Source organism: Zootoca vivipara, chromosome 3, assembly GCF_965207765.1.
Source record: "Zootoca vivipara chromosome 3, rZooViv2.hap1.1, whole genome shotgun sequence".
In the NCBI taxonomy this organism is placed as follows: Eukaryota; Metazoa; Chordata; class Lepidosauria; order Squamata; family Lacertidae; genus Zootoca; species Zootoca vivipara.
In genome coordinates, this window is record NC_142586.1 from 4,166,369 (window position 1) to 4,237,835 (window position 71,467).

Consider the following 71,467-nt stretch of genomic DNA (forward strand, 5'->3'; position numbering starts at 1 on the left):
AGAGGCTTCTACTTTTGAGTCTTGTATATCTCCTGTGCCTATTTACATCTCAGGAGTGTCACCCAATGGACAGGGATGCCGAAAGATTCATTATTTAGGTGTCAAGAGTGTTGTTGGAGGGCTGAAGATTAAAGGCCCCAAAACTGTTAGCTATCACTCCTCAAACATTTCCAAGAACTTGCTCCACTAAAGCTCTAGATATTATCTTGAACCTGAGTACAGTTGAGGAGGTGGCAGCAAACACTTAATAACCGACATCTCATCGCATTTCCTTGTGGAGAAAAATAATTTGCTTTGAACAATGCAAGGAAAGCCCCACCTTCCTGTGTATAATTTACTGCAAGACCAGTTCTACATCTTTCGATTAACATGTTCCTATTAATTCTCTTAAAAAATGGAGGCTGCTAAAGTTCTGTGATCCCAAAATGGAGATTAAAGGAACAGCTTTGTATTCTATATATAAAAAAAGTCTGGTGTTGCCTTCATATAAGGACTGAGGTCGTTTTGCCCCCCCCCAAAAAAAAATTTGAGGGGGCTGCCGCCCAAGTTGATGAGCATTGCCATTCAAATGGTGTCCTTGCACTGCATCCTGTGATCAATTATGCAGGATGGGGCTTGCCTGGGCCCCCCAATATTAAAATTGCCCCCCCTGCTTTGACCAATAAATATGGGTGGAGAAAAGGCTACACGAAATAAAAATTGTGCATCTGCTCCTTTCCCCTGCCCTTTGGGGATTTCCAGTGTGATTTCTGTATTACCCTTTAAGTGCCATAAGAGGCCAGCCTGCTTGTCTTCTGTTTGAAAGGTATACCTAGCAAGAGTTGAAAGTTTCCTTCAGAAAGGTAGGATGTATTCACAGAAATGCTCTAAAAATGGTGGCAATCCCCCCCCCTTGAACCTGGTTATTAAGTCAGCAGATCTGGAAAGAGCATAAAGGGCCAGAGTTGCTATCATTTCTTTTGAGATGTTCAGTGTCAAATACAAACTGGCATGGGCAGCCTATGACTGTCAAAACTGGTTACAGGTAGGTAGCCGTGTTGGTCTGACGTAGTTGAAACAAAATAAAAAAATTCCTTCCAGCAGCACCTTAAAGACCAACTAAGTTTTTTATTTTGGTATGAGCTTTCGTGTGCGTGCACACTTCTTCAGATACACAAAACTGAACTGCCTATGGCTCACCTCTACTGGCATTGCAGGATGTGAGCTCTGAAACATTAACACTGAATATTGCTGGTCTCAGCAGATGATGTCTCTAACTTCATGAAGCCAAACTGCCTCAGAAATGGGGCTTCTGCTTCCAAGTTGAAGACGATGGCGCACAGCACACAGCTGTCCCCTGCTCCTTCCTGGGAAGAAAACCAGGACAATGGTATTGAGGAAAGGCTACAGCGTAACTGCCCAGAATGGTCTATGGGAGATGGCAGGATGGCTCCAGGAGAAAGATGGCAGAGTTTTCCTTCAAGGCACAAGTCTCTGCTAGAACCATGCAGAGCTTCTAGACACGGTTCAAAATGAGAGCGAACAGACTTTGGAGCAATCAAATGAAGTGGGAACAAGATACAGGGAAATAAATGTGAACAAGCTGTGGTGGTGCACAACACACCCGTGTGTCTTTGCAGAATAATGGGACGGAGCTCTCAGCTGTGCTGGAGGGAATGTGGGTTTGGAGGAACCCTGGTGGGAATGGCCAGCAGTGGGAACCACCTGAGCCTCTGCTGAGTGAGGTCTACCTGTAAATGGAGCTCCTGAACTATGCTCCTCTTTCATTTTCATGGACAAAAACAGTAACTTGATAAGTCCATTAGAAGGAGGCAGACAGATTAATGGTACAAAAGCTTGGGACCTTTGTCCCTCTGGAGGAGTTAACCAATAAATTCTGGACTATTAAGAGGTAAATCAACACATAAGGCATTATGTGGTTTGGAATCCATTTATTTTGTACACCACAAGGCCTGGAAACATGAGGCCTTCCTACTGGAAAATAACCTGGATTGCTTGATTTCTTATCTTTGCCCCCCCCCCCCGGTAGGTCATGTTTTCTGCCCAGATATTTTGGGAGGGGAACTCAGCACATCCACTTCTGCTTTTGAATGGATTATGTAACACCTCAGCTTGCGTATTTTTAATATTAAAGAGGTTTTGAGCAATCCTCGAAGCAATTTTTTTTTTATTCCAGTAGCACCTTAAGAGACCAACTAAGTTTGTCATTGGAATGAGCTTTCGTGTGCATGCACACTTCTTCAGATACACTGAAACAGAAGTCACCAGATCCCTACATTTAGTGAGAGGGTGGGGCCCCACTCAAAAGGGTGGCTCATCCCAATGACAAAGTTGGTCTCTAAGGTGCTACTTGAAGGGAAAAGATTTTTTTTTTGTTTCGACTACACCAGACCAACATGGCTACCTACCTGTAATTATAATTATGGAGTGAGACTTTCCTTCCAGTTGTCTTCCTGTTGAGACAGCTGCATTCTTTACCCTCTAATGAGAAAGTTCAGTAATCAATAGCTTGGAACCATTTATCCCTCGCAAACTATTAGTTTAGTCCTATTTATTGTCTCCGAGTTCAAACACTTCATATGAAGTAAGACTTCCAGCCTCTCTGCTGGGGGAGGGAAGGGGGGTCCGCGCCGCGCCTTGTTCTCCGTTTAGTGGTGCGCTTCCCTCTGCTCTCGGCGCGGCCTGGCCTGGCCTGGCGGTCCTGGGGGTCCGTGGCGGCTCAGGCCGGGCGAGGCGGCGGCGGGGGGCGGCGCCCCAGGAGGGCGGAGGCGGAGGAGGCGGCGGGGCCTGCCGGGCTTCCTTCCCTCGCTCGCTCGCTCGCTTCCTGGCGGCGGCCAATCTCGGCTCCCTCGCGACCCGCCGCGTCCGGCCTGAGCGGGGCGGCGGCGTTGGCGTTGGCGTTGTCGGGCACCGGGCGAGGGGTTTCGCTGCCTCCTCGGCCCAGCCGGGTCCGCGCAGCATGGGTAAGGGGGCGTCCCTGGGGGCTGCTGGGGGGCGGGCGGGTGCTCGGCTGCCCCACAGGCGGAAGGAGGGAGGGGGCGCCTCATGGAAATGGCGTGTCCTCCCCTCCGCTCCGCCTTCCCTTCCTCACTAGGGACTGGGGGCTTGCCTCGCCTTCCGGGTATAATGGGGGGGGGGGACAGGGCTCCCCTCCCGGGGTTGCTGCTGCTGCTGCCGCCGCTCCGCCAAAGGGGCTTAACTACCAGCCCAACACCCCCCCCCAAATGCATTCAGAGCTGGCGGTCCCGCCGGCCTCGGGCGACCCAAGTTTCGGCACCGGAGTGATCGCCCCACCTGGGAAGCGACCCGAGGCGGGCTTCCTCCGAAGCGAGCGCGGGAAACCAATGGACGGACTTCCCGGTCCCTTTGCAGCCTTTCCTTGCCCTCCTCCTCCTCCTCCTCCTCCATTTTGGAAGTAGGCAGAAGGCTTCATCCTAGAGATGGACGCCCATTGCTCGGGGCCGGGAAAGCCGCCTTGTGCCCTCCTTGCTTCCTCCTAGCCCTTCTGCCAGGTACTTATTCCGAGTCTGATTCTGGCGCCTGTGCAGACGAGTGGAAATCGCTGCGTTGCTTTGCAAAAGCCCTGTTCCTGTTAAGCAATCCCCCAGACTTGCACTTCCATGGATTACACTTTAAGAATATTCTGTGTGCTCCTGTGGACACCACGCTTTGTTTTCAGATTAAAATTTCAGGCAAAGTTGCTGTAGACTGTGGTGGAGTGTTAAAGGATGGTTGGTTTCTCTGTTGAGTAGAAGGGCCACTGTCTCTCATCAGTTCCCTTTAAGATTAAATTGGAATTACAAGGGACAGTTGGGAAATTTCATGTAACCTGATCCTGTGTATGATTTAGAAGTCAATAATTGCTTATCCAGAGGAACCGAATTCCAAACAAATGTTTGTGTTTGTTGAATGTCTTGATGGTTTTGGAAATCCACAAAAAGATAGCAGTAAAGCCTGAATCCCCCTGAACATAGGTAAAGGTACCCCTGACCGTTAGGTCCAGTCGTGACTGACTCTGGGGTTGCGGTGCTCATCTCGCTTTATTGGCCGAGGGATAAATAGGTACCACTCCGGCGGGAAGGTAAACAGCATTTCCGTGTGCTGCTCTGGTTTGCCAGAAGCGGCTTTGTCATGCTGGCCACATGATCTGGAAGCTGTACGCCGGCTCCCTCGGCCAGTAAAGCGAGATGAGCGCCACAACTCCAGAGGCGGTCACGACTGGACCTAATGGTCAGGGGTCCCTTTACCTTACCTTTAAATTGGTAACTACTGAAGCAAAGCCCAAGACTCCAGCATATGCTGTCAATGATGACATAGTGTAGTAAAAGAAGCACTTACTAACTTCTTAGTAAGAAGTTTTTATTTGAAGTTTGTCTGCCTACAAGTTACATCTTTCTCTTTCTTCAGAGGTAAATTTGTTGTCCGTTACCTCTTGCATAATTTTAATTACCTTTGTTGCCTGCTAACTGGGCAGTTTTTGATGATGAAAAGACCTGGTTTGCATGTCATGCTAAACCATGGTTTAACAAGATGAAGAGGAGGAAGCTGACAAGAGCCGCAGGCTTCCATGTTCTGCTTGCTTCGAAGTGCACAGCTTGGTAGAAGGACTTGGGAAGCTTTTTTCCTATGTTCCTGAATCACATGTGGCTGTTCAGCCATCACTTCCTTCTGCCTGCGAGGCCAAAAAGGTTGACCACCCTTGATTTAGTGTGGCAGGTGAACTAGGCTAGAAGTTCTGATTCAGAAATTCTTGCATATTATAAATGCTTGTATCTTCTCTACCAAACAGATGTTTAGGACAGCCTGCCTACCCAAATGTGCACTGATTTCTGCTGTGATACTAGGATGAGGTGGGGAAGGAATTTCCTGTGTGTTACAAAGTATGTTTTGCTAGTACCTCGGTTTAAGTACACAACTGGTTCCAGAAGTCTGTACTTAAACTGAAGCATACTTAACCTGAAGCGAACTTTCCCATTGAAAGTAATGGAAAGTGGATTAATCCGTTCCAGACGGGTCCGCGGAGTACTCAACCTGAAGTGAACTTTCCCATTGAAAGTAATGGAAAGTGGAGTAATCCGTTCCAGACAGGTCCGCGGAGTACTTAAACTGAAAGTACTCAAACCGAAGCGTACTTAAACCAAGGTATGACTGTAGTCACATGCCTAGACATATCAGAATGGTTCTAACATTCTATAAATATGTAATGAGTAGGAAGCATTTTCAAAACATACTTATCTACTCCACAATAGTCTTGTGCAAAATTGAGTAAAGGTTTCCTTTGATTATCCTAATTTAAAGTCATCCTTTTATAATCATTTGGGCACAAAGTAAAGTTTAAAACGCAGTATGTGTGTATGTATATGTGTTATACGTATACATATTGTGTAGCAGCCGGGGGTGGGGGAAGAGTGTAGTGGTGGCAAAGCAGTTTCCCAAGTTCAAAACATAAGTTTATTGTTCTAGCCAAAAGCCATAACAAACTTGTATTAGGCAATAATATTAATAAAATAATGTAGAACGTAATCCTTATTTCCCTTGTGCATAGAACGAAATAAAAACCTTTGACTGCTATTAATAATTCATATTTTTATCTCCATAAGTGACTGAAATATAAATTGTTGTGCTTGAACTGTTTAGCCAGAAGCCTTTCTTTCCGTTTTATTCTTTAAAAAATTTTTTTGCCTGTTGCTGAAATGGGAAATGCTGGCATATGTAGAAAATTCTTGTGGTAGTGTGGGTGACGCTATATCAGTCTATTTATAGCCAGAGAGGAGGAAAAACAGCAGACACACAAAAATGGCTAAAATTAACTCTTGATTATTGACTTGCTGTTAACCTTCAGGTCTAAATCAATGACTTTAAAAAAAGAAAAGAGACTAAAATAACAACAAAACATGTCTTCTGGACTTGCACCCTAATCCTATGTAAATAAAGATTACTTCCATGTGATTATGCACAGGATTGTAGCCTAAATTCTTCATTGTGGCCTTTGTGTGGGCACACATAGAGGTCTGCCACACCAGAACAAAGCAATATTTGGAAGGGAGCTACAAACCTCTGGCTACAAGAGGCCCCCTGCCCCCTGAGAGTGTATAAAACTCAAGGAGCAGTACAGTGGTCCCTCAACTTACGAAGTACTCGACTTACGAAATTTCAAGTTACGAATGGGAAAAAAATGGCCGCACGCTTACTTTTTTTTGACATCCGAAAGGAAAACGGTTGCGGTTTAGAAGGGTTTTTTTTTTACTTACGGATTTTAGATGCAGTTTCCTCGACTTAACGATTTTTCCTGTTTTCAATGCATTCCTATGGGAAACCGCTTTTTTCGACTTACAAACTTTTCAACCTACAAATGTGTATTTGGAACAGATTAAGTTCGTAAGTCGAGGGACCACTGTAATTACTATCTTCCCATTACCGTAAGTTCCCTTCTGGCCGCCAAAAGAGCACTATTGTCAAGTTATTTCCTTATCCAAAGAGCTCGTCCTCCTTTTACTGCCCTCTTTGCTTTCTCTTTTCTTTTGTTTAGTTCTTTTCTTTCTTGACTGCATTTTATTCTATCTCTTCCCCCCCCCCGCCATTTCTTTCTTTTTGCTGCTTTATTGCATAGCTGCCAAGTTATCCCTTTTTTAAAGGGATTTTCCCTTATGCTGAATAGGCTTCCTCGCGAGAAAAGGGAAAACGTGGCAGCTATGTTATTGGCCTCAGGGCCTACTGGAGGGCTAGCACCTTGCTATGGGTGAACAGGAATGTTCCTTATTCTGTCTCTCTCCGGAGTATGTTGGATTCCTATTCCCATTGTCCAGTGTTTACTAAGCAGTCCTGCGTCAGTGATGTGTGCATTTTGGGGGGGAAATTGTTAGCCGTTAAATAGTTGATATGTTATTTATTTTGTATTGTATTTACTTGCCTGCCGGTGGTAAAAAAAACCTCTGGTCTGGTTATTTGGCTGTCTGTTTTCCCAGGTTAGGAAGACTGGAGTTTGATAGGAGCAATTGCTTCAGTCTGGGAGCTTCTATAGGAACAGGGGGCTCCACCCCCTTCCTGGCTCTCAGTTGGGTTCTGATCCAAGCAAGGGTTACTGTGTGCTTTCCTGTACTCCTGAGGAGCCCCATGCACAGCTGGTGGACACTTTGCCAGCGGCTCTGAAGTTCTTGCCTGGCTGTTAGTCTCCTCTTCTCCTCATCAGATAAGACGTATCTGATGGCTCCTTGGAGTGAAGACTGTGGCCATGGTGGATATCTGCTGGAGGGCCCAGCTCCTCATCTGAGGAAACCTCGGGTCTGCACAGGGTTCAGTGCTAACACTGGGTGCCATGGTAGCTTCCTCAGGTGAAAGGGATAAAGATTGGAAGGGCAAAGGCAGGTTCAGGCATGGTGTGGGTTGGTAACAGACTTGGAAATCAAACCCTTGCCATTGCATGGACAGATGTAGGCAAAGCCACACACTTCACAATCTTGAATAGGAACTTAGTTACCCTCTCATTTGAGCCTCTCTCTTGTAACTTACAGCCTTGGTATGTTACTCTTCTTTGGTTTTATGAGTATTAAAGCAGTTTTTGAAAAACACACAAGTAGGGCTTGTACTTCCATGTGCCTGAATGACATACAGCACGTTTCCGAGCACAATTCAAAGTGTTGGTGCTGACCTTTAAAGCCCTAAACGGCCTCGGCCCAGTATACCTGAAGGAGCGTCTCCACCCCCATCATCCGTCCCGGACACTGAGGTCCAGCTCCGAGGGCCTTCTGATGGGTCCCTCATTGCAAGAAGCAAGGTTACAGGGAACCAGGTAGAGGGCCTTCTTGGTAGTGGCATCCGCCCTGTGGAACACCCTCCCACCAGATGTCAAGGAAATAAACAACTATCTGACTTTTAGAAGATATCTGAAGGCAGCCGTGTTTAGGGAAATTTTTAATGTTTGAAGTTTTATTCTGTTTAATAATCTGTTGGGAACTGCCCAGAGTGGCTGGGGAATCCCAGCCTGATAGGTGGGCTATAAATAAATTATTATTATTATTATTAACTCTTCTCTTCTCCCTCCTAGTTGAGTATGTTGTGGAGTATGACTATGATGCAGTGCACGATGACGAGCTAACTATTCGAGTTGGTGAAATCATAAGGAATGTGACAAAACTAGAAGAAGAAGGATGGCTGCAAGGAGAGCTCAGTGGGCGAAGAGGCATGTTTCCTGACAACTTTGTTAAGGCAAGTTCATAGCAATTCTTCACTATAACAGTTGTGCAGCTTCAAACATTAAATCATACCTCTACTACTTGACATTAAGCTTGGAGATCAGAACTATTTCAATAATGATACAGCTGAAATTCTAGAATGGTGTGCGAAAGACCTTGATTAGTTTTAGAAATTGGCTGGGAAGATTCTGAAGAGTTGTAAATTTAAGGCTGTGGTTTGTTTTCTTTCATATTGCAGCTTACTATTCGACTTTCCCTATTTATATTTTATGGCATTTTCTTCTTAAGGTTGCAACTTGCAAAAGCTCTGAATTGGAACCCATTCTATTCTTTAATGCCAGTTGTATTCCTCGCTGCAACTGACATAACAAATGTGCAAGGAAAAAGTTATTAGGTTCATGCATATTGCATCACAGTGGGCCAAACTTGACATTACGGGTGGCCGATGAAAATTGTATTCCTGCATCTAGTTACCCCCTTTTCAGCCTTTATGTCTGATTGAGCTTGCACCAATATAATGACATCTAGATGGTGTACTAGATGCAGTTGGATGGAAAAGGGATAGTGTACAGAGTCATTTATGTTTGGTACCTCACTAGTGGCTTTTGGTCCAGAAATGGGTTTGGGTCTTGTCTCCCTCACTGTTCCATTTGAATGGGTCTTCTCTCTGCACGGAAGCTTGTACAGAGTGGTTTTGGAGCTAAAGTTCAAAGGCTTTTTTAAAAAATGCATATCTGTGGCTTAGCACTGGATCCCTGCTTGGGCAGTGCTTCAACTCAGCAGGGTCACTCTCCCTTAGCATCAGCAGATGGGCAGTGTTCCTAATTCCCAGGAAGCCTTTTGATGTGCTGAGGAGGGACCCTTTCCATTGTGGTATGATTTGCATAAGTAAACAAGCTGTGAATGTGGTTAAATGGATTGCTTCTCTCTTGGTGGGGGAGCAGGAAGGGAGGTTGCCTGATTTCCATCCCTCCCCTTAAATCAAGAACTTTGCAGGTAGCAACTTCCTGACAGTAAGAGCTGTTCGGCAGTGGAATTTGCTACCAAGGAGTGTGGTGGAGTCTCCTTCTTTGGAGGTCTTTAAGCAGAGGCTTGACAGGCATATGTCAAGAATGCTTTGATGGTGTTTCCTGCTTGGCAGGGGGTTGGACTGGATGGCCCTTGTGGTCTCTTCCAACTCTATGATTCTATGATTCTATGAACTGAAGTCTTTCAGGGTGAGACATCTTGTGGTTTGCAAGTTTTACTTGTAAGGCTTCCATGTGCTGGTTCTCATGGTGATCTTGCTTCTCAAGAGTGCAAGGGCTCTGATAATAAAGCAGTGCCTCTTTTCTTGCATTTTCCTTCATTTCTTCTCATAATTATATTTTTGTTGGCTTGCCAGGAAGAATAATGGTTTGCCCCCTTTATTTGGATTCTGCTGCATCATTTTGCTTTTTAGGAATGCAGGCTGAGCATGGGAGTGGGGAGAGCAGACTGGAAATTATGACAAAAAGAGGGGTTTTGCGGGGGTGGGGGGTGCCCTACCTGCGCATTCTGAAGTTTGACTTTGTGTATCTGATGGTGTATTTGGTATTGAGAGAGGAGTGTAAGTGGAATATATATTATCTCTTGAAATAGATAAGAAAACCATTCTGGGTTTTGGTCCTGCCCAGTTGTGATCGTGAGTGGGATTTACTGATTGCGTGTTGTCTGCTTTTTGAACTCAAGTCTGCAGCACAAGACAGAGCATCTTAAGATTATTCTAGCCCTTCCTGGAGATGCTGGGGATTTAACCTCCTGCACTGAAAGCAGCTGCTCTGCCACAGAGCTACAGTTTGCAAATGAAGAGGATTTCAGAGAGGCTAAGCATACCATGGGAGGGGACGCGAGTGGCGCTGTGCGTTAAACCACAGAGCCTAGGGCTTGCCGATCAGAAGGTTGGTGGTTCGAATCCCCGTGTCGGGGTGAGCTCCTGTTGCTTGGTCCCTGCTCTTGCCAACCTAGCAGTGTGAAAGCACGTCAAAGTGCAAGTAGATAAATAGGTACCACTCCAGCGGGAAGGTAAACGGCATTTCTGTGTGCTGCTCTGGTTCGCCAGAAGTGGCTTAGTCATGCTGGCCACATGACCCGGAAGCTGTACACAGGCTCCCTCGGCCAGTAAAGCGCCGCAACCCCAAAGTCGGTCACAACTGGACCTAACGGTCAGGTGTCCCTTTACCTTTACCTTTAAGCATATGTTAGGTTAGAGCCGATAAGTGATGAGCCTTTCACTGACTCTGACCATTAGCATGTCAATCCAATTCTAACTGGGTGTTAGAAACAAGCCAACTTTTTTAAAAAAATATATATTTATTAATTTTATAAAAGGAACAAAAACAATTCACATTAATAATCCACCCATACAAAAAAGACACATAAAAAAGCACAACACATAAAAAAGCACAAAAACAAACAACAACAGCAAAAAAGACAAAAGAAGGAAGAAAGAAAGAAAGAAAGAAAGAAAGAAAGAAAAGTATATTACTCTTAACTTTTTCATCACGTTGTGGACTTCCTCAGATCTCCCCTCACTGGGTCCCTATTAAAATTAACCTTTAAGCAGTTTTCACATTATTTTAAACCTCTTATTACAATTCTCTCTATGCCTTTCAATTCAATATCAATCTATAAACCCACAATTTATATTATTAACATTCAAACAGTTAATTCATATCTCCAATATCTAATCTTCCAAAATCTAATCTTGCTATTATTTCTCCCCTTAGCTTATATTTTTACCAACAATGATTCACAATTTATAATATTACAACTTCAATTTCACCCCCCCTCCTGGATCTAGATTTCCCAGGTGGCTCAGCGAATTTTGTAATTCATTCCAGTATCGGACCTTTCCAATCAATCCATCCTGATATCAAGCATTTAAAATTTTTAACCCACTCCCACCCTTTCCCAAAATCTGACTTTTTGAAGACAGCTTTGCTGTTTCTTCCCTTTTCCACCTGTTTCCCAACATCCTCCATCTACCTTCCCACTTGTGGAGCATTCCAATCTTCTTCCTCCTCTTCTTTGCAACACTTAGGTTCTTTATTATTTGTGGCATTGTCTGAAGTTGGTAGTTGCTCTTCTTGTTCCTCTGCATAATCCAATACTGTCTCTTCTCCAAATTCAATATCCAAGCAGTTCCTTTCACTTTCTTCACTTAGTTGTTTATTAGCTTCACGCAGCTGCTTGTTATTCCAGGCCAGTTCCTGTTTAATGTCCAAAAGTTCCAAAAGAATCTTTTGCCACAGATCTTGTGATGATGTTGGGTCTAGAGTCATTTTTGCTTTTTCAAATTCCATGGGAGAACAGCAGATAACAAAGCCGGAAATGACAGAAGTCATATTACCAAACCTCAAGCTCAATTTTAATGTCCACTCTGGATATCTTTCCCCCTTTTAAATCTTGTGTTTATAACTCAAAATCTTAGTCCATAATCATATACACACCTTCAAATTCACTTTAAATTTAACAGATCCAAGTTCAATAAAATAATCCACTCTTTATTAAATCTGTATTTACAGGCACTTTAAAGCAATTCACACCTCTCCCCCTGACCTGCTCCAGGAGAGAATTTAAAGAGTCAAATTCTTGGTAAATTGATTGTTTCCTTTCACCCTGTCAGCCAGGGGTCAAATTACTGCATCTCGTTTCACACAATGGAGGAGCCTGGCTTCCTTTTAAAGCCTTCTGCCGTGACCGAATCTTTTACTTGAAAAATGAAGCTTTTTGAATCTCTTTACTCACGGTGCCCAATGTAGCCCGATCTTCTAATTGGAAAAATCCACCGCTCTCTGCCGCCGGCACAAAGCTTCACCTTGCGAGGGTGACAGTGACACTCGAAAATGGCTCCCGCGACTACCACCCCACTCTCTCCAGGGCTCCTAATGGAGCTTGCCAGGGAGTAGGGGAGTCGCTTTTTGGAGCTTCGCCGAGCACTTCGTCCCCAGAACACTCAATCTGGGGCTCTTTCAGGGGCTGTGTCGCTCTCATGGCTCCCCCCCTCGCAAAGCCAGGCTCCCTCGGAGCTCGAGGGAAATCTCGCCGGACGGCTCTGGCGATGAACCGGAAGCCTCAGAAACAAGCCAACTTGAAGCCGCCAGCATGTTCCCCTCCCCCACCCCAGTATTTCATTTCCAGATTGAAACTGACTAGTCCCCCTGTCGTCGTCGTCCCCCGCATTTTCAGATCACCATTATTGCCCTGCTTCCTCCTACAGCAAGAAGGTGGGTGCCTTTTCACATAAGCAGGAGTTGTGGGGGTTTCACCTTGGAAGTTCCTGAGTGGAAGTTCCTAAGTGACACATCGTTTTATCGTGAGAACCTCTGGAGAAAGCAGCTTTTGGACTGCTGGGAGTTCAGCCCTGCAAAACTGCCACATTTCACTCACAAGCTGAACATTTGAAGAGCAGTACCTAATCTGATTTCTCAATCACTGTCAAGATTACATACAGCAATACATAAATCATTTGAGGTATTTATAAGCTGCCTTTCCATAGTCTAAACCAGGCATCCCCAAACTTTGGCCCTCCAGATGTTTTGGACTATAATTCCCATCTTCCCCAACCACTGGTCCTGTTAGCTAGAGATCATGGGATTTGTAGGCCAAAACATCTGGAGGGCCGCAGTTTGGGGATGCCTGGTCTAAACCATGCTCAAGGAGGCTTACAACATAAAAAATTACAAACACAACAAAAGCCGCCATTAAAATAAAGCATCAAAAAGTACGCAGCCAAATTGAACCATTTCCACACAAATCATAATAAGATCTAAAATACAGATACAAAGAAATAACAGCAAAAACAGCAACCATCTCCCCCCCCCAAAAAACCCCACTTCTAACCCAAGATCCAGTGCAAGATTACTGGCCTGTACTCCTTCCACTATCAGGCAGCAACACAGAGTATGTTTCTATCTGCAGAACGTCATTCTTTGTAAGCTATGGATTATATTCCTCTTTCTGCCCCTCCACACCCCATTCCAACAACATCCCTGTGGTCCCTCAGGTAATCCAGAAGCTACCTTAGGCCTGGAAGACCCAGTCCAGCCTCCAGAACAGATTTTGGGGGCTGTGAGAAGAAGCCCTGTTGAGCAAATGGACACCTTTTCTGCTCACACGGGAACAGCATTGGATTCAACTTGCAACCTTTAGCTTTCCAGTAAATACCGTATTCGTCGCTCCAAAGGACGGACCTGACCATAGGACGCACCTAGTTTTTAGAGGAGGAAAACAAGAAAAAAAATATTTTGCTTTCTTTAATTGTCCTAGCATGGGTTCTGGCTTTTGCGCAGGCTCTGCCTCTTGGCAGGGCTCCAGCTTTTGGCCGGGCTCTGGCTCCACACAAGCTCTGGCTTTTGGAAGGGCTCTGGCTCTCGCATTCGCTCCATAGGACGCACGGACTTTTCCATCTTCCTTTTTGGGAGGGAAAAAGTGTGTCTTATGGAGCGAAAAATACGGTAGGTCACGAACACCCCACCATTTGTTCTTTCTGCTATTACTCTTAAAAATATTTATTTGGACTTTGTGAAGCAGTTTTTCAAGTAAATGAATCTTTTGAATAACTATTTCTGATATTAATATTGCAGCCTGAACTGTTACTTTGATTATCTGTTCAAAGCACTTGGGCAAATGAAAGAGCTATTTATTTATTTCAAAACTTCTTACTTTGTAATTGTTTGTGGCTCATGAGCTCAGTCCGAGTGGAGCTCCAGTTCACTGCTGGAGAAAAGGTTGGTGATCTCCTTGTGCAGGTGTGTGTGCTGCTGCTGCTCCTGCTGCTGCTACAAACATCGTATGAACCAGGAAGCTTGCTAGTTGATACTTGAACTTTGGCCAGAGCAAGAACTTGGCTTGAAACTTGGTTCAAAATACACAATACGCACAGACATACCTGGGTGTGTTCAAGCAAATATGTCTTTAGAACCAGTAAGTTCATTTTTCCCTTGTTAAAGGCAGTGATATAGTATGGGAATCACAATCTTTTGTGAGTAGTGGGTGGAACCTAGTTAACCTGTTGTTGTACTCTGATTTTTTAAAAAAATGATTAAGCTGAATGTTTAATTTCATGACCTAGTCTGATGTAATGTCTCTAAATTATGTGAAGTTTTCTAGGTTTGCATAACTGTCTATTTCAGTTCAATTTTATTGTTCTTGGATTCAGATGCTGCTTTTAATTTTTTGGCAAGTTGTTAATAATTTTTTTAGTGAACTCATGAAGATCCAGCTCATCTGAATTTACATACCAGGGAGTGGAGCTCCTCGCAGCATTCCTGCTTTGTTCAGGAAGCTTGCACTGGGCTTTTTGGTACAATTTCGCTTTTGTGCGGTCTTCTAAAATGAAAATACAAATAGACTCTGGTTATCTGTCATTTCCTTAACTCTTGCGCCAAATGTGACAGTTGCTGTAAGGAAAAACTTTACTTCTCTAGTTTTATCATCAGTGCAGACGTTCTTAAATGTGCCTAAAAAGTCAGTCAGTCCTTTAAAGTGTTTGCAAATCAAATCTCTCCTACCATATATTTGTTATGGCAAAGCAAATCTTAGATAACTCTGAGTTTATATAGAGGTTTAAATAAACTGTTTGGGCCAGGAACGACCCTTTTCTGATTCCTTATGAGGAATGGTTGAAGGAGCTGGGTATGTTTGGCCTGGAAAAGAGGAGGCTGAGAGGAGATATGAGAGACACCTTCAAATATCTACAGTGCTGCTCCATGGAGAATGGAGCAAGCTTTCTGAGGCTTCCCTTCCTTCAGTGCAGGGCCAGAGCTTGTTATGAATATTTTAGGCTCCTGTAGTCAGTCTCTCTTCTCACCTCACTTCCCCCCTGTTCTTATCTTTACTAGGAAGTTAAGAAAGAGACGGACTCTCGCGATGATGATTTGCCGGTCAAGAAGGAAAGGCATGGAAATGTTGCCAACCTTGTTCAGCGCATGAGCACTTACGGGCTTCCAGCAGGAGGATTCCTGCCCCCTTCCCAGCCTAAAAGCTTCAAGAGGAGTATGTCATCATTTCCTTGATAGCGAGATAAATCTCTTGTTAGGTGGTGGTATTATTGGGGTACTCTCAGATCATGTGCAAATAGGCCTTGCAGGTTGTTTTCCTAAATTATTTCAGAAAAAAATAATAATGCAAGGATTTCTGTTTAATATATGACAACATATATCCACTGACAGGTATTATACTGCCCCTCCCAAACCATTATTATTCAAATGCTATCATACTTTTCTTATTCACATGTTGACATGATTTTTACATTTATTTTTTAAATTCAGCTGGTAGAAGGAGTTGAGATCTGATCACAAATTCTAACAGCCATGCCCCACTGCTGTTAGATTCTGTACAGCTACTACAGGAAAATCCTTTTGTACCTGCTGGTAGTTTAGATAATCATTAACAGGATCCTGGCAAATGGGCTCCTAGGCATTCTAGACTCCAATCATTTTCCATCTGCTTGGAAGCACCCAGCAAGGGTATCTGCTTTTTCCATCATGCTTTCTATTGAACCGTTGGCAGAACTCTTCCATGCCACTCCTTCTACCCTTAAGGATAGTCCTTAAGAGGTCTTCAGCAAGTTTCCCAAATGTCTCTACAAATATCCCTTCAAATATCTGCATTTGGCCTGTATTAGTGCTGATATCAGGAGGTATTTCTCGACATTGTTCTGAAATGTCTTCCTCCAGAGCCTAAATAGGTAGGCCTCATGACTAGAGGATAATGATGATGCACAAATATGGCTCACTGAATGAATGCATCTTCTGATGACATACAACTTTGCAATAAGAGGGTAGAAAATTTCCCCTTTGGAAGTATGTTTGTGCAAATTCTTAGCAGGATCCCAGACAAACGTGTTTGTAGGCACACTTTTATAAGATCATGAACTTGTTTCAATCCATTTTCAACAGATACATGGATTATGCTCTACATCAGGCATCCCCAAACTGCAGCCCTCCAGATGTTTTGGCTTACAACTCCCATGATCCCTAGCTAACAGGACCAGTGGTCAGGGGTGATGGGAATTGTAGTCCAAAACATCTGGAGGGCCGAAGTTTGGGGATGCCTGCTCTACATCATGGAGCCTTGTAACCAGATACTATGTGCAGCAAGTATCTGCCTGTTCATGTGGATTTGCTCACTTTCTGTTGAAACTGCTGTCAGCTAATTAATCTTTAATGATTTTATCATCGCATGCAATGGTTTATCATTGCATGCGAAAAGAACAATCATCCTTGGGGGACATAATGACAAATCACAGTTTAGGACAGGAACCCTAAGGCTTGCTGTTGCTTGTTCACTTAACATTCAGCCATGATGGACATCTAGACCACAAAGCAATATGTTGGGCTTTAAGCTGCCATGCAAGTCCTTGATCATTCTATAAGAATGCATATCTTAATGGCTTAATTCCGAAATGTAACATATAAAATTGTTTTTAAAGGTAAACTTCACTTTGAGTTAATTTGTTTCTCACTTTCAACAGAATCAAAAAAGCGGCAATGTAAAGTTCTTTTTGAGTATATTCCTCAGAATGAAGATGAGTTGGAGCTCAAGATTGGAGATATTATAGATGTTAATGAAGAGGTAAGCCATTTTACAGAATTATGGGGGATAAAATGAAAGTTGTTTCTCACAGAAATAAATTGACTGAACTATCCACATAGACATTGGGAAATAAACTAAATGTCAGAATGAAGATGTCAACGGTTGACGATAATCTAGAGAAATAGATACTTAGAAATTAGAGGATTAGAGTATTTTGGAAGTATGTAGTATACATAGTGAAATAATGAGGAAGCTAGATTTGATAAGAGAAGGATGTGAAACCTTAAGCTGCCTATTTTATAAAACAAATAGACTTGACTGAGAAGGTGGTAAGGGGTTTCTGTCTGAAGTGCATTTTGGGATATAAAACATTATGGGAAAATAATGAAAATAACTTGCTTAGTGTTCAATTGTGACAGATTCCAAGTACTTGGCAAAATGCAGGAAGGAAGCAGTTGTAATCTGTTTAAAATCACCAGATTGAATAATTCTACTTCTACATCCTCCAGAGGATAAATTGGAGCCCTGCAAAAAAATCTCAGGCTTATCTATTTTATTTATTTAAGACATTTATATACTGCTTCATATTTCTAAGCAGTTTGCATAAAAACAATCCACAGAAAATCACACACACACACACACACACACACACACACACACACACACACACAAACTTACCATGATACTGAACACTAACTTAAACTGCCTGCTGGAACAATACAACCTTAGTTGTGTGCCTGAAGTTCAGCAAGGAGAGTCCTTGTTTAATCTTAGTAGAGAGGGAGAGGCACAGGATTGGGGCCTCTACATGGAATATACAACTTCTAGTACAGGGGTCAGCAACCTTTTTCAGCCGTGGGCCGGTCCACTGTCCCTTACACCATGTGGTGGGCCAGACTATATTTTGGGGTGGGGTGGGGGTGGGAAATGAACTAATTCCTATGCCCCACAAATAACCTAGAGATGCATTTTAAATAAAAGCACCCATTCTACTCATGTAAAAACACCAGGCAGGCCCCACAAATAACCTTGAGATGCATTTTAAATAAAAGAATGCATTCTACTCATGTAAAAACACACTGATTCCCGGGCCGTCCATGGACCGGATTGAGAAGGCGCGTGGGCCGCATCCGGTCCACGGGCCTTAGGTTGCCTACCCCTGTTCTAGTAGCTCCAGGGGCATCCTCCCCCCATGCAAACGAGCCCCATTTGAGGTAGACAAAAGCACCCTGCGAGGGCCAAAGCCTGGAGGCAGGGCCTAGGGAGAGCCTCCAGGCCCAGAGAGAGCAGCCTGGGGGACCACGTATGGTTGTGGGCCTGGAATTCCCCAGCACCTGGCTCTTTGCTTCACCCATACAAGTTGTGGCAAGGTATTGCTGGAAAGATGATGGTGTAACATGTGAATGGAGGGACAGGGGGCGGGTTTGGTGTGTGTTAGTTACAGTATGAAACTGAAAGGGTGAAAGTGGAAACCTTTCCCCCAGGACAAAGCAAGTTCCTGCTCCCCTTGCTAGCCATTCCTTCGCCTCAGGCCGTATCTCACTTCTAAGTACTTTGAGGTAGGAGTTGCCAGTGCGGTGCCCTCCAGCTGTTGTTGAACTCCAGTTCCCATCATTCTGGCTACCTGGGCCATACTGGCTGGGCTGGTGCAAGCTGGATGGCACCATGTGGGTGGGCAAGAGACACTCTAGTCTGTCACTTTAAAAAGCTTACAAAACTTCAGCCTTCGCTTTTGGAAGTGCCTTTACAGGTGAGTTGATCATGACCCATCTGAGCAGTTTTATACATCTCTGTCTCCCTGTTCTGATTTTAACTTGGACACCACAAAATTATCTTCTTTGCCTCAGAGGAAGTTCATTTTCTGTCCCCCACTTCCTTAGACCAACCACTGCCCCCTAAATAGAATGCAACTGGGATGGACCTGGTTATTTGATATCTGACATAAAATGTAGAACTTCCCCTCCCCCTGCTTTCCTACTTCCTCTGCCGCTCTGTCTGCGGTTTGGAGCCGGTGGCAGCGCCTCTCCTTTCCGGGCCAGCTTTCCCGGGCACCTGGTGTGGGGCCAGAAGGCGCACCAAGCTCTAGCCGAAGCCCCACGATGCCCGTCACGATGCCCACAGCACTGCCATGGACTGAGAGGCCGGCAGGTGGGTGGCGATACTGAGCGGGCGGCAAGGCTTCGGATTGGCTGGCAGCAATCAAAGCCCAGCCCCCTTCCTCCGCAGGGTGGGGAGAAGGGGAGGAGGAGGGAGGAGGTGCCGCCGCCGCAGTGGGTGTGAGAGAGGGGCGTGGCAAAAAAATGGCACCCCCCCAAAAAAAATTGCCAAAAAAAATGGTGCAGCCTGAACGATCCAAGCAGCGATTCCAGGACCATCCATGGGCCAGATCCAGAGGGCTATTGGGCCTGATCCGGTCCACAGGCCTTAGTTTGCCGACCCCTGCTTTAGCACATTCACAAGGGCTGCATGTGGTTTGGCCTGCTAAGGCTCTTTCTCTTTTTCTCTCCTCTCTGCATTCTGTCTCAAGCTTGGTCGTGGGGCAGAGCTAATGGCACAATCCGCAGTAGAGAAAGCTAGACTTCTTGATTTGCTGCCTCCCTAAGCTAGTGCAGAATATTAAGCCATTGTTGAATACCAAGGCAGGAGAAACCCTCGCTGTGAGCAATCTGTGTTCTGTTTCATCCCCCAGTGTTAATATTGGATACATATTATCCAATATTGAATTCCTGACCATCTTCTATACAGTAGTTGGCATATTACAAAAGCTGTGAGTTAATTTTCCCTTTGTGTAATAAGTAATATAAGATCATCCTTTCTGCAGGTGGAAGAAGGCTGGTGGAGCGGAACACTAAATGGCAAATTAGGACTATTTCCTTCAAATTTTGTAAAAGAGCTGGAGGACATAGATGACGGAGACACCTGCGAAGACCCGGATGATGCAGGTAGTGTGTCTTGTGTCTGCAGACAGTTATATGGTAGGAGAAGAGGCAGCAGCTCCAATCTTCACTCGTGCAAAATGGGTCAGTGATAAAAACAGTATTTTGATAGACTAAAGGGAAAGGGTCTGCTATTAATTTTCTGAGGAAATGGTTTTTGTAATTGTAATTGTGACTTTTGTAATTGTGCTATTGCTGTATTGATTTAGTATTCGATTGGGAGCCGCCTAGAGTGGCTGGGGAGACTCTACCAGATGGGCGGGGTACAAATAAAAAATTATTATTATTATTATTATTGCAAGATTTTTTGCTGTTGTAATGTATGAAGGTGTCAACTGTCAACTGTAATTCTATTTTAGTTCAAAAATTTAAACCATGTTAAAACAAAAAGTAAAACTTGAAACAAGTCCTACCCTGTTTCCCCTTTTTTAATATGTAGTCATAAAGTAAGCCATGGCAGGGTTTTTAAGCATTTGAGAAATATAAGACATACCCCGAAAATAAGCCATATTTCCGCACCGCAGAAACCAACCCCCACAGGCACCTCCACTCACAGAATCACTCCATGCGGCTGGCACTCCAGGAGCGCGATCAGCTGTGAAGCAGCGCTCCAAGAGCTCCACTTAACAGCTGATCATGCTCCCGCCTTGCTGGCTGCATCCCCGCGCTCCGCCTTCTCGTCCACTGCCGTCCCTGCCGCTTCCGTGCTTGCCGCCACCGCTGGGCTCACTGCTTCTTCCTTGCCTGGCCCGGCCAAGGAGCTTGGAGCGCCCTGCAGCGGCGGGTGGAGCGCCTGAGCCAGCGGCCTCCTCCTGGCCCGGCCAAGGACGCCTGCCGCCCCACCACCCAGAACCGGTGGCTGCTGCAGCACCGAACACTCAAGAGAGCCCAGCAACGCCCTGAGCCGTAAAAACCGTACCGGTAATTAAAAAATAAGACATCCCACTGAAAGTAAGCCACCCTGTGTTCAAGACGGTGTCTTTAAAAAGGGGAAACACTGTAGAAGCAGGCTTTCACATATGTATTAATACATTTTCCTCCTTAACATTGCTTGTTAACTATTTTCACACATTTCCACTCAGAGCCTGTTTTTCCCGACCCGCTCTCACCTGTAACCCCACCAGGGAATATTACTGAGTCTGGGCCTGCACTGATAGCACAGCCAAAGAAAATCCGAGGAGTTGGGTTTGGAGATATTTTTAAAGAAGGTTCTGTGAAGCTTAAGACAAGATCACCCAGTAATGATTCAGAAGAGAAGAAGCAAGATAAGGTATTTTATTTTCCATGTGTAATTTGTGATGTCATCTTTTCCAAAACAGCAACATTAGTTACTACTCAGCATTTCAAGTGTCCATTAGCATTGTGACTTATTTGCTGAAAATTTTTATTCTATTGCTCATTGAAGAGTTGCTGCTTCACAGATGACATTCTGCAACAGTGACTGTTAGCGGCTTTTATGTAGAGCAGCGGCAGGCACAGAATTGTTAAATTGCACAGTATCCCACTTTTTGCATTGGGAGAGGAACATCCTTAGTTTCTAGTTTTTGATCGTTACAGGGAGAAGTTTGAAAATGTGACAGTTAAAAAAAATCTGAAGTTGGGATGCCAATCAACTAGTCACGGCCAAAATGTTCTCAGATATTACATGAAATGAAAAATGCCCTGTAGGTGGCAGAGCAGCCTTCCGTTTGAATGGCGCTGTTGTGTCCACTGGTAGTCAAGGTAAGAGTCAGGGTAGGGAGTCGCATCTGTGGTCCTCTAAGTGTGCCTGTTGAAACACGTTGGGATAAAATCAGCCTGCTGTAGCTGCAGCTACTTTTCTCAAGGCAGTTTTGGGTGGGCACTTGACACATTAGAAGCTGTCGTTTCTCTTCTATACGTTAAGCATCATGTATCACTATAGGCAGATTTGCCTCGGGAAATATATTGGTCAGTAACCTGCCAGGCTTACTTTTGAAAGAGAAAGTGCAGTCTTTCCATATGCCCAGAATTCCTTGGTAGTAAAGCAGTTTTTGTATGTGTGCATTTGCACATGAGCAGCTGTGATTTCTCACATAGTTGAGGTTTGCTCTCTCTCCCCTGTGGGTGTTTCGTCATCCCATTCTGATAGTATAGAGATTTCTCCTGCTCTGCTATTTGACAGGGGATGGAGAGCTGTCTGTTCTGCATGATTCCTTATATGCGGCGCTTACCTGGGTTCTGGTGCTGCTGCCTGTCCTTCGCCAATGCTGCTGTTCCCTTTGGGAATGTGGAAGCCGCATCACAGACCTTGGCAGCTCTTAAGGATAGAGAGTGCACCATTAGAACACAGACCAAGCTGGAGGAAGCACATTCATGTGCTCCATTTGGAGAGGATTAATTCTTAAACTAGCAGCTGTAGAAATATAAATGCAAATCCAGGTAGCCTGACACAGAAAGCAGGTACAAATTGTGTCAGTGTTTGCATATTACCTTTAAGGAACACCGATTTGATCCCTGTACAGTGGTACCTCGAGTTACAAACGCCTCAGGTTACAAATGCCACTAACCTGGATGAGTTACCTCAAGTTGAGAACTTTGCCCCAGGATGAGAACGGAAATCATGTGCTGGCGGCGCAGCGGCAGCAAGAGGCCCCATTAGCGAAAGCACACCTCTAGTTAAGAACAATTTCAGGTTAAGAACAGACCTCCGGAACGAATTAAGTTCATAACTAGAGGTAGCACTGTAGTAGCATTTTAGTTGGCAGGTGACTGTTTCCAACCCAGAAACATTGCTACTGTTCCTAAACTTAAGTAATAATTTTTCGAACAAGAATAAAATTCTTGCCATAGGTATTACATTAAAATGCTTGTTCTACACTTTGTTGATCATATGAACAGGAGCTTTAATTGCAAATTCAAGTATATTTGGCTCTTGCCTAAGGACTGTTTTTAACCTTCACATTTCTTGTGTAGCCATTATTTACTCATCCATCTGGACCAAAAGTAACCCAATTTCCTGGTGCAGCAAAAACAGAAATTGCAACTGAGGTAGCAAAAACAGAAACAGAAAGTAAACAGAAAGGTATTGTTTTATATCTTTATATTGTTTTGTGATCTTCATGTTAAATCTTTAAAATAGAAGCCGTTATTAAAAGGTTTGGTGTTAAGGCCGTGCAAAACTTCAGCAAGCCAGTGTTTTTCTCAAACGAATTCCTCATTTGACGGATGAATAAGAATAGCTCCCTGTCCTGCTGTTAGTATAACTCTCTGTCCCTTTACTACCAACATGATAATGTAGCCCCTCCGAAAATGGGGGAATTATAAAGATATGTTAGAAGAAAAGAGTGGGACATTTAAACTAAAGGAATATGAATAAAACACCACTTAACTGGATGGATCCAATACCACCAAATCCACAGTAAATTTAATGAACATAAACTAAGGCAAGGATTTTTGGAAGAACCTTCTTTATTGGAAAAAATTTTTACTACAGACTGAACATAAAACAATTTCTAAAATGTACAATGTGTTGCTCGAATGGGAGACCAAGGATGAGATGGTGAAGGAGACGATGACGAAATGGGCCATAGATATGGGGAAAATCATACAAATGGATCAGTGGGAACGATTATGGAAACAAACTTGGACATTTACAGCCTCGGAGGGAATTAGGGAGAACATGATTAAAATGTTGTATAGATGGTACTTAACCCCTGTAAAAATTCACAAAATGTATAAAACCAAGGATAATTTATGTTGGAAATGTCGGAAGGAGACGGGGACATTTATGCATGCATGGTGGCACTGCGGGGAAATAAGGAATTTCTGGAACCAAATATTCGAGGAAATCAAAAAAATACTCAAATATAACATAAAGAAAAGCTGTGAATCTTTTCCATTGGGGATAATGGATGACACAATAAAAAAAACAGGATGTGACATTGTTTTTTTACGCCATGACGGTTGCATCCTATTGGAAAAAGCAAGAAATACCCAACATTCTGGAATGGCAGGAGAAGCTATTTAGATTTGGATAATCTGACCAATTCAACCAGAGGGCATATTAACAAGAAATCCCAACAGAACTGGGAAAAATTGGGAGAGTACATGAAGGGACAGTGCCCCGCAGTGAAGTCTTGGGTCTACTTCTAATGCCTCATATTGAGCTGATTTGATTTGATTTAAATTGACAAAGCCAAGTGAAGGTGATTTATTTTGAGTTAAGATACTATTTGAGAATTATAGGATATATGTACAGTGGTGCCTCGCTAGACTAAATTAATTCGTTCCAGGACTCAATTCATCCTACGAAAATTTCGTCTAGCGAGGCACCGTTTCCCATAGGAATGCATTAAAAGTCAATTAATGCGTTCCTATGGGCTCGGGGGGAACTGGTGGCAGCGGCGGCGCTTGTTCTCTTGGCTCGGGGAAGACAGGCAGGCGCTTCCCCGAGCCAAGAGAGCAAGCGCTGCTGCTGCCAACGACAGAGCCGGATCGGACGAAGCTTTAGAAGCTTCGTCCGATCCGGCTCTGTCGGGCGGGGTGGGGGAAAGGTGAAGGAACGATCCTGCGCCTTTCCCCCACCTCTGCCAAGCCCCATGTCGGCGAGAAGCGGCGGCGGGGGAAGGCGTTCCCTCGCCGCCGCGTCTTGCCTGCCTCCCCCGACATGGAGCGCGGCTTCGGACACCTCCGAAACCGCGCTCCATGCCGGCTGTGCGCGGCAAGACGCGGTGGCGGATGAAGATGTTTCCCCGCCGCCGCGTCTTGCCTGCCTCCCCTGACACGGAAGGCAACTTGGTACGTCTCTGAAGTTGCCTTCCGTATCGGGGGAGGCAGGTGGGAGGCGGCGGAGGGAGACAGAGGCGAAGCGCACCGATGGGGGTATGTTTTCGCTGGCTGCCTCCCCCAAGCCAAGGGGAAGGCAGGCGGCAAAACGTCCCCCCATCGGCGCGCTTCGCCTCCGTCACCCAAAAATCTAGTCGGTATTTCTTTAAAGATGATAATTGTCTTTCCTTCAAACTTCAGGCTGTTGTTGTAGCTTGACCTCACAATAAGATTTTTAAATTCCATAGAGGTAAATGTAACCAGGCAGTCTCCTGGTAATTTTTTGGATCTCGCCTTGACTGATCTCACCCTTATTCTGAGCATATTACTTATCTTGTTATCCACCTCTTCTTCCTTTAATTCCAGCCAAGTCGCCAAGTTGTTAACTAGTTTGATTCTGATATTTTCATTAGGTTCTTCTGGGATCCCCCTAAATTTCAGGTTCAGCTGCTTCTGTCTCATTTCCAGCATCGCGATGCTATCCAACAGATCCGGAGGCGAAGCGCACCGATGGGGGGACGTTTTGCCGCCTGCCTTCCCCTTGGCTTGGGGGAGGTGGCTGTGCGCTTTCTCGGCGAAGACAAGCGGGCGGGCTAGGTTTCCCCCACTTGCCTTCGCCGAGAAAGCCGGGTGCCTTCTCAGGGAACGCAAGCGGGGGACACCTAGCCCGCCCGCTTGCGTTCCCTGAGAAAGCCATTAAGCGGAATTTTCGTCTAGCAGGGCATTCGTCTAGCGAGGCACCACTGTACATAGGATTGAGGGGAAGCAGTACCAGAGTATATTAACTAAAGAACCTGAGATGGAGATAAGTGGAAGTCTACCATGGGGGGAGGAGATATAGGGGAAGAAATAAAGGTATATGATTAAAAGGGAAATTAGGAACATAGCTGATAGGTATAGGTTCACTTATAGGTTAAATTTATATGTTTAAATGTATTTTTTTTACCAGTATTTTGATTTTGGGTATGAATGTATGTCTGAACGTATTATCTTTGTTTTTTGTTTTTTTGTGTTTTCTTTTTTATTATTGTAATTTATAAATGAATTTGTACGTTATTATTTTGTATGTTATATTATTATTTATATATGATATTTTATGTTATTATTTTTATATTATTGTCTGTTTGGTGTGTTTGCGAATGTATTTTAATTTGAATTCTAATAAAGTTTAAGTAAAAATAATAATGTATCCCCTCCAGCCCCAGGCTGTGCAGGAGGCTTCTCTCAGCTTCTAGTTTAGCATTCTGCATCTTCCATCACCTCTTCCCTCAACAAGACTCAACTAGTCTTGTGGGCACATGCCTGATGTTCTGAGGAACTGCCAAGACATTGTTGCTAGCTAAATGTTAAACAGTGGTCTTGTTCTGGGCAATTACATGTTGGATTTTAAAAGTACATTTGTGTACAATTACTGTAAATTCAGCATATTTTACTAGCTACTTTGTTATCATCCATCTCCCCAATGCCCTACTGGTGAGCTTTAAACAATGGCATTCATGCAACAGGAGTGCACTGGGCATGTATAATATTTATACTTCTTTTTTTCAGCTAAGGAATATTGCAAGACCTCGTTTGCCTATGAAGGTACTAATGAGGATGAACTTAGTTTTAAAGAAGGTGATATTATTCAAATAATAAGCAAGGTAAGACATTAATCCACGTTCCTTTTCTGTTAGATCTAGGCATACCAAAGTGAAATTTCAAATGTTTTTGGATGTTGTCCAGTAAATTAAAGTTTTGAATGCTTAAACAAACAAGCTAACGAATAAGTATACAGTGGTACCTCGGGTTACAGACGCTTCAGGTTACAGACGCTTCAGGTTACAGTCTCTGCTAACCCAGAAATAGTCAGGTTAAGAACTTCGCTCCAGGATGAGAACAGAAATTGTGCTCCGGCGGCAGCAGGAGGCCCCATTAGCTACAGTGGTACCTCAGGTTAAGAACAGTTTCAGGTTAAGAACGGACCTCTGGAACGAATTAAGTTCTTAACCTGAGGTACCACTGTATTCAGTATTGGACTGTTCTTGGTTCATATGTTTTATAAGAGACTATGATTGAGACTTCTGTACATCTGAATTGGAGCTTCCCTATATAATTAACCTTTATAATATATATTAAATTGCTTGGACATACACCTTGATGATGATGATGATAATTCATTCATTAATTGATCTGTTAGACTTGTTTGCCGTGATACTACCTTGTAAGCATATGCATAAATACGCACTCATATGACAACTCCTGCATCAGTTACTGAAGCCCCAGTTTCTTTAAAGGAAGTGATAATTGCTCCTGGAGAAATGTAGTCTGGACCCAGAAGATGTCAACAATCCTATGCCAATCACTAACATTCCCTTCCTGAGTAAGTGACTGGCCACCTCCAGTCACTCCCGGATGAGACTGTTTTTCTAGAACCATTTCAGTTGAGTTTTAGCATGGTTTTGGGACAGAAACTGCCTTGGCCACCCTGTGGGATGGCCTCTGCCAAGAGAGGGATGGGGAGTAAGACCCTGTGGATTCTCTTGGACATCTCAGTGACTTTCAGTACCATTAGCCATGGTATCCTTATGGATAGATGTTCAGGTTTGGCGTAGGAGGCACTGTTTAGCTGTGGTTCCGCTTCTGCTTATATGGCTAATTGCAGAAGGTGGTGCTGTTGGAACGTTGCTCGACCCCCTTGGCCTTTGGGCTATGGGGCCCTGTGGGATCCCTCTAGGAGAGGTCATCTGGGGATTTGGTCTGAGGTGTCACCGCTTTGTGGATGACACCCAGCTTTATCTCTCTCATCAGGTGCAGGTGAGGTGGTAGATGACCTGAATCGGTGCTTGGGTGCCGTAATAGACTGAATGAGGGTGAACAAACTGAGATTCAATCCTAACAAGATGGGGGTACTACTGGTGGGTGGGTTGTCCACCCAGGTGAATGGTGTTCAGCCCATTCTGGATGGGCTTGCACTCCCCCTGAAGAATTAGGTCCACTATCTAGAGGTGCTTATTGATCCAGCATTGTTGTTAGAGGCTCAAGTAGCCCCTCATAGAGATCTTTTTATCAGCTTTTCTCGCTAATATATCAGTTGCAACCACAGCCAGATGGAAATAGCTTGGGCGTTATGCTAACATTTCCTTTAGAGTGTGGGACTGCCTTCAAGAATGGTCTGGAAGCTGTCGTTGGTCCAGAATAGGACCACAAGGTTTTTAATAGACAGGGTGGGTGAGCCTGTTTTGCCGGCCTATTTCTGAGCCCAGTTTAAAGTACTATTGTTTAAGCTTTAATGGTTTGGGAACAGGTTACCTGGGAGATTGCCTTCTCCTCCGTATATGCTTGCCTGAACCTCTAGATCCGAGTCCCTGCTTTGTATGTTTCAGCCAAATGAGGTTGAGGCAGGTACACAGCAGGTACACAGCACACTTGGCAGTGAAAGGCCGGCTGTGGGTGCCAGGCCTTCTTAGTCACTCAGGCTTTTTAAACAGCTGTTGCTTTAAAGAAACAAAATCTGGGCTGCCATTGTGTAAATTGCATTTATTTTGAAAACTGAGCAGTAAATTAGATTTTCCTCCAAACTGTATGTGTTTTCTGGGAAATAATAATACATATTCTACAACTTTTTAAATTGTTTTTACAAAGAACTGTTTGTTGTTCTAGGATACTGGAGAGGCTGGGTGGTGGAAAGGCGAGCTTGGTGGTAAAGAAGGAGTTTTTCCAGACAACTTTGCAGTTCAGATTTATGAATCGGATAAAGATTTTCCTGTAAGTTCTCACGATCATTTTATAGAAATCATGTAGCCCTGCTTCAAGGCATAGATAGAACAAATACTGAACATATTTAGCTCATTAGTCATTTTTACTCTGTAGGCCTCATTATTAATCTCTTTTAAAATTACTTTTTAGTCATAGCACTTAAGTTACAGAAATACATGCAGCTCTTGAAAATTTTACAATACCTGTGGCATTTTAAAGACTAGTAATGGCACAGTTTGCCCCTGGGTACATCCAGAAAACAGAGCTATCCTTAATCAAAGTGCAGCAAACCTACAGGCAAGAAAATGGACTTGCTGGATCCACCTGGGGACCAATGTCCAGTATCTAAGTCAGCATATAGCATTCAGCATTATAATTGACCCTCAGTGGTGATTGATATCATGTCCCCTTTGCAGAAGCCAAAGAAGCCACCACCTCCTGCAAAAGGTCCAGGTATGCAAACCAAGATTTTATCTCTTTAACTTTTGACTAAAAGAAGAATTGATTTGGGGCTGGCTCAAATATTGTGAACGGCACTCCCAAGGTACACACTGTTCTATTGGAGATACACAAGTTTGTTTTTAAAGCCCTGCCTTTTAGTTTAAAATAGTGCTCAAGGTGGTCCAACATTAAAATATACTTAAACACAGTTGACCAGCATTAAAGATCATAGGGGAAATCTTGCTATGGCTGAGACTGTATGAGCTCTTACCTCGCAATGTGTATGTAAGCATAAACGCCAGTGGGTTGCATGAGTTGCTTTTGTGTGATAACTTGAATGTTAGGTATCCAACATGGTCCCTTTGTAGCAATGCATATAATGCTATAAAGGGTTTTCCACGACCATGTGATGGAATTATTTCAATTTTTTTTACGAGGACTGTGGACTTAACACACATTTTGAAATACTTCTACTTCCTTGTGTTGCCTGCCATTTTTGTATAAACTTAATAACTATAAGGATTCTGATTCTCCCTTCCCCGCCCCCAAAAGAAAAAAAAACATAGTTCCTAAGTTGATTATTGGCTTTACATTCAGGTTTAAAGCCAGAGTTTCTGATGGCAGAGAAGAAGTTTCCTCTTCCTAAGAATGAAGAAAAAGGTAAAGGCCAGTTTGATCCCTGATCACATCAAGACAATAAATGACTGACACTGTAGTTTATAAATTTAATTTTTTTAAATGTACATGGGCAATGTCTCTGAACCTGCCACACCTGACATTTTTTACTTTTCTCTGTGGTTGGCTGCTACTCTACACTCCCCAAGAAACCTTCCCTCTTCATCCACAGGGTTCTCTGGCTGGGAAACCTTAGCTGCATCTTTACCAATTCTTAACATTTGGTGCTTCTGCTGCCTGCCTGGGCTTCCCCCTCACTGGTGCCTCATAAAACATGGCATTCTGTCTCTATGCTTTGTCACTCCTCTGTCAACCATCTCAAGGGCCTGGCAACTGCAAAAACAACACTGGGACAAGTTTGCTCTGCTGGTTTATTCAGTTCAGAGCTAGGTAGACCAGTAATCCAGTGTAGTTTATTTTCCTCTTCTGGTACATTCTCACTGTTTCTCTCACCCACCCAACCCCTTTTAATGCTTCTCTTGAATAAAGTTCTTAATTGAATTCTGGGCTATCAGTCGAAGGAGATGCAATCAAGTAGGATTTTAATTTACAGCATGCCGAGTTTATTTTATATAGATGTTTATTTTATATAGACCTTCTCATGAGGTGGCCAAAGTATTGGAGCCTCAGCTTCAGGATCTGTCCTTCCAGTGAGCACTCAGGGCTGATTTCCTTCAGAATGGATAGGTTTGATCTTCTTGCAGTCCATGGGACTCTCAAGAGTCTCCACCAGCACCATAATTCAAAAGCATCAATTCTTCGGCGATCAGCCTTCTTTATGGTCCAGCTCTCACTTCCATACATCACTACTGGGAAAACCATAGCTTTAACTATACGGACCTTTGTCGGCAAGGTGATGTCTCTGCTTTTTAAGATGCTGTCTAGGTTTGTCATTGCTTTTCTCCCAAGAAGCAGGCGTCTTTTAATTTCGTGACTGCTGTCACCATCTGCAGTGATCATGGAACCCAAGAAAGTAAAATCTCTCACTGCCTCCATTTCTTCCCCTTCTATTTGCCAGGAGGTGATGGGACCAGTGGCCATGATCTTGGTTTTTTTGATGTTAAGCTTCAGACCATATTTTGCGCTCTCCTCTTTCACCCTTATTAAAAGGTTCTTTAATTCCTCCTCACTTTCTGCCATCAAGGTTGTGTCATCTGCATATCTGAGGTTGTTGATATTTCTTCCGGCAATCTTAATTCTGGTTTGGGATTAATCCAGCCCAGCCTTTCTGCATATAAGTTAAATAAGCAGGGAGACAATATACAGCCTTGTTGTACTCCTTTCCCAATTTTGAACCAATCAGTTGTTCCATATCCATTTCTAACTGTAGCTTCTTGTTCCACATAGAGATTTCCCAGGAGAAAGATGAGGTGATCAGGCACTCCCATTCCTTTAAGTACTTGCCATAGTTTGCTGTGGTCGACACAGTCAAATGCTTTTGCATAGTCAATGAAGCAGAAGTAGAGGTTTTTCTGGAACTCTCTAGCTTTCTCCATAATCCAGCACATGCTTACAATTTGGTCTCTGGTTCCTCCGGCCCTTCGAAATCCAGCTTGCACTGGGAGTTCTCGTTCCACATACTGCTTAAGCCTGCCTTGTAGAATTTTAAGCATAACCTTGCTCGCATGTGAAATGAGCACAATTGTGCGGTAGTTGGAGCATTCTTTGGCGCTGCCCTTCTTTGGGATTGGGATGTAGACTGATTTTCTCCAATCCTCTGGCCACTGCTGAGTTTTCCAAACTTGTTGGCATATTGGGTGTAGCACCTTAACAGCATCATCTTTTAAAATTTTAAGTAGTTCAGCTGGAATATCATCACTTCCACTGGCCTTGTTATTAGCAGTGCTTTCTAAGGCCCATTTGACTTCACTCTCCAGCATGTCTGGCTCAAGGTCAGCAACCATACCACCTGGGGTATACGAGACCTCCATATCTATTCAAATATTTTCAAACATTACAAATTGCAAAAATTCACAAAAACAAAAACATGAGAATAAAAACTTAAGAAAGAAAAGAAAAACATATCAATTCTAACATTTTAATTAACATTGTAGACTTCCTCGATTCCCCTCACACTGGGTCCATTTTTAACTCCAAAATAAGCAATTTTCATTTATTATCTTAAATCATTCTAACACATTTTTTCATTATCTCACAACTATTTCTATTCTTAAAAGCATCGAATATCTTCCACCCATAATTCATCTTAATCCAAATCTAAATTTATTTTCCCATCCATCTATCCTCTATTTCTCCCCTTAGCCTCAAATTTATACCCCAAAATTTTCCATACATTCAAATATTATTTCTTTTATCATAATAACATTTAAACACAAATCTAATTCAGCCCCCCCCTCCCCTGGACTTATCCGAACTGAATTTGCCCATTCCCATCCATTTTAGTTCACTGGTGCCCAGGATGCCAATATTTATTATTGCCACCTAATTTTTGACCACATCCAGCTTACCAAGGTTCATGGTTCTTACATTCCAGCTTCCTATGTGTCAGGGAGGTTACTGGTTACCCTCGAGCAACGACACTCCAAGCCAGGCATCCCCAAACTGCGGCCCTCCAGATGTTTTGGCCTACAACTCCCATGATCTCTAGCTAACAGGACCAGTGGTCAGGGATGATGGGAATTGTAGTCCAAAACATCTGGAGGGCCGAAGTTTGGGGATGCCTGCTCCAAACCATCTTGTCTTTAAGACTTTTATTGTGAATATTATTCACAGTGCAAGAGCTTCATGAAAACATGTCTACTCAGTATCATCAGATTCTCGCAGTGGCGCTTTTTGGCTCCTCCTCCAGCAGAGTAGTTTGGGGACCCCAAATCTCCGCCCCCTGATCGCCTCAGTTCCGGTGTGAATTTGAAAGGACGCCCCTCTGGTGTTTCCCCGCTAGAAACCTCTGCTGGCCCCTCCTCCCTTGCTGGTATCACGGGCTGTAGGCGGGGCTCCTGGATGCTGCCTGAGCCCTGGACCCCTCTGCTCACTTCCTCCTTCCTGTCTCCTGCCCCTCCGTTGTTGTCAGAGCCCTTCGAAGAACTGGATTTGATGAGGGGTGGCTGTTCCCTGTAAGCCCACCCCCTTACACTATGCAATATTTTTCTTTACAGCATTGGACTTTCCTTTCGCTTCCAGGCATATCCGCAACTGTGCGACCTTTCGGCTTTGGCCCAGCCACTTCATCAGCTCTGAATCTACCGTATTTTTCGCTCCATAAGATGCACCTGACCAAAAGACGCATCTAATTTTTAGAGGAGGAAAGGGGGAAAGCCCTGTTTTTTGGGGGGGATCAGCTCAGTTGTGCAGCTTTTTTTTTTTTTTGCAAAGGGGCAAAGCTCCATTTTTGAGGATCCGCTGAAAGTTGCAAAGCTTACCTTGCAAAGGGAAAAAATCCTGTTTTTATGGGGTTCAACTCACAGTTCTGCATTTTCTTTAGGAAAGGAAAGGGCGCCATTTCTACAGTTTCCAGACAGATAATCTAATCAGCCAGTCACATGTCACTGCAGCCTCCGTCTGCAGAACATTCAACAATGGAGGCCTGGGCAAGGGGGCGAGGCCTGGAAGGGAGCTAGCGTCCCTTATCTCCCTCCCCAATCTCTTGCAATCAGCTGCTGAGCGGGTTCCTTTCAACTCCCTCTTTCCCTCCTAAAAAAAGAAAAAAGCACGATCTGCTTTTCACCCCTGGGTAATCCGGCTCCAGGGACCATGAATTCGCTCCATAAGACACACAGACCTTTCCTCTTACTTTTTAGGAGGAAAAAAGTGCATCTTATGGAGCGAAAAATACGGTACTTGTACTTGTCCTCTTCCTCAGTAGCATGTTGGACGCCTTCCAACCTGAGGGGCTTATCTTCCAACGTCATAACTTTTATATGCCTGTTGTCTTTGTCCATGGAGTTTTCTTGGCAGGGATACTGGAGTGGCTTGCCAGTTCCTTCTCCAGGTGGATCACGTTTAGTCAAAACTCTCCACTATGACCTGTCCATCTTGGGTGGCCCTGCATGGCATAGCTCATAGCTTCTCTGAGTTATTCAAGCCCCTTCGCCACGACAAAGGCAGTGATCCATGAAGGAGTATCTATCCATGAAGTATTCATGAAGTATCTCTTTATATAGATACTTCGTGCTAAAGAGGTCTGAAAATTTTATGGAATTACTATACACTACTCTATTTAAACATTTATAGTCTGCCACTCCACTGTAAAATGCTCACAGTGGTGTACAATTAAAGGTTAATTACTAAAACTGGAATAAACCAATTCTAAAACCAGTCATAAGAGAAGAAGTGAGCCCTTAGGGCAACAGAGGGGAGTCTGCAGGTCTAGTAAGCCCTGCCATGTGTTTTGGGCAAACCACACCCACGTGCCAGTCATCTAACATTAGAATAGGGCAGAGAGTGAGAGAGCAGGGAGGGGGGGGGTCAAGATAGATGCCTCTTTTTGTGGTGATACAGTTGCTATTGACCATACCAACTTTAGCTCCATTGGACTATAGCTCCCAGAAGGTGGGGCAAGTTCTGTTTCAGACTTCAGACTTAGCCTGGCAACCGTGGGATTAGCTGCACCTACAGTATTAGCTGCGAGGGCATGCAGTAGTCTTTATTGTTTGATGCTCATGCTATTTTTAAATGTTTCTGCTTATTTTATTTTTCATCATGGTGTACTGCTTTGTTTGTTGCCCTGGGCTCCTTTGGGAGGAAGGGCAGGATAGCAGCTCAGGGCTCCGCATATGTTAAGACTGACAAATGGGGTGGACTTATGAAAACTCAGCATCAAAGCATTATGTGAATGGACATTTGAGAACCTTGAGCTGGCATGTTCTCCCCATCATGCAGGCTCTGTACTTTAAATGTATTTTTGGTGGCAATATATTGTCTGATATTCATGTAAACAAAGAAGCTATGGGTTGTACTTGCTCTGCAAGCCAGCTTGTAAACTGAACCTTGGAGAGATTTCAACAGCGTGTAGAAGTTACAGGATTCCACCCTCTTATTTGGGGCATTTAGCAAATTGATTTGTGCTTTCCTAGCAGGTGAGTATCTAAAGCAGCTAGAAAGGCCCAAGAGCTTTTAGAACTACAAAACTCAGGTTTTTGAAATTTAAATTTAGAGAAATTGCCTATACAGTAAAGCATTATAAGAGAGAGATTATGGGTTCTTCTTCTTTAGCTCATTTCTTGCTGCCTGTTGCACATTGCCTGTCATGAACCATGTATACCTGTTTCTGCACAAACCTAGAAGGGAAGAAGCCCATTGGCAAGGATTCTGCTGCTGCCTGGCTCTCTTCTGATCACTATTCAGGGACAACCGACTCAGGAGTTGGGGGACTGGCAAAGGACATAAATAAATACATAGCCATGTCTGTTATCGATACTATGCCATTTTAAGGATGTTACAGTTAATGTAAAATGAGATACATTTGGGGTGAGTTTTCTTTCTTGGGGTTGTGGAATTAAGACTGATTTTCTGACAGTTTGCATTTTATATGGAGGTCCAGTTGGTAACAAGTATGTTGGATGTGAAACTTGTTTTAGTATTTCTAATTCTAATATTATATAACATATTATTATGGAGAGAATTCCATTTTTAGGAAACAGTTTATTATAAAGAGTGATGCAACAAGTTTGAAGAATTGTACATATTACATAACCATTTTAGAAGGACTACGGCTTATTGTTAATTCCAGCTGAAAATTCCCCACCCCCCACTTAGGCGAGCCCCCACCTCCACTTGGCCCAGTCTGGAAAGCCAAGCCAAGATGCTGTGGAGAGGGAAGTTTTCCTAGGTGCAGTACCAGTGTAGCCGTCACTAAAGGGCGCTATTTTGCAACCTCTCCTGTGCTCCCAGCATGCACTTTCGTCTAATTTGTGAGTTCTGGAACACGTGGTTTGGGGGTTTTACCTGGCCCAGGTACGACATCTGTCTACGCAAACGGTATGGGCTTGCTCTCATATTCGCTTGGGACATTGTGTCAAAATTTGAACACAATCGGTCAAGCGGTTTCGTTGAACATTGGAGACAAACACACATCCCCAGTTTACATTTATATATATATAGATTATATAGATACTATTTATATATATTTGAGTTTCCCCATTGTTCTGATCGTTCTGAAACTCTTATAGTACACATCTTTAAGGTAAAGGTAAAGGGACTCCTGACCATTAGGTCCAGTCGTGACCGACTCTGGGGTTGGGCGCTCATCTCGCATTATTGGCCAAGGGAGCCGGCATACAGCTTCCAGGTCATGTGGCCAGCATGACAAAGCCACTTCTGGCAAACCAGAGCAGCACACGGAAACGCTGTTTACCTTCCTGCCACAGCCGTACCTATTTATCTTCCGTATATTCCAGTGTATAAGACGACTGAGCATATAAGACGACCCCCAACTTTTCCAAGTTAAAATATAGAATTTGTGATAGACTCGCTGTGTAAGAATTACAACCTGACGTATAAGACGACCCCCGACTTTTGAGAAGATTTTCCTGGGTTAAAAAGTAGTCTTATACGCAGGGATATACAGTACTTGCACTTTGACGTGCTTTCGAACTGCTAGGTTGGCAGGAGCCTGGGACCGAGCAACGGGAGCTCACCCCGTCGCAGGGATTTGAACCGCTGACCTTCTGATCAGCAAGCCCAAGGCTCTGTGGTTTAACCCACAGTGCCACCCGCGTCCTTATAGTACACATCTTTATCTTTGATTAAAAGTCAAGGAGTCCATTAGAAATGATGGTTCTTCCTTTCCAAGGGCTCTTGTTGACCCACCTACGGATTTAGGGAACTTAATAATGTTAATGAATATTGGTGTTTGAGAAGTGTAACTTTTTTCAGTTCTTGACTTTCTGGACACCAGCTTCAGTCCCCGTGGGACTTTCTGGATCTGAGAATATCAACTAGGAGGGAGTAGTTTGTTGCTTTAGGGCTTAATCCAGTTTTGGCTTTCTCTACTTCTCTCACAGCCAGCCTTTGGGGCCCTCTGCTCAGAACACCACTCTGGAACGTGTCCAGAGGAGTGTGGTGGAGTCTCCTTCTTTGGAGGTCTTTAAGCGGAGGCTTGATGACCATATGTCAGGAATGTTTTGATGGTGTTTCCTGCTTGGCAGGGGGTTGGACTGGATGGTCCTTCTGGTCTCTTCCAACTCTGATTCTATATATCTGTGGGAGTAGCTCCTAATAAATTGTAACTGCATTATTTGTATGATGTCAGCTAATGGTAGTTGTAGTACGTCATTTTCTTCCAGTCACCCAAATACTACTGACATATATTTCTGTTTTATTTGCCAGATGAAAAATCATGTTTAGACCAGAAAATATCTAAACCAGCAGCTCCTCAAGTACCACCCAAAAAGCCTATCCCGCCAAACAAGGCAAATAATGTGTTGAGATCTGGAATTTCGCATTTAAAATGGCCAGATAAACCAGTTGTGCAACCTCCAATATCTAAGTAAGTATGCCCTTTCCTTACATGTGAAAGCCACAGAATTGTAGGGTTGGAAGGGACCCCAAGGATCATCTAGTCCAACCCCAGCCAGATGCCTACAGGAAGCCCACAGGTAGAACAGGAGGGCAACCACTCTCTTCCACTGTTCTCCAGTGGCCAGTATTTTGAGACGGGGAGCCTCTGATCCTGGAGGTGGCTCTCATAGCTAGCAGTTGCTTGAGAGACTGCCTTATTCCTTATCTACCCAGTAGGTCACTGCAGCTTGTGAATCCTGCAGTAACTCAGCAGGGTTTACAGTGTGTTTGCCCCTATTCTGTGGAACAGCATTTCTGTCAAGATATGACAAGCAACTGCTAGCTGCTCTTTCCAGAAGCACTTGAAGATGTTTTTGTCCCAAAGGCTTTTCCCAGCTGGATAAATGGGTCTTTACCACAAGTATCCATTTGTTAGTATCCATTTGTTGTGATTCCTGATGTCAGATTTATGTCCATTTATCCTTTGGCGTAGGGTTTGGCCTGTTTGATCAATATAGAGAACTGAAGGGCACTGTTGGCATTTGTTAGGGTTTGTCTTGCTTTAAATGTAGTAGTAGTAGTAGTTATTGTTGTTTTAGCTGTTTTAAATTATTCTGTGTGTAATTCTCCTTGAGAGAATATTCAGAAGGATGATGAAAGGGAAGAATCCATGCGCAAGAGGAGAGACTTGAAACATGTGGGACCAGATCCACTCCTGAGCCTCAAAACCAAGATTTTGAGAACTAGATTCATGAGCTGAGCCTATTTTTATGAACATGTATATAAAAAAATAAGCCTTGAATTGTCAAAATTATGCTGAGGGTTCCCCCCCCCTTTTGCTGTAATGGTAAAGGTAAAGGGACCCCTGACCATTAGGTCCAATCGTGACCGACTCTGGGGTTGTGGTGCTCATCTCGCTTTATTGGCTGAGGGAGCCGGCGTACAGCTTCCAGGTCATGTGGCCAGCATGACAAAGCCGCTTCTGGCAAACCAGAGCAGCGCACGGAAATGTCGTTTACCTTCCCGCCAGAGCAGTACCTGTTTATCTACTTGCACTTTGACGTGCTTTCGAACTGCTAGGTTGGCAGGAGCTGGGACCAAACAATGGGAGCTCACCCCGTCGCGGGGATTCGAACCGCCGACCTTCCAATCGGCAAGCCTTAGGCTCTGAGGTTTAACCCACAGCGCCACCCACGTCCCTTTTGCTGTAATACCTAATGTTAAATCATTTTCTCTTTCAAACACAGGACAAATGGGGAAGTTGTTTCCTGGCGACCAAAATCTGAAATTGAACCAGCAACAAAACCAAAGTTAGATTCTGAGCAGTTACCACCGAGACCAAAATCAGCAGAGGTCGATTCAATTGCAATAACGAACGTAAAAGAGGCAGGTAAGCTTTAAAAAGGAAGGAAGAAGCGTAACTGGATAAATCTTCCGTTCAGGAAAGCTAATGACATAACTGCGTGGGTTAGTCTATGGCAGGCATCCCCAAACTTCGGCCCTCCAGATGTTTTGGACTACAATTCCCATCATCCCTGACCACTGGTCCTGTTAGCTAGGGATCATGGGAGTTGTAGGCCAAAACATCTGGGGGCAGCAGTTTGGGGAAGACGAGGAACAGACTCCATTTGAAGATCTCTCCCTCATCACAGTTGATCAGAAATATGAAGATGAGCAGCAAAGTCAGTCCTCCGGGAATATGCAGGTAACCTTGGAAGAGACAGCACATGGAAGAATCCCAACCAAGCCTATGAAGAGGTGTGTAGTGGTGATAGGGGATTCCCTACTGAGGGGTACAGAAGCAGTGATCTGTGGGCCTGACAAGATGTCTCGAGAGGTGTGCTGTCTACCTGGGGCCAAGATCAAAGATGTAACAGAACGGCTGCAAGGAATCATAAAACCCACCGACAAATACCCCTTCCTTTTGGTGCATGTGGGAACCAATGACACTGCAAGCCATAGCTTACAGAAGATTAAAAATGATTATGAGGCTCTGGGCAGGAAGTTGAAGCAATTAGATGCACAAATTGTCATCTCTTCTGTCCTCCCAGTTGAACGACATGGCCCAGGGAGAGAGGGAAAAATAGGGGAAGTGAACAACTGGCTTCGCAAATGGTGCAAACAGGAACGGTTTGGATTCCTAGATCACGGTCTGCAGTTTCTTGAGGATGGACTTCTGGCAAGTGATGGACTGCACCTCACAAAAGTTGGGAGGAATGTTTTTGCCACGAAACTCAAAAACCTCATCAGGAGGGCTTTAAACTGACTTATGTGGGGGAGGGAGACAGTGGTCCTGAAGGTAGGAGTCTATCAAATGCTGAAGATGATCATCCAAATGTCAAGGACCAAATGGAGCAAGCAGCATGCAGACCTAGTGGTGGGACGAAAATATCCTTAAATAAGAGACATGGGGGAATGATCAACGGTCTTCAATGTCTGTATACTAATGCACAGAGCATGGGAAATAAACAAGATGAACTTGAGCTCTTGGTACAGCAAACTAAATATGACATAATAGGCATCACTGAAACCTGGTGGGATGAGTCTCATGACTGGAATGTAGTAATAGAGGGATACAATCTATTTAAGAGAAATAGACCAAACAGGAAAGGAGGAGGAGTAGCTTTATATGTTAGGGATATGTATACCTGTGAAGAGATCCAGGATTTAAAACTTCAAAGCCAAATTGAGAGTATCTGGGTCAAAATTAAGGGAGAGAAAAACAACAGTGATCTCATTGTGGGAGTTTACTATAGATCCCCAAGCCAAACTGAGGACACAGATGATGCCTTCCTGGAACAGATGGCCAAGCATTCCAAAGGAAGTGAGATAGTAGTAATGGGGGATTTCAACTATCCTGATATTTGTTGGATGTCAAACTCAGCCAAGAGCATAAGGTCGAACAGATTCCTCACTGGCCTTGCAGACAACTTCATTGTCCAGAAAGTGGGAGAAGCAACAAGAGGATCAGCCATTTTAGATCTGGTCCTAACCAATAGTGATGACTTGGTTAGTGGGGTAGAAGTGGCAGGATCATTAGGTGGGAGTGACCATGCTCTTCTGGAGTTTATTATCCAGCGGAAAGGAGCAACCAAGCATACTAAGGTCCACATTCTAGACTTTAAGAAAGCCGACTTCAGAAAACTTAGGAAATCCCATGGACAGTAATACTAAAAGGGAAGGGAGTTCATGATGGTTGGGAGTTTGTTAAAAGGGAGATATTAAAAGCACAACTTCAGGCAATACCAATGAGACGGAAACATGGAAGGTGCCTAAAGAAGCCAGGCTGGCTATCTAAAGAACTTTTGACTGAGTTAAGATTTAAAAGGGATATGTACAAAAAATGGAAAAGGGGGGAAATCTCCAGAGAGGAATTCAAACATATAGCCAGCACGTGTAGAGACAAAGTCAGAAAAGCTAAAGCACAGAATGAACTCAGGCTCGCCAGACAGGTTAAAAGCAACAAAAAGGGCTTTTATGGGTATGTCCGTAGCAAAAGGAAAAACAAGGAAACAGTGGGGTCACTCAGAGGAGAAGATGGTGAAATGCAAACAGGGGACAGAGAAAGGGCAGAACTCCTCAATGCCTTCTTTGCCTCAGTCTTCTCCAAGAAAGAAAACAATGCCCGACCTGAAGAATATGGAGCAGATGATTCAGCAGGGGAAACACAGCCCCGAAAAAGTAAGGAGGTAGTACAAGGATACTTGGCTAGTTTAGATGTATTCAAGTCTCCAGGGCCAGATGAACTACATCCAAGAGTATTAAAAGAACTGGCAGAGGTGATTTCAGAACCACTGGCAATAATCTTTGAAAATTCCTGGAGAACAGGCGAAGTTCCAGCAGACTGGAGGAGGGCAAATGTTGTCCCTATTTTCAAAAAGGGGAAAAGAGAGGACCCAAACAATTACCGCCCAGTCAGCCTGACATCAATACCAGGAAAGATTCTAGAGCAGATCATTAAGCAAACAGTCTGTGAGCACCTAGAAAGAAACTCTGTGATCACTAAAAGTCAGCATGGGTTCCTGAAAAATAAGTCATGTCAGACTAATCTGATCTCATTTTTTGACAGAATTACAAGCCTGGTAGATGAAGGGAACGCTGTGGATGTAGCCTGTCTTGATTTCAGCAAGGCCTTTGACAAGGTGCCCCATGATATTCTTGTAAAGAAGCTGGTAAAATGTGGGCTAGACAATGCTACCATTCAGTGGATTTGTAACTGGCTTACTGACCGAACCCAAAGGGTGCTCATCAATGGCTCCTCCTCATCCTGGAGAGTAGTGACTAGTGGGGTGCCACAGGGTTCTGTCTTGGGCCCAGTCTTGTTCAACATCTTTATCAATGACTTGGATGATGGGCTTGAGGGCATCCTGAGCAAGTTTGCAGATGACACCAAATTGGGAGGGGTGGCTAACACCCCAGAGGACAGGATCACACTTCAGAATGACCTTAACAGATTAGACAAATGGGCCAAAGCAAACAAGATGAATTTTAACAAGGAGAAATGTAAAGTACTACACTTGGGCAAAAAAAAATGAAAGGCACAAATACAGGATGGGAGACACCTGGCTTGAGAGCAGTACATGTGAAAAGGATCTAGGAGTCTTGGTAGACCACAAACTTGACATGAGTCAGCAGTGTGATGCAGCAGCTAAAAAAGCCAATGCAATTCTGGGCTGCATCAACAGGAGTATAGCATCTAGATCAAGGGAAGTAATGGTGCCACTGTATTCTGCTCTGGTCAGACCTCACCTGGAGTACTGTGTCCAGTTCTGGGCACCACAGTTCAAGAAGGATACTGACAAGCTGGAACATGTCCAGAAGAGGGCAACCAAAATGGTCAAAGGCCTGGAAACGATGCCTTATGAGGAACGGCTTAGGGAGCTGGGTATGTTTAGCCTGGAGAAGAGAAGGTTGAGGGGTGATATGATAACCATGTTCAAATATATAAAAGGATGTCATATAGAGGAGGGAGAAAGGTTGTTTTCTGCTGCTCCAGAGAAGCGGACACGGAGCAACGGATTCAAACTACAAGAAAGAAAATTCCACCTAAACATTAGGAAGAACTTCCTGACAGTAAGAGCTGTTTGGCAGTGGAATTTGCTGCCAAGGAGTGTGGTGGAGTCTCCTTCTTTGGAGGTCTTTAAGCAGAGGCTTGACAGCTTTGATGGTGTTTCCTGCTTGGCAGGGGGTTGGACTGGATGGTTCTTGTGGTCTCTTCCAACTCTATGATTTTATGATTTATTATTAGGTGGCAATAATAAATATTGGCATCCTGGGCATCAGTGAACTAAAATGGATGGCAGGCATCCCCAAACTTCGGCCCTCCAGATGTTTTGGACTACAATTCCCATCATCCCTGACCTCTGGTCCTGTTAGCTAGGGATCATGGGAGTTGTAGGCCCAAACATCTGGAGGGCCGCAGTTTGGGGATGCCTGGTCTATGGCATAGTACGATGCTTGTTTTTACTGCAGCAGGTTAACACATAAAGAATTTACACCAGGGGTCGGCAACCTAAGGCCCATGGGCCACATGGACCCCCACCGCCCAATCAGTCGCCTAAACGACACTGGCTGGCTTCGCATTAGCTGCAGGAAGCTCCTGCAGCCGATGGGAAGCTGCGCATGCCTCCTCCACACCGGAAGAAGCATCAGAAATAGTGTTTATGCGTGCACACACACACACTCCGACCCACCGTGGCGTCTGCAGGACTGTGTGCTGACCCCTGCTTTACACAAATGGACTCCTCAAGGCGCTTAGTTTTCACAACTCGCTAACCCTGCTCTTATACATAGATCCAGGCATCCTTTTGTTACTCAGGTTGCTGCATTACAGATAAATTGAGTACTTGAGTGGCTGAATAGCTGTTTAATCACATAGAATCATTTACTTGACACTTTTAGTTGTATATGGTTTTCTAAATGTTTAATTGCAAGCTTATTCTGAGAAAGAGATCAGAAAGTTATACAGTCAGTTGAGTTTTGTATCTTGCTCCCAATTTTCATTGTCTACTTTATTTTTAATATGGAGACTGCTTTTAGCATATTAATTCCTATTCTAATCTTTAATATCTGCACTGATGTTGGTAGAATCATAGATTCTGTGGAGTTGGAAGGGACCACGAGGGTCATATAGTCCACCCCCCTGCAGTGCCCATTGTGGAGCTGAAGAGTCTCCAGTTCTACCGACTGAGCTGTCCCAGCTGTCATATTGTGTTGATGGCTTTTGTCATATATTCTGACAACATTTTATACTCCTCCTCTAAGATTGTTTTCTGAGCTTTAATTGTGACCTCTGTTTTCAAATCTTTTCCAGAAATTTCAAGTTTTGATCATATAATAGCTACCTCAGATAATTTATCACATCCCACTGCAAATAGGCCAAAGATGCCTGGCAGGAGGCTTCCCACTCGCTTCAATGGCACGAATTCTGTGAGTACAGGGAACTGTATCTTCTGTGTATTGGGTGTATACCATAAATTTAATAAATAATCTGTTAAGTTTCATAATTCTTTCACTTACAAGTCTGTGTGTATGAATGAATGTACTAGATGCATATTATAAATAGGAGTAATAAATGGAAATGTGTGCTTTTAGCTTTTAAAATAGGTGGGTTTGCTTCACACAGAATGCAGATTTTTCCCTTTTCTTTTTTCCTCTAGGCTTCTCAGAATTTAAGCATAGAGAGAAGTGGGAAGGAGCATAAAGAGGAGGAAGAAAGTGCCAAAGTAAAGCCACCCGAAGTTAAAAAGGTACAGAATTGAGATGGCTTAAGTTAGTTGTAATAAGAAATCTAATAATAGCAGTTCATAATTTTGGTGTATTCATGTAAAAAGGTAAAGGGACCCCTGACCATTAGATCCAGTCGTGACCGACTCTGGGGTTGCGGCGCTCATCTCGTGTTATTGGCCGAGGGAGCCGGCGTACAGCTTCCAGGTCATGTGGCCAGCATGACAAAGCCGCTTCTGGCGAACCAGAGCAGCACACGGAAACGCCGTTTACCTTCCTGCCGGAGCGGTCCCTATTTATCTACTTGCACTTTGACATGCTTTTGAACTGCTAGGTTGGTAGGAGCAGAGACCAAGCAACGGGAGCTCACCCCGTCGTGGCGATTCAAACTGCCGACCTTCTGATCGGCAAGCCCTAGGCTCTGTGATTTAACCCACAGCGCCACCCGCGTTCCTGTATTCATGTAATATGACTCTATACAGATAAGGGGTATAAATTTATTTTGAATGGCTCATAGAAAATGTCACTTTACCTGAATGTATTCTCTGCTGTTCTAAGTAAAATATCCTCAGAGTATTACCACTAACTTTGTTACCAACATACAATGTTAAAACCTGCTTAGAAGATTGCTTGGGAAAGGTAATGAGGATCATAACTGATACATGACTTTTGTGGAGATGCTCTTTGTCAGATGGACAGAGTTTTAAGAAACACTGAATTCAGCCTGGCGAAATTCCACTGTGTGGGAAATACAAGAAACAGCTTTTTAAGCCACTGTTGAGTGGCTGGAGTGACCCTGTGGCCCTCCAAATGTTGCTGCACTTCCACCTCCACCCGCCTTGTTTGTTGTGCAGGCTGTCAGGGGCTGATGGGAGGGAGTCCCTCAGCTTCTAAGGGCCACAGGTGAGCCTCCCCTGCCAGTGGCAGCTGTCTTCCCAGGGGTCACTGGAAGTATTTCAGGCTTCACTTCTTAACAGGGGTGGGGGGTCAGCAGCAATTCAGCAGACTTTGCTTGTCCTTTGAGACACAATTTTGACAGCTTGCATTGTTTGCATCGTGTACATTTACTTATTAGATGACTTCCTTCTTATTTCAGCCATCTCTATTTGCTCCACCACTTCTGTCTTCATCACCAAGACCAAATTCTTTTGTACTCAGCGCTGCTACTGGGGAAATGAAACTTAAACAGGAAACAGATGAAAGGGAGAAGAAGCCTTCTCTGGAAGACCTCAGGTCACAGGTTTTTGACCTGCTAGCTGTCGTAGAAACACTAAAGAAAGAACATGGGTAAGTGCTAATTTCACTGGACTTTTAGATGAAAGATGTAGCAGATTTATGTCATGGCTCTTTTGTTCAAGCATTTTAGCATAACCTCCTGTATTAAAATTATATGATGTTTTAAGGGCAGGGTGGGGATTGGGTTGAAAAAACCTCTTGGCATCAAGTGGGGATCACCAGGGGCAATAAGTTTGTTTTTGTTTTTTTAAAAAAAGAACCTATCTTGCATTTTTTTTAAAAAATGGACAAATTGGGATGTGTGTGTGGATATGACCACCCAAGATTTAAGCACTAGCCTGGTAGGCTTCAGCTTTTATCTAACCAGCATTTTATTCATTTATTTGTTCACTAGTGCCATTCAGCCTGTTTAATAAACGGGCGCTAGAACATTTGGCCTTTTTCGGTGGCAGCGGCGCGCGGGGGGCTTTTATTCCTTGTCTAATTGATTGTTCCTTCCCCCCTCCCTTTGATCCTTAATTTATCCCTAATTTTCTCCCCCCCCCCCGTTCCCAAACCCCAAGCCAAAGTCCCCCCCCCTTTTACCTTTACAGCCCGGGCTCGGCTGGGGGGTGCGGGGGGTATTTCTTCCTTTACCCCCTCCGAAGCTTGTGTTTAGAGTGCAGGTCCCTCCCCACCCTGTTTTCGCGCACTTTTTGCGCCTGCCGTTTGGTTCCTAATTTTCCCCCGTCAATAGCGCTGCTGCTGCCAGGGCCCAGTGGCCGAATTCTGGCTCCTGGACGGCCCAGGCGGCTGCTCCGGGGTGTACGCCCAGTTTTTTGGGGGGGTGGGGGTGGCTCCCACTACTTTTGTTGGCCTCCACGGCTGTTTTTTCAGTCACCTGCTGCGTCCGGGAGGGAGCTTTGCCGTCCGGGGGGCTTGCGCCCGCCCCGGCGCTTTCTGAGGGTCCCGCGGTTGGCGCTGAGCATTCGGTGGCCTCCCCGCGCCTTTACTGGCCGTTCCGGCCCAGCGGGGGTCTCCCGGTTGCTTGTGCTGTTTGGGCCTCAATTTCGGGCCTGTTAGTGAGGAGAAGCCGGGGCCTCGATTTTTTTGGTCGTCCCGGCTTCCTCCTCAGGCCCTTGGGCACGTTGAGAGAGGGCCTGCCCTGCTTAGGAGCCTTGCTGCCTGCTCCTGCTTTCCACCTGGTGGCCTGTTTTAACTGCTTATTGAACCAGTGCAGGGCAGAGGGGTGGGGGGTGGGGTGGGGAGAGCGTGTGTGTGTGTGTGTGTGTGTACGTGCAGTCTCTGCGTCCAATCCCTGTGTCCCTGGGGCACATGCTCAGTAGCGTGGAAAACGGGACACAGGGAATCTGGATGCAGAGACACTTGCATATTATTATATAGGATTCCATTTAAATACCTCCCAATGATTCAGGCCTCACCATGCGACTGAAACTGCCTTGGTCGCACTGGTTGATGACCTCCGGCGGGCTAGGGACAAAGGTGAGAGCTGTTTCCTAGTCCTGCTGGATCTCTCAACGGCTTTTGACACCATCGACCATAACATCCTTCTGGACCGTCTAGAGGGGTTGGGAGCTGGGGGCACTGTCATACAGTGGTTCTGCTCCTTCCTCCTGGGCCGTGTTCAGAAAGTGGTGGTGGGGGATGAGTGTTCAGACCCCTGGGCTCTCACTTGTGGGGTGCCTCAGGGTTCTGTCCTCTCCCCCGTGCTTTTTAACATCTACATGCAGCTGCTGGGAGAGATCATCAGGGGGTTTGGGCTGGGTATTCATCAGTATGCGGATGATACCCAGCTCTACCTCTCTTTTAAATCAGAACCAGTGAAGGCAGTGAAGGTTCTGTGTGAGTGCCTGGAGGCGGTTGGAGGATGGATGGCGGCTAACAGATTGAAGTTGAATCCTGACAAGACAGAAGTACTGTTTGTGGGGGACAGGAGGCGGGCAGGTGTGGAGGACTCCCTGGTCCTGAATGGGATAACTGTACCTCTGAAGAACCAGGTGCGCAGCCTGGGAGTCATTTTGGACCCACAGCTATCCATGGAGGCGCAGGTCAATTCTGTGTCCAGGGCAGCTGTGTATCAGCTCCATCTGGTACGCAGGCTGAGGCCCTACCTGCCTGCAGACTGTCTCGCCAGAGTGGTGCATGCTCTAGTTATCTCTCGCTTGGACTACTGCAATGCGCTCTACGTGGGGCTATCTTTGAAGGTGACTCGGAAACTACAACTAATCCAGAATGCGGCAGCTAGACTGGGGACTGGGAGCGGCCGCTGAGACCACATTGGCTCCCAGTAAATGACCTCGGTCCAGTATACCTGAAGGAGCGTCTCCACCTCCATCGTTCTGCCCGGACACTGAGGTCCAGCACCGAGGGCCTTCTGGCGGTTCCCTCATTGCGAGAAGTCAAGTTGCAGGGAACTAGACAGAGGGCCTTCTCGATAGTGGCGCCCGCCCTGTGGAACGCCCTCCCATCAGATGTCAAAGAGAAAAACAACTACCAAACTTTTAGAAGATATCTGTTTAGGGAGGCTTTTAATGTTTAATGGATCACTGTTTTATTTTTCTGTTGGAAGCCGCCCAGAGTGGCTGGAGAAACCCAGCCAGATGGGCAGGGTATAAATAATTATTATTATTATTATTATTATTATTATTATTATTATTATTATTATTCCCTTATGGAATGCAAGGGAGCAGGCCTATTCTAAGGTTCTCCATCGAGACACTGAGCAGACCCAGGTGTCCTTAGCATCAAGGTGAGGGTCTCATGTGCCTTCAGATAATACCCTGAGACTTGATGAAACTAAACTACAGTGGAGTCACATCACACATGCATTGAACTTGGGAAAGCTGATTGGGCAGAAGAAAAAGCCTGGAATGGAACTGCAGCTTCTGCCTAGGTCTCCCTCCAACTCCCTTTTTGTCTTGCCGCTTCCCACTGTTTCAGCCGAGGAAGCCAGGTGCCACTGCACCCTCCCCTCCCTTCTGGGGGGTCACAGTGAGGAGGACAGTCTGGAGCAGGAATGGAGCGGAGAAGCAGCGGGGGGGGGGGTGATTGGCTCCTGCAGTGGCCTTACAAGCAACAGGTGCAGCAGAGGAGTGGCAGGAAGACAGAGGGATGGAGGCCGAAGGTGCAGCTCCATTCCAGCCTTGTTCTTCTGCCTGCGTTTCTCAGGATTTCCTTCCCTTCTGCCTCAATGTCTCTCCAAGTGAGCCGGGTTGCCTCTCTGCACTCTCTCCTCCTTGCCTCAACAACCCAGGGAGCAGGGAAAGCAGTTGTGGAGAACTGAGGGAAGGCAGTGGAAACACAAGGAGCACATTCACACAGGGCTGCCCCCTGCTTGCCAGCCAGCAGCCAAGTAGTTTGGCGTTAAGCATTTTTGCACTGCCTCTGGAACAAAACTCCTGCATGTGATGTGATTCTTCTGTACTCCATACCTCTCAGCCCTTCCTTCAAACCATCAGTCATGGGTTGTTTTCCTTGTTTGCTCTTTCCTTGGTTGGTGGTGGCAGTTTTTTCTTTGTTTTTCTGAGGGTGGGTCTGAGCCAAGACAGAGGAAAGCAGGAAGGGGCAGCCTCGAAAAGAAGAGAAGCCGTTCTCCAGTGTGCCAGCTCCTGTATTCCCACACTTTGGCTGCAATCCCTTACCCAGGAGAAAGCCCCCTTGAACTCATCAGGACTTACTTCTGAGTAAACATATATAGGATTGTTTTTGACTCACAAACTGTCATGGGTGCTGCTTGTATGAGAAACCTTGTAGGGCAATATTTTAAAGACATTCCCTCTAGTGGTTAAAAAAGCAAGAAAGAGGGGGGAAGCAGTTGAAATGTTTATGGTACAAGGCCCAGTTGTAAAAATGAAATGAGTGTAAATAATGCTCTTTAGTTGCAAATTAACATAGTTTAGTGGTCAGATTTTGCACAATTGTTTAGGAACTATATAAAGCAATATGAATGAGATGGATTTGAACGAATCTTCTTGCTGATTTAGATCCACACAGTATATTTCTGGAGGCAAAGCACTTGGACAACTTTCCTCTGCGGCTGTTCTTTCTGCTTTGAGTCTGGGCATAGTTTATATACTAGCATGTTTCTTCAACCACAAAAAGAAGTAAAATTTCACATGGCAAAATTTAACTAGTTTTGCCTTTAACTTTCAAAGGAAGGAACTGGAAAAACTGAAAAGGGAGTTGGAGAAAGAGAAGCAGATGCGAAGTAACCTAGAGGTAATGTGTTTGAATATTTTTGGAAGTTGAATGAGGGGCTATTGTTTAATAAAGCAGCCACTATCTGGGTGGGAGGGGGTGGACCATGTCAAGGCCCTGTGCAAGGCCATTTTATGCTCTCCCCCCTGCCCTTGCAGAGGGCTCTGGCAGGGTCCTAGAGCCATTTACCTCCTTCCCAAAGACAGGCAAGCACTTACTGGGCCTTGAGCAAGTGCCCTCCTCGGCTGCATGCCCAGTGCGACCGCATGGCTCTCTCTCTCCTAAATTCACCTCTGCCACTATAAAATGCTTCACACATTGACTTGATTGTTTTGCTGACTGGGGGAAAGAATTCCCTCAAATACAAAGTAGAGACGCTAGACTGGATAGGAAACTTGAGGGAACAATATTGGAGCATTGTTTTTCCTGAGATATCTCCCAGTCCTTTGGTTGGAATCCAGGTGTTGCCATTTCCATGAGTGTTGTGTTGAGAGCAGGAAGGGGGACATTCAAAATGGCTAAAACCTTTTCTAGAAAACTGGGTAGATATACCTCATTTAAGATTGTATAGCAGCTGTTCATGACTAAATTAATCATAATTGTATTAAGGAACAGTTTTTTCATAAATTGTAGAGTTGGAAGGGGCCATGAGGCTCATCTAGTACCTCCTGCAAGGCAGGAATCTTGCCTAAAGTGGGGGCTTGAACCCACAACCCCGAGATTGAGTCTCATGCTCTACCAACAATGCTAGGTGCCAAAATATTGAGGTGATGAGCCCATGCTTCTGCGATGTTTCTTAATCACACCTTAAGCTTAAGTGGCCTCAGTTGCAATTGGTCTAGAAGCAGATAGTAAATAACGTATCATTTGTGCTAGTGAAAAGCTTTAGAATTATTATTTTTAAACCACAGTTTCAGTATACATTTGTGTACCATTCAATGCATTCAAATGTGAGCAAATATGTTTAGCTGCTGAAGTGTTTTATGGTACGGAACCTAACTCAGCTTAGTGATTACACAGATGGACATGAATTCCACAAGGGTGTTTCAATGGCTGGATGGTTCAGTGAATGCAATTAAAATTCTTAAGCTTTTCACTAGCCCTACAATAGAAGATCCAGTGGTACCTCAGTTTAAGCACACAATAGGTTCCGGAAGTCTGTACTTAACCTGAAGCGTACTTAACCTGAAGTGAACTTTCCCATTGAAAGTCATGGAAAGTGGATTAATCCATTCCAGACGGGTCCTCGGAGTACTTAAACTGAAAGTACTCAAACCGAGGCGTACTTAAACCAAGGTATGACTGTACAGAACTTGTGGGCCTCTGGATGTTCTTGGCCTGCAACTCCCACCCTCCCTGACCATTGGACAGGCTGCCTGGGGCAAATGGGAGTCTTGCCACATCTGGGGGGGGGCACAGGTTCCCCACCCCGGCTCTGGTGATCAGCTTCCCAACCAAGCATGTTGTAGCACATGTTTAAGCATTGCTGGGAAATATAGGCAACGTTACTCATTTCTGTATTAAAGTTTTAATATGTCTCATCCACAGGTGGAAATAGAGAAGCTCAAGAAAGCTGTCATAACAACATGAAAGAGCCATAGACCTTGCCAGGATTTCAGAGTCAAAATACAAAGGAAGCTAACTTGACTTTTCTTTTTTTACTTCAAACCAATAAATGGATAGCATTCCATTAAAAAAAGGAATAAATGAATATAATCTTCTATTTAGTGAGCTAAGAGAAGAAAACAAACACTTTTTTGTTTCTTACCAATATAGGAGGGGCCTTATTTCTTACTGTGCTGGAATCGCAGACCTTTATTTCCTTGGTTTGCTTGAAAATACTACTGAATCTGTATAAAAAGAGGGGTTCTTACTAGATTTTTTATTGAGCATCTATAGTCTAATTTTAAGAGATCTGTACTATATATATAAGGCAGTATATCTTTGCAAAGAAACTCTGTAAAGGAGCCTATAGGGAGGCACCTGGTCTGCCCTTGTACTCATTATAGCCACTACTTTCCCCACAATGCTAAAGGGAATATGATGTTTGTATTTTTTTAATTATTATTTTTTTGCATTTCTACCCAGGGCTACACTGTTGTGCCTGTCTGCAGTGAGAGTATTAATAATATGCTATTTTATAGTTCAGGATGATGCTGGGAGTTTGTTCTTGCTATGGAGCAGAAAAGTCACAACTGTACAGTACAACGTATTAAGATTTTTGACTGAGAAGAATATTCTGTCACTTGCACTATAGGAGTCATGAAAGGGACTTAGGGTTGGACCACACACAAACACCCACACCCAGGCCAATGCTTAAGGTTGAAATGGTCTTGTAATTCACCCCGTTGTGCCTAAATATTGCAGCACATGGCATGCTATGCAATTCTTTGCTTTCATAAATTTTGTTCTAGCACTACAGTATCTTACAGCTTCATAAAGATTTTCAGCACTAATCATATTAGCATTATTAAAATCTTCATGTGACAGTGAAGTGTTTAGAGCTGCCCACCTGTTGACGACCTGCAATCTTGACGGGGCTGCTGTTACGACACTAAGACACAAGAGGATTCTTAGAGACTGGATTCTTGTGTACATCATAGTACTACAATGTGCTCCTGAAATTAAAGGAGTTGATTTTGTTTGGTAGAAATGACTTCTTTTTGGAGTAATTTTGCCCCTTCCCATTTCTTCCTACAAAGGAGAAAAACTAAAAATGCTCCATGTCGCATTCAAGCCAAGGCTAAAAATACAAACCCTTTTCTGTCTCTTGTTTCTCCTTCATTTCTTTTCTAAAACAGTATAAAAAGGCAATATTTCCAGAGTGGTTTTTAGTTAACCAAATTAAAATAATGTGAAATCTTAACTTTTCCCGTGTCAGTAGTTTTCATGTTCGTCTGCTCTCCTTTAATAAAACAAAACTTGGATGGCATAAGTATTTTGTCATAGTTGTATAAGAATACAAACAATTATTAATTGTTAGCAAGTGCAGAAATTTGAATTTCTAATGGCAGGTAGCATAGCTGCCAAGTTCTCCCTTTTTTAAGGGAAATTCCCTTTTGCTGAATTGGCTTCCTCGCGAGAAAAGGGAAAACTTGGCAGCTATGGCAGGTATATCAGTTGTGAATTAGTGAATTAAAATGTAGGGACAGAAATGGGTGTATAAAAACAAGATGCCTGCTTGGTGCTTAACTAATGACAAACATCTAATGAATCAGTTGCTAATGATTGTTTTTTGTTGCCAATTTTCACACTTGTTACCTTACTAGTCTAGTGCAGCCTTTCTTAACCTTGAGTTCCCAAATATTGTCAGACTCGCATCTTCCCTGACTGCTGCTGGCTATGGATTATGGCAGTTGTAGTCCAACAACATCATGGTTAAGAAAGGCAGATCTAGTAAATCTAATCTGATACTAATTCATCATTTTTGTTGGTCAACAAATTTTGTCTTGTCTTACTAGCCAGACCCATGACTTGTGTCCTTCCACTGAGTCTCATGGCAGGTGCAGAGGGCGTGGGGAGGAGGGTATCTGCCCCTGAGGTTTCCACAGAAGGTTCAAGCAGCACCTTCCTGCCATTGCCTCCTGCAGAAACTCAAGGAAAAGCGGGGGAGAGAGGTGCCCTGCCATCCTGCAAGTTGTGCTTTTGCTGCAGCCTTTAAAAGCCCAAAGGGGGAGCAAAAAGCCGTCTCTCCCACCGCCCTAGTTCATGTAAAAAAGAAGGGCCATTTCTTTCCTTTCCATTGGGATTTTTGCAGGAGGACTTTGCTGCTGGAGCTTTCTACAAAAGCGCAGTTTGCAGGACTGAAACTGCCACTCCTTCCTTCTCTAGTCTCCATGAAGGAAAAGGCAGGTGATTTTGTTCGCACTGCAAGTTGGGCTTTTTTAGAAACACCAGCCCCACACTCCTGCTGTCTCCTGTAAAACAGCAGCTGTTTCCCTTTACCATAATAAAGGCTTTTCAAGATTTTTTAGGAGTAGCATTTCTTTACTGCCTCTACAAAAAAAAAAAAAAACCCCCCTCCGTGGGAAGAAAAGAGGCAGAGTTTCTCTCCATTTCTGTTGGGTTTTTGCAGAAAACTACCATGAGGTGCTAAAAGGTTTTTGTTTTTTTAAAGGAGGGGGGGCATCGGAAGCCCAATTTGTAGGAGGCAAAACACCTTATCCTTATGTTCTTTCTTGGAGAAGTATTTCCCCCACAAACAGAATTTTTGGTCAAAGCACAGATGCTTGCCAGACTTGGGGTGAGGGCAGGCCAGAACAGAAGGGGCCTCTGATTTTGAAGGGGTGCCCTCTGAGTCCCACTGGCAGAGGCAAAGGAGGGCCCTTGGGTAAAGATAATGGATATTGTAAAGAAAGTCAAGGGCACAGATTCAGACGAGATTAATGCAGATGAAAATAGATAAGTGCAGAAATGGGGCCTACATTTGTCCCATCTGGTTTAGGCCTCTAACCCATTTTGCATGGCCCTGGGCGAGGGACCCTTGCCTCTAGTTCTTACAACCTTGTGGTAGTTCAGCTGCATCACAAATACTAGCCTGCTCTCTCAGATAAATGGGCAACAAAACAGCTCCTCTTTGATCCCAGCTTGTTGAAGTTTTATTCCTGTGCAGAACTGGAAAAAAGTTCTTCTATGTGGTCTTCACTGTGATTCAAAGTGTAAGGCAAAATGGTATTAATTATCAGTTGTTGTATGACAGTTTTGTCTGCCTTGAAGCTCATAGCAGATGAATAGGACCTGACAATCAATGAAATCGGACGTGTTAATTATTAAATGGCCTTTTTTGCTGCAGCAATAAATGATGAAGTGCAATGACTTGATTTAATAATAATAATAAAAATCTTCTAAAATATGCTGCTATGAGTATTTTTAGCAATAGAGGTCTCACTGATATGTCTTAAATTAATATTGTATAATGGGAAATGGGGGACGTATGCAGACATTCCAAAAAATGCAAGTTATTTCAAGCAGTTATGCTTCACTGACTTGTTTACAGGTGCTGTAAAATTATGCATGCTATTGAAACTCCACAATAAAATTATATGCTGTTAATATGTTAAGTGATTTCCACCCCCCATAAACATTTAGACCCCTTAGATGTAATTCAGCTAGATATAACATAGAACAAAATATTTCCATGCTTTAAAGAGTCCACACTGCAGTATGGAAATAATTCAACCATATTGCTACCACTGATATTTATTATTTGTACTGAGGTGATGACTATCATGGTTCTCTCTTGTTCTGCCCTTTTTCACTGCCATAATATTCTCATTTGGAAGCTATAGAAAGTTGAGTGCAACTTCTTTTGGGGGGGTGGGGTGTTTTAGAATTCCTAGTGAGCATTCTTTTCATTTCGTTTATTTCCAGCCCTCCATACAATTTGTTTTCAGAAGGGGCAAGACAATCCAATGTCATGTGGGAATCTTGTTTGTGGGTTTCTTTAAAAATCCAAATTTATACACCTAGCTGCAAAACTGGAAATCTTTCCACATAGATGTCTATAGGGCGGTGCTATATATTTATGCCCCTTCATTTTTGTATACGAGGAATATAGATGCATGTTTTCATAATCTAAATGTCTCCACGTGCAGCTGCTGGGTGACCTTGGGCTAGTCACACTTCTCTGAAGTCTCTCAGCCCCACCCACCTCACAGAGTGTTTGTTGTGGGAGAGGAAGGGAAAGGAGATTGTTAGCCGCGTTGAGACTCCTTCGGGTAGTGATAAAGCGGGACATCAAATACAAACTCTTCTTCTTCTCTTTTGAGGGGATTTTTGATCAGTACCCTTGGTAATAGCTTGAAAATATACCTGTACTTTACTGTATATTCTTAAAACCAAATGGCATTAGCCTATTAAAATGTTTAATCTGTTCTTTAGATACATTTCACCTCTCATGTCTTCCTTTCTGCGGTTCAGGCATACAAAACAATACCAGCACTGTACACTTTGAAAGAATAGGCATCCGGGGATGTTGCCCCGTCTTTCCATTGGCACTGCCTTCACACACCCCATGGCAGCTCTGGAGAGAAAAGCAGCAGCTGAGCACACGGATATGTGGGGCAAGGGATGTGCGCTACTTGGGACAAGGTGCCTGCAGGTGAGAAGGAAGGTGGCTGGCCTGTTTCACACCTTGGCTGAAACTGGTGAGGGCCTTTGCCATTCCTTCATGGTGCCAAGAGACATCATTGTTCCATTTGTAATATAAATGGGAAGTTTTCCAGTAGTGGAGCTGGACCTATGCCTGCTCTCTGAGCTTTTCTGGATTGTAAAGCTTCCTTGGTAAAGTGATATACATAGTTGCTTGTCATCCTTTTTACTGTGTTTAAAATTACCTATTTTAGTTATTATCATAGTGAATTGGAGCACACAGATACCTGCCAGTGAGCAAGGTGAAGTCTCTCCCCCCCCAACCCCCCCCAAATCCTTTGCCTCTTCTAGATTTTTTTACTTTCTCCTCTTCATTACCTTACAAGGCATGGCTTGGGGCTCATCTGCATGCTCCAGTTGTTCTGCTATGTATTCTGACTTCCCTGACCACAGTACAGGGGGCAAATCCTGTGTGCTGAATTTATTCTCCACTGATAGTTTTGCACAGAAGTTGTCAAAGCACTATTTTCCTTTAAAGTTGCTTTGAGCATAAAGCCCTAAGATTGCCTTTTCTCCTTTGGATGGCATTTTAAATAAATGCCAAACAGTCCAGCTGTTCCTAATTATTCCTGCTGGATGATCATACAATTGTAGAGTTGGAAGGGACCCCAAGGGTCATCTAGTCCAATCTGCTGCAATGCAGGAATCTCAACCAGAGCATCCATTACAGATTCTACTTAAAAACCTCCAAGAAAGGAGGGTCCACAACCTCCCAAGAGAGACTGTTCCACTGTCTAACAGCTCTTACTGTCAGAAAGTTCTTCCTGATGTTTAGTCAGAATCTCCTTCCTTGTAACTTGAAGCCATTGGTTCAAGCAAGAGAAAACAAGCTTGCTCCATCTTTCATGTGACAGCCCTTAAGATATTTGAAATTGGCTATTGTATCTCCTCTCAGTCTCCTCTTTTCCAGGCTAAATATATGCAGCTCCTTCAACCTTTCCTCATAAGGCTGGGGAAAACATTTGCCCACCTCCCAGTAAGGGTAAATTATGGCCAGCTCCAGAGATGGCATACTTGAGGGTTCCTTTGGCAGACATTTTGGGAGAACAAGAGGGGGTAAGATAGAATCATAGAATCATAGAGTTGGAAGAGACCACAAGGGCCATCCAGTCCAACCCCCTGCCAAGCAGGAAACACCATCAAAGCATTCCTGACAGATGGCTGTCAAGCCTCTGCTTAAAGACCTCCAAAGAAGGAGACTCCACCACACTCCTTGGCAGCAAATTCCACTGCCAAACAGCTCTTACTGTCAGGAAGTTCTTGCAGATCTTTGTCTACTCTCCAGCACACTGCCTTTCAGACCCTCTGAAGGAACAACACCAGCAGGACGTCTTCCCTTGAGGAGCTTTTTCTATCTGTTCAAATCAGCTTTGCAATACAGGCATATGCTTAAATACCATTACCTTAGTTTTGTGATTGGTGGCTAACTTGCCATGTGAATGCTAAAGCTCCATCAACATATTCTGGGATTCTGTGTGAGAGGGACTTCACTAAAATAAATTGCAATGGAGTGATGCTGCCATCTGGGGGTGCTGTGTGCAGGGCTGGCCAAAGCATTTTGGCACCTGGGGCAGACTCCAAAATGGTGTCCCCACTCCCTGCCAGGGAAGAAGAGGTGAGGGAACGAGGCAGGAAGAAAGATCAACACCGGGATTTGCTGCCCCTGTGAATCCTGATGCCTGTCAGGCTTCAGGGCCGGCTTCCTTCTCACTTTGACCACAGATAAGTAATGCTAGATAAAGCAGTCTCCGACCAGCAACAGAAATGTTTAATGAACGCAGCAAAAGAACAAACAACCATTCTCATAGTGCAGGTTCCTCCCACGTCCGTCTTCCCATGTCTCATTTACCCAATCTCTCAACCAATTAGCCTTCTGCGAAGTTACCTTATCCAGTCTCCTAGCCCTGGGACTAAGAGGCTGTATAACTTCCAGTGAGGCAGATTTGGTTAATTCGCCTCAGTTCTGCCCAGCTCCCGTCCTCCGAACTGTGCCCCTCAGCAAACCATCGTTCCAGGTCAATCCTACTCTCCTGCTCTTGTAGAGCCCCAGGATCCTGGTTCTGTGCAGAGGGAGGGGGGCTCCCACCATTCCTCAGCCTGATCCCTGACACCACCTGAGGACATTTTGTATCCTGTTCTGTCACTATATGAGCGCATAGGTTCTGAATTAAATCCCTAACACTAAATAAATCAGTCAGATGCTCGTTCTTGGAAGTAACACTTTTAATGTATAACTCCCCTACAGCTCTCTTCACAATCTGAATTTGGTTATGAGTTTCCCTCCAGGGTGGAAAGGATAAAGGTTGTGTTGCCTGGTTATCGCTTTCATTTATCAGAATGCTGCCATAATTTAAGTTGGCTCCACTGCTCCTAGAGCATCAACATATCTGGCTGAATGTAAACGTACACAATGTAAGCAAAAGCCTGATTTGTCTTAACTTTGCAGAGTGTTGATAATTAGAAGTTTTTGCTCTAATTAGAGGCCTGCCATTTTCTCAGCAGTTAAAAAATGCTGTCCTTAAGGCACACAAGTGGCTATAGAAGAGGGGGGCCCATTGGAGTGGCATTCCTAAATGTGAGTGCAGAAACACCACAATAAAGTGTGTTTTTGAGTTTTTTGCTGTAACTCTCTTCTGCTGGTACCTTGGGTTGTGGTTGCCTATAAGAATAGTAGCCAACAGGCAGAGGACTAAGCCAGGAGAGGCTAGTTGGCATCATCCTGGTCCCCATTCTCCCAGCCAGGAAGAGTATTACCCTGTTTCTCTGAAAATAAGACGAAGCCATAAAATAAGCCATAGCAGGATTTTTGTATCTCTTTGGCCTGCATCAGTTTGTTTGCCCTTTGAGATACCAGCCTGGAGGTAGGAGAGTGTTTGTTGCAGTTGCAGTGTGGCGCTGTGTTTGGTGGCTGGCTGAAAGGATATCGCTGGGGTGGGAGGTCTGGGGCCTGACTTTGCCACCGTCGGTGCAGGGGGGTCAACTGTGGCAGGATCACCACCTGTGGTAGTCACAGGGGAGGGTACCCCCCACTGTCAGCCGTGGGATTGTAGGCCAGGCATAATGGGAGGTGGTCTGGTGACCCCTTGGGGAGAAAGACTGGCAGAGGGGGAGCTTGATTTGGTGGGGGAAGACTTGAAGTGTGGGATGTGCACGCTGCTGGCCCTGAGCTTCTCATCTGTGGCCCTGATCTTCCAGTTGTATATGGTAATGTTGAATGATAGTGCTAAAATGGGTGGGCAGGTACCAGGGGGTTTCCTATATGTTTTCTAATTTCAGGAGTGCCATCTTGGGTGGAGACCTGGGTGTTTGGTTTCCGTTCCTTGTCCCAGCCCTCCCCCTCCTCTTGAAGGAAGCACATCCAATAAGCCCTCGGACTGGACCATAATAAAAACATGCTCATCCATGATTTGTGCTTTGGATGCTATGTCAGAATCACAGAACTGTAGAGTCGGAAGGTACCACGAGGGTCATCTAGTCCAACCCCCGGCAATGCAAGACTCTTTTGCCCAATGTGGGGTTCACACACATGGCCCTGAGTTGAAGTCTCATGCTGTACCCTTGTCGCCCACAGAAATGGACGGAATGCAAGTTTCTCGTCCCCTCTTTCCCATGGCAGGTTTTCATCTTCCTGGAAAGTCTACTTGGGCTCAGTCAAGAAGCCCCTCTGAGCAACATGGAATGGGGTATGGGGAAATGGCCATGGTGCTTTCTAACAACCTGTTTTAGGATCCAAACACAGATTTGACAGCAATAAAGAGGGGGAAAGGGAAAATAATATACAGCAAATAACAAAACAGATCAGACAGTGTGAGAAAGACTTGGTCAAAAACCCAAAAACCCCAAAAAGGCCAGACAAGATATTAAGATCCTACAAGCATACATTTCAAATTTAATTAACAAAGAAGTAGAAAACAAAATTAAATGGCTTAGGCAAAAAAGTTTTGAATCGGCAAACAAACCTAGGAAGATGTTAGCATGGTTACTAAAGAAAAGACAAAAAGATAAAATAACGGAAAAGAAATGATCCAGGGGAGGAGATTGGGGATCCAGAAAAAATAAAAAGGAGCTTTGTAAGTTATTACAAAAAATTATATAAAACCGAAAAAAGAAGAAACTAAACCAGAAGAATATTTGAATCAAAATAAATTACCAATAATAACAGAAGAGGAACAAACGCCCATAAGTACAGAATAATTACAACAAGTAATAAAAACAAAACAAAAATGGGGAAATCACCCAGGCCGGATGGAATCTCAATTAGTTATTATTAAAAATTATAAGAGGTTACACTTCCAATCCTTAAAAAAAGAAGAAGAATATCTTAGAAGATGGTAAAATACCTGAATCTTGGAAAGAAGCCTTAATAATGCTAAAACATACATTTCAAAAAAACCCCCAAAAAACCAGAAGCATTTTTAGTGGGCATTTTCACAATAAACATTCCAAACAAAAGTAAAAGTGTATTCCTCTATGTAAAGCAGCAAGAGTCTTAATAGCGAAATATTGGAAGAACGAACTAACGCCAACAAGGGAGGAATGGCAATTAAAATTATGTGAGTATTTAGAACTCACTAAAATGACAGAGTTGATTAGAAATCAACTGATAGATAAGAAAGAATGGGAATGTTTTAAAAATTACTTGAATAAATATGGTTCCAACAATAACACTTGGCTGTGTTTAGATTAAAGTACGGGGGACTTTGTGAGTAGAATACAGTGGTACCTCGGTTTATGAACACAATTGGTTCCGGAAGTCTGTTCATAAACTGAAGCGTTCATAAACTGAAGCGAACTTTCCCATTGAAAGTAATGGAAAGTGGATTAATCCGTTCCAAACGGGGCCGTGGAGTACTCAACCTGAAGTGTACTTAACCCGAAGCATGGGTGTAATTGGTTCCGGAAGTCTGTTCATAAACTGAAGCGTTCATAAACTGAAGCGAACTTTCCCATTGAAAGTAATGGAAAGTGGATTAATCCGTTCCAAACGGGGCCGTGGAGTACTCAACCTGAAGTGTACTTAACCCGAAGCATGGGTGTAATTGGTTCCGGAAGTCTGTTCATAAACTGAAAACGTTCATAAACTGAAGTGAACTTTCCCATTGAAAGTAATGGAAAGTGAATTAATCCGTTCCAGATGGGTCAGCGGCGTTCGTAAACTGAAAATTCGTAAACCGAAGTGTTCATAAACCAAGGTTCCACTGTACACTGGTACTGGTTTGAATTAATTAAATATTGATTTTTGTTAATAGGTAGTTTTAGTTTTGTTAATTTTGGGGTTTTGTTGTGCAATTTTCTCTTTTCCCCACTTTTTCCTTCTCTCTCCCTCTTTTTTCATCTTTTATATATTTATTTTGGATTCTTGACCATTCATTTATGTATACTGTAATAACTATCTAGGAATATCTAATGTAATATTAGTTTGTTTTTTGCTTTTTTGTATGTTATGTTTGTAATGTTTGTTTAATAAAATTTAATACAAAACAAAACAAAACACAGATTTGAACAGTTTCCCCAGAATATTGTTCCCAAGGGTCCCCAGACCATTGAGAAGGCTGCTGGAGGTGGGGGAGTGGAGACGTTCCTTCCAAGGATTTCCTTCGCTTAACTTGGCTAAGTCACTAAATAATGCAGTACTTAAACATAAAGAAGGGAACTCCAACTCTATAGACGCATCATTGTGCTGATTAAAAGTTTGAGATGCCTGCGACCTTGATAAAGGAGTTTCGGTCTATACAAAGTCAACACTCTCCTTGCATTTGCACTGTGCCATTTTGTTCCAGACAGCCACTGAAGGTGCAAATGTAATGCAAACTGTCATTTCACTGTAATGCAGTTTTTCTTTTCATGACAGTTTGCATTGACCCTGTGGGAATTTGAAAATGGACTGTAGAGGCCTTTGTGTGAAGCACTCCCTAGTTTGTTCAACCAGGCAAGGCAGCACACATAAGTTATTTAGAATCATAGAGTTCGAAGAGACCACAAGGGCCATCCAGTCCAACCCACTGCCAAGCAGGAAACACCATCAAAGCATTCCTGACATATGGCCATCAAGCCTCCGCTTAAAGATCTCCAAAGAAGGAGACTCCACCACACTCCTTGGCAGCAAATTCCACTGCCAAACAGCTCTTACTGTCAGGAAGTTCTTCCTAATCTAGGTGGAATCTTCTTTCTTGTAGTTCGAATCCATTGCTCCATGTCCGCTTCTCTGGAGCAGCAGAAAACAACCTTTCTCCTTCCTTATATGTGTCAGGAGTATGGGCAGGAGTCAGGCTCTGGGGCCTGTAGTGCTTTGCAGGACTGGGGCCTGCCTCAGCTTGTGCTGGAGAAGCAAGGCGTGGCCACACAGGTGAAGTCCTCAGCTTGTGCTGGAGAGGCAAGGAGTAGTCACCCAGATGAGGCCACTTGAGATCTCACTGCACCTGGTGGCAGGAGCTGGGAGGGATAAAAGCCCAGCATTTCCCTTCAGCTCTTTGCCACAGCAACGCTATCCCTGCCTGGTTGCATCTGGCCTCCTGCTCCTTGGACCCTTGCCTTGCTGCCGCCTTGCTTCTTGTTCCTGGATCCTTCGCCTTGCTCCTTGCTCCTTGGACCCTTCCTTCGCCTTCGCCTTGCTCTTGCCCCGTGGACCTTCGCCTTGCTTCTTGTTCCTGGATCCTTCGCCTTGCTCCTTGGACCCTTGCTTCGCCTTCGCCTTGCTCTTGCCCCGTGGACCTTCGTCTTGCTTCTTGTTCCTGGATCCTTCTCCTTGCTCCTGGGACCCTTGCTTCGCCTTCGCCTTGCTTCGTGCCCCGTGGACCTTCGCCTCTGCCTTGCTCCTCGACCCTGCTTCTTCACCACCATCTTGCCTCTGGTCCTGACGCCCGCCGACTGGACCGTGACAATATGGCCTCCTTTTATATATTTGAACATGGCTATCATATCACCCCTTAACCTTCTCTTCTCCAGGCTAAACATGCCCAGCTCACTAAGCCATTCCTCATAAGGCATCGTTTCCAGGCCTTTGACCATTTTGGTTGCCCTCCTCTGGACACGTTCCAGCTTGTCAGTATCCTTCTTGAACTGTGGTGCCCAGAACTGGACACAGTACTCCAGGTGAGGTCTGACCAGAGCAGAATACAGTGGTACTATTACTTCCCTTGATCTAGACGCTATACTGCTATTGATGCAGCCCAGAATTGCATTGGCTTTTTTAGCTGCTGCATCACACTGTTGACTCATGTCAAGTTTGTGGTCTACCAAGACTCCTAGATCCTGACTGCTCTCAAGCCAGGTGTCTCCCATCCTGTATTTGTGCCTTTCATTTTTTTGCCCAAGTGTAGTACTTTACATTTCTCCCTGTTAAAATTCATCTTGTTTGCTTTGGCCCAGTTCTCTAATCTGTTAAGTGTGATCCTGTCCTCTGGGGTATTAGCCACCCCTTCCAATTTGGTGTCATCTACAAACTTGCTCAGGATGCCCTCAAGCCCACCATCCAAGTCATTGATAAAGATGTTGAATAAGACTGGGCCCAAGACAGAACCCTGTGGCACCCCACTAGTCACTACTCTCCAGGATGAGGAGGCGCCATTGATGAGGAGAGAGAGAGCGCGTTGGCTGAGGGAGGGAGCAAGCTGAGCCTGGCCCGCCGCCCAGTGAAAACCTTGCTCGGTGTGCAGCGGCGGCTGGCTTCTGCTTGCTCTCTTGCTCTGCCGCTGCCGGCTCGCGCTTTGCTTTGTTTTTCCGGTCGGGGTGGGCCCTGGTCAGAGCAGCGTGCAGAGGCGAGGGGCGTGCCAGCGAGGTGTCACACTTGAGGCTGGTGTGATGCCCGTCCTCGCTGGCCCGCCCCTCACCTCCGTGCGCAGCTTCACCCCCAGGGCCCACCCCAGCAGGAAATAAAAAAGGAAAGCGCAGCCGGCAGCGGCAGAGCGAGTGAGCAAGCACAAGCCAGCCGCCGCCTCACGCTGAGCAAGGTTTTGGGATCAGCTGAGTTGCCGATTGTGGGGGCAGGGCCCGGGGCGGCCCGTTCCCCACCCCCTGTAGCAACGCCCCTGCTGGCATTACCTATTTTTCAGAAACCCATGCTGACTTTTAGTGATCACAGCGTTCCTTTCTAGGTGCTCACAGACTGTTTGCTTAATGATCTGCTCTAGAATCTTTCCTGGTATTGATGTCAGGCTGACTGGGCGGTAATTGTTTGGGTCCTCTCTTTTCCCCTTTTTGAAAATAGGGACAACATTTGCCCTTCTCCAGTCCGCTGGAACTTCGCCTGTTCTCCAGGAATTCTCAAAGATTACTGCCAGTGGTTCTGAAATCACCTCTGCCAGTTCTTTTAATACTCCTGGATGTAGTTCATCTGGCCCTGGAGACTTGAATACATCTAAACTAGCCAAGTATCCTTGTACTACCTCCTTACTTTTTCGGGGCTGTGTTTCCCCTGCTGAATCATCTGCTCCATATTCTTCAGGTCGGGCATTGTTTTCTTTTTTTGGAGAAGACTGAGGCAAAGAAAGCATTGAAGAGTTCTGCCCTTTCTCTGTCCTTTGTTCGCATTTCACCATCTTCTCCTTTAAGTGACCCCACTGTTTCCTTGTTCTTCCCTTTGCTTGGCCATCTGTTCCAGGAAGGCTTCATCTGTGTCCTCAGTTTGGCTTGGGGGTCTATAGTAAACTCCCACAATGAGATCACTGTTATTTTTCTCTCCCTTAATTTTGACCCAGATACTCTCAACTTGGCTTTGAAGTTTTAAATCCTGGATCTCTTCACAGGTATACACATCCCTGACGTAAAACGCTACTCCTCTTTTCCTGTTTTGTCTATTTCTCTGAAACAGATTGTATTACTACATTCCAGTCATGAGACTCATCCCACCAGGTTTCAGTGGTGCCTATTATGTCGTATTTAGTTTGCTGTACCAAGAGCTCAAGTTCATCTTGTTTATTTCCCATGCTCTGTGCATTAGTATACAGACATTGAAGACCATTGATCATTTCTCCATGTCTCTTTCTTAAGGATATTTTCCTCCCACCACTAGGTCTGCATGCTGTTTGCTCCATTTGGTCCTTGACATTTGGGTGATAATCTTCAGCACTTGGTAGACTCCTACCTTCAGGACCACTGTCTCCCTCCCCCACATAAGTCAGTTTAAAGCCCTCCTGATGAGGTTTTTGAGTTTCGTGGCAAAAACATTCCTCCCAACCTTTGTGGGGTGCAGCCCATCACTTGCCAGAAGTCCGGCTTCAAGAAACTGCAGACCGTGATCTAAGAATTCAAACTGTTCCTGTTTGCACCATTTGCGAAGCCAGTTGTTCACTTCCCCTATTTTTCCCTCTCTCCCTGGGCCACGTCGTTCAACTGGGAGGACAGATGAGATGACAATTTGTGCATTTAATTGCTTCAACTTCTTGCCCAGAGCCTCATAATCACTTTTGATCTTCTGGAGGCTATGGCTTGCAGTGTCATTGGTTCCCACGTGGACCAAGAGGAAGGGGTATTTGTCAGTGGGTTTTATGGTTCCTTGCAGCCGTTCTGTTACATCTTTGATCTTGGCCCCGGGGAGACAGCATACCTCTCAAGACATCTTGTCAGGCCCACAGATCACTGCTTCTGTACCCCTCAGTAGGGAATCCCCTATCACCACTACACACCTCTTCATAGGCTTGGTTGGGATTCTTCCATGTGCTGTCTCTTCCAAGGTTACCTGCATATTCCCGGAGGACTGACTTTGCTGCTCATCTTCATATTTCTGATCAACTGTGATGAGGGAGAGATCTTCAAATGGAGTCTGTTCCTCGTCTTCCAAGTTAAAGGAGAGCACTTCAAATCGATTGTGCAGTTCTAAACACTCAGAGCGATCCCTGGGCCTTCTACTTCTATGAGTCACGTTCCTCCATACATCTGACTGCTGTCTTGGGGAACTGACCTCCTCAGGGATGTCCCCCTCCTCCTTGGTGCAGACCGTGTGCTCTGCTGCATCCAAGAAAAGCTCCATCTCTTTGATTCTCTGGAGTGTAGAAACACGGGCCTGAAGTTGCTGGACCTTGTCTTCTAGTAGGGAAACCAACTTGCAATTGCTGCAGGTGTAGCTGCCTACATCCTTTGGCAAGAATACAAACATTGCGCAGGAATTGCAGGTGACTGCAGTTGTTCCCTCACTCTCCATCTTGAAAAGCTTGAAGTCGGAGAAGAAGAAGAAGAAGAAGAAGAAGAAGAAGAAGAAGAAGAAGAAGAAGAAGAAGAAGAAGAAGAAGAAGAAGAAGCCGCCTAGGTCTCCCCAATAAAAGTTTGAGACTAGCTCCCCTAAATCTAAAAGATTGGTCAAACCAGCTGTGTGCGGCGCTGGACTCCAGGCACTGACTGGCTCCACCCACAGCTAGTCATCTGACTCACCTGACTCCACAGAAGCCCCGCCCCCTCAGACCATGTGCTCAGGAAGAGCACACAGCCAGAAACAAACACACAGACAAGCCTGGACAGTCACACAAATCCAAGAGGCAGAAGCCCTAGAAAACAAGCACAAGCACACAAACAAATAAGGAAACAAATACCGGTAAACACACAAACTATATCACACACAGCCCCCAAAAGGCAAACCCACAAAACCTCCAAGCTATTTGTTTCTTAATGGATGCCTTCTGTTAAGAAAATTGACCAACAGATGAATAGCAAATAAATTCTACCTGATTTTTAAAAATCTGTAGCAAAAATGATATATACTTCTGTAGTCTTTCAATTTAAAGATGAGAAATTCCATGTAATTGCAGGTAGTGTGAAAGAGGTTGAGTGGACTCTGAATCTACGTTAAGCTGTTTTTATTTAATGTTGTTGTTGTTGTTTAGTCGTTTCTGACTCTTCATGACCCCATGGGACCAGAGCACGCCAGGCACTCATGTCTTCCACTGCCTCCCACAGTTTGGTCAGTTTGGCTCATGTTGGTAGCTTTTATTTAATATATAACCTCTATTCAGGGATTCTAAAAATATGTGAGAGCTTAAACTAGGAAGGAGTAGTAGGAATATGCTGTCTCCCATGTGCACCTCTTGCCAAGGTGAGTTCCTGATCAAGGAGACGTTCCCTTCAAGCTCCTTTCAGATCTTCCTGGAGGTCCAGGGTAGAGCAGACATGACGGGGGGCATTGGGCGTAGGCTGGCATGCAAGTGACCCCTCTTCCGTTTAAGTCAGTTTTTCCCATTTAGTTTCTCTATTGCTAGTTTGGGATCTGGCAAAATTTTGTACCTTGGGGTGGGGTGGGGGGTGTTTCAGCACCATCTTAAGATTCAGTTCGGTTGACAGGTTTATAAAGTTGAGTGCGGAATGTTATCACAAATCTTGTGGGGATTTTAGGCTTTAAGAAACCTGTGAAAGAATCTCAGAAACTGACAACGCTTCACACACAAGTGTTGGGTGGGTTATTCCCCAGACAACACTTCTTTTTCTCACTATTCAAGTGAACCATTGGCAACATTTATAATGCATTTAGAAATTCTGTAAAGATTCCAGCATGGAGGCCCAAATGCTGAAATGTGTGGCATGCATTGTGCAGCTGTGGTGGCCAGTGCGAGACAAGGCCATGGGAATTAACCCTTTGCTACCACACCACAGCTCCAGTGAATAACTCACCACCATTCAGGGACCCAGGTGGCGCTGTGGTTAAACCACTGAGCCTAGGGCTTGCTGATCAGAAGGTCAGCGGTTCGAATCCCTGTGACGGGGTGAGCTCCCGTTGCTTGGTCCCAGCTCCTGCCAACCTAGCAGTTCGAAAGCACGTCAAAATGCAAGTAGATAAATAGGAACCGCTCTGGCGGGAAGGTAGACGGCGTTTCCGTGTGCTGCTCTGGTTTGCCAGGAGCGGCTTTGTCATGCTGGCCACATGACCTGGAAGCTATACGCCGGCTCCCTCGGCCAATAATGCGAGATGAGCGCGCAACCCCAGAGTCGGTCACGACTGGACCTAATGGTCAGGGGTCCCTTTACCTTTACCTTTACCACACCACAGCTCCAGTGAATAACTCACCACCATTCAAAGCTTCCATCCTGTGCCAAAGAGAAGCTGGGGGTGGAGTGCTGGAAATGTCTCAGTCCCTACCCATGCAACTTACTGGTTCAGTAATAGCTGTCAAGTTCTCCCCTTTTTAAAGGGAAATTCCCTTATGCTGAATAGGCTTCTTCATGAGAAAAAGGAAAGCTTGACAGCTATGAAGCAGTTGAGGCAGTTTAGCTTAGTACTTCTGTGCAAAAACCCCCAAAGCATTTGTCACAGAGCGAGCCAGCAGTAAATCAAACTGTTTAGTAGCTAAAGCACAATCTTCACAGACTTGGCTGAGTGTCAGGCCTAATGAGCACAGCAGCTCATCCCCAGCAGGTCTGACCCCATGAATCAGTTGCTGAGACTGAAAGTCCCCCCGCCAAACCATCTAAGTCCCCTCCTCTGCAGGGCCTTTTCCAAGCAATCAGAAACTATGTCTGTGTGCAGCCTACCTCTCCTCCACCCATTTCATCCCTCTTCTAGTTCTGGGAGACAAGAAGGGAGGGGAGCTGGTTGCAGCAGCAGGAGGAGGAAGCACCTGTGACTCTTCAGCAGCCGGACTCATCTCTGCTTCTTGGTCTCTCTCCCCCCCCCCCCAGCTTTAGCTTCTGATTCTCGACTTCTCTGTGACCCTCTCCTCTGCACTTAATGGATCCAAATGGTTTCCAGAGAGTGGTAGGGGATGTTTTATCCTATGTTGATGGCCTTTCAGCTGATTCCCTGGTGGCCCACTGGAATGTGGAGTTAACCAGGGCTATTGACTGGCTCCGAAGAGCCCTCTCCGATTGCATGGAGCCCAGACAGCCCCGTGGTTTTCCCTGGAGCTGAGTGCAACAATCACTAAGATGGCTAGAGCACCAGTGGCGGAAAACTCATTCTGAAATGGACCAGACACGGGTTAGAGCTCAACATCGAGCCTACCAAGTGGTGATAGCAACGACGAAGAGGACCTTCTTCACTGCCTCTTTGCATCTGCAGAAAACAGCAGCAAGAGACTCTTTCAGGTGGTTCACAATTTAATGGAACCACCTACGCCATTGGGGACCCCAATATCTCCTGCAATGATTCTGCAAAGTTTTTTTTTTGCAGATTAAGTCACTCAGATTCGGAAAGAGGTAGATACCACCATGGGAGCAGAGCTGGGGCGGGAGAGTGCCAGAGTCCTGTCTAGTCAAGTCGCGTGGGATCAATTCCAATCTGTTACCTCCGAGGTTGTGGACAGGCTGCTTGGACAAGTGAAACCGACCACCTGTCTCCTTGATTCTTGCCCATCCTGGCTCATAAAAGTGAGCCGGGAAGGGCTGGGCGATGGGTTTCGCGGGGTGGTGAATGCTTCTCTCTGTGAGGGAACCTTCCCAGACCCGCTGATAGAGGTGTTATTAACCGCTTCTTTAAAAAACATATTTAGACCCAGCCAATAAGGCCAACTATTGCCCAGTCTCAAATCTTCCATTCTTGGGCAAGGTGATTGAGCTGGTGGTTGCTGAACAACTCCAGGCACGCCTGGAAGAAGCAGACCATTTGAATCCCTTCCCATCGGGATTCAGGCCTCATCATGGGACTGAAACTGCCTTGGTTGTGCTGATCAATGACCTCCGGCAGGCTAGGGACAAAGGCGAATGCTCTTTTCTAGTTCTGCTGGATCTCTCAGCGGCCTTTGATACCATCGACCACAACATCCTTCTGGACCGTCTAGAGGGCCTGGGAGCTGGGAGCACTGTTATACAGAGGTTCCGCTCCTTCCTCCTGGGTCATTTCCAGAAAGTGGTGTTGGGAGATAAGTGTTCAGACCCCTGGGCTCTCATTTGTGAGGTACCTCTGGGTTCTGTCCTCTCCCCCATGCTTTTTAACATCTATATGCAGCTGCTGGGAGAAATCATCAGGAGGTTGGGGCTGGGTGTTCATCAGTATGCAGATGATACCCAACTCTACCTCTCATTTAAATCAGAACCAGTGAAGGTGGTGAAGGTCCTGTGTGCAGGGCCAGTGCTAGGGATTTTTGTGCCCCAGGTGAGATCACCTTCTGCCCCCCCCCCCTGGGGTGGGTAAGAGAGATAGAGAGAGAAAGAAGGGAGAGAGAAAAAGAAAGAGGGGGGGAAGGAAGCCTGCTCTTGCGAGAGGCGGCGGCGGGTAGAGTGCCCCGAAAGGAGCACTTTTGGGGCGCTGATCCTGTCATCACCTCTTGCAAGGGTGGCCGCATCTCCCTGGCTCACTGTGGGGCAGTGAGAGGGAAAGCAGCCCAGACAGAGCCCTCCCTCACCACTCACCCCAAAGCAGCGGGGCTAGGCAGGAGCTAAGTGCCCTGCTGCTCCAAAACAAGCCGCGAGGGAGAGAAATTGAGCCCTCCTTCAAGGCTTCAAGACCGCTCCTCAGGAGACAGTCCTGCCCAGCTTCGCTGCTTCAAAGCCTTGAAAGAGGGCTCCATTTCCCTCCCTCACGGGGCTGAGCAGGCGGAGGCGGCACAGCCTGGCGGAGCGCGAGTTAGGCATTCCCGCCCACCGTGTCGCGCCCTCCAGCTTCCCATCGTGCCCTCTGGCTGCCTGTCGCACTTGGCCTTGCCGGAGGGCACGACGGGGACCTGGAGGGAGGGCGCGGCAGGTGGAACGCCTAACTCGCTCTCCGCTGGGCTGTGCCGCCTCCACCTGCTCAGCCGAAGCGGCGGAGTGGCGCTGCCAGCGCCCTCCAGGCTGTGCTGCCCTGGCTAGGATGGCCCTGGGCAGGCTGGCCTGCGCCCCCTCCATTTTGGCACCCTAGGCAACTGCCTAGTTCGCCTTAATGGATGTGCCGGCCCTGCCTGTGTGAGTACCAGGAGGCGGTTGGAGGATGGGTGGGGGCTAACTGATTGAGGTTGAATCCTGACAAGACAGAAGTACTATTTTGCGGGGACAGGGGGCGGGCAGGTGTGGAGGACTCGCAGGTCCTGAATGGGATAACTGTACCTCTGAAGGACCAGGTGCGCAGCCTGGGAGTCATTTTGGATTCACAGCTGTCCATGGAGCTGCAGGTCAATTCTGTGTCAAAGGCAGATGTCTACCAGCTCCATCTGGTATGCAGACTGAGACCCTACCTGTCCACAGACTGTAGACTGCATGGGGGAAAGAAATCACATCTCAGTAAACCATCAGTGTTGCTTGTTGCTGCTAAAGGGAGGATCTTCCGGGCTATGCAAAATCCTCACCTTTTCAATTTGGTCTATGGAAATCTATGTGTTGTTTTGGTTATGTCTCTAAACACGTAACCTCTGGCTTGAAAGGTGACAAGATCTGTGAAATGTTGGCTCCTGAAAATGAAAATAAGTAAAAAATAGGTGATTCATTCAAATATGATTTGCATGATCCTTCCAATAATTATTGAATTTGACGTAGTAAAACTGCATCTTTTTTTTGCAAATGAACAGAAGCTAGCAGCAAAAGAGAATACCAGTATTTATATGTGGAATTTCCCTTGCTAGATGTACACCCCCCCCCCCAAGAGTCACAGGCGAAATCCAGGACTGAAGCAGGATTCCCAGCATCTCTCCCTGCCTCTTGTTCTCTCATTGGCTCCTCAGTGCTCTGACTGGGCAGGTCCCCAAGGGGATGGGCTGCTCCAGATGGAGAAAGAGCTCCAAGCATGTGTTAAAACGCCAGACTCTCAAGCCACAGCATGCGGGAAGCAGGGAAGGCGGGTGGGATGGAGCAGCGAGCCCATGGGGAACAGCACATCCTGCGAGGCTATGAGGAAGCCCTTTCCTGTTCTTTGACTACCACTTGCCACATCGCCGCTGAAAAGAGCACAATTCGGCATAGACAGTAGTCAAGGAATTACTTCTGATCTGGAAACCAAGAGCAGAGCTTGGAGGGATGTACTGTGCAAAACTCAAGACACAGGTATTTCTAAATTCTTCTCTAACTTTTAAGAACATTTTTGCTCAAGGGTATAAATATCTGGGGGTTCTGCCAAGTGAGTGTGAGAAATTTGAGGTCATTTTAAGACTAACGTTTGTGTTGGGTAATGCTTTGCTCCACAAGAGAATACGTAGTTGAAGGAGGGGTTTTTGTACAGTTATCCATTTTACCTGTTGAAGAGCTTTGCATACTCCCAACAGAAGATGATGGTGCAAAAAAGGTTCTATTTTGTGCCTCTCTTTCAATTTTAAAAGAACAAAAATGTTATTTTGTTGATCTCTCAGAAAAGGTAAGAATTCCAGGTGAAGGTCCAAAGTACAATTGGAATGCTTGCATCAGCTTTTCAAGTTAATAAAAGCTACTCGGGTATTCCCTTCTCTTCCTTTTCAGGCAATAATTTAGCCATGAGGCAACTTGAATAATATATGACAATAAGGAAAGTGAAGGAGGTGCTTTAGTTTAGTTTATAAGCCTTTAGCATTCACT

General features: G+C 44.9%; 1 protein-coding gene and 1 long non-coding RNA gene across 5 annotated transcripts; one reads left to right on the forward strand and one right to left on the reverse strand.

Moving 5' to 3' along the window:
- Positions 1-1,087: 1,087 nt before the first annotated feature.
- On the reverse strand, positions 1,088-2,674 carry LOC148686132 (uncharacterized). The gene is made up of 2 exons (XR_015949277.1): positions 2,409-2,674; positions 1,088-1,346 (listed from the first exon to the last, which is right to left on the reverse strand). It is a non-coding gene; the product is annotated as an uncharacterized LOC148686132 (long non-coding RNA).
- Positions 2,675-2,814: 140 nt separating this feature from the next.
- Positions 2,815-53,795, forward strand: CD2AP (CD2 associated protein). 4 transcript variants are annotated; one of them, XM_060272350.2, is made up of 18 exons: positions 2,815-2,963; positions 8,045-8,209; positions 15,060-15,209; positions 16,690-16,790; positions 19,573-19,693; positions 20,770-20,957; positions 22,622-22,730; positions 26,021-26,115; positions 28,115-28,219; positions 28,627-28,663; positions 29,249-29,311; positions 36,614-36,773; positions 38,032-38,174; positions 43,098-43,213; positions 43,444-43,533; positions 44,607-44,797; positions 48,901-48,964; positions 50,492-53,795. In XM_060272350.2, the coding sequence occupies exons 1-18, from the start codon at positions 2,960-2,962 to the stop codon at positions 50,531-50,533; spliced, it is 1,944 nt and encodes a 647-aa protein (XP_060128333.1). In that variant the 5' UTR covers positions 2,815-2,959; the 3' UTR covers positions 50,534-53,795. The 4 variants fall into 4 exon arrangements, with proteins under 4 accessions (XP_060128333.1, XP_060128334.1, XP_088523226.1 ...); XM_060272351.2 differs by having other exon boundaries at positions 20,812-20,957; XM_088667100.1 differs by lacking the exon at positions 29,249-29,311.
- The last annotated feature ends 17,672 nt before the right edge of the window (positions 53,796-71,467 follow it).

Bases quoted from the DNA above. Each gene is read 5' to 3' on its own strand.
- CD2AP (XM_060272350.2), top strand. The intron at 43,214-43,443 runs GTGAGTACAGGG...TTTTTCCTCTAG, and splicing joins GCTTCAATGGCACGAATTCT to GCTTCTCAGAATTTAAGCAT. The intron at 48,965-50,491 runs GTAATGTGTTTG...TCTCATCCACAG, and splicing joins AGATGCGAAGTAACCTAGAG to GTGGAAATAGAGAAGCTCAA.